Here is a 72089-nt window from a genome sequence, read left to right as displayed (position 1 = left end):
ATTCTGTCTGAGAAAGTAAGTACATTTTGGACTGGCTGACCCTTTTTGGAGGGTTAGAATACACACTCTCAAATTCAATAAACTTCAATAATTCAGGTGTCTATCATAGTATGCCAGTTTGGCAAAAATTATGCCTGGTCCATTATGCAAACAACATCAATTTTTTTGAAAGGTGAAATCCATTCATGATTAATACCCTAGAAAATGAACCATTGAAAAGCTGTCATGACAAAAAGCAGCCTTCCCTTTTTCTACCAGCTACTCTAGCAAGGGGTAAAGGCTATGTTTAATGATGTGGAAAGTAGTTCTTAGTATCTCAGCATCACTGCCTTGGCTGTCAAAATAACTGTTCATTTCTGTGGCTTGAAATGGACTCCACAGCTTTTCATGAAAAAGGCTTGAAAGCCAAGCATTGCTGCCTTGTGAGTTTATGGAATCCACATGGTAGCTTCAAAGATGAATTATATGAATTTGAACTTCATGAAACCCTAACTGAAATTAACATTATGACTCAGATAATTCCTGATGATGCTCTCCTATAGAAAACTGGATGCTGCACAGATTCTTGTATCTCAAAACCACTCAGGTACTTCCATTCTTTGAGCATTAATCTGCAGCAGAGCAGTTCTGCTTTAAGCACTGCTGTACTCTAGGACTGACAATTTGGATGTGATTACAATGCACAGATCTTTAATGCTATAATTGTCATATGGTACTTTGTGCTCCTGTAGCAGGGCTGCATGATACTGGCAGTGAATAGAGACAATAGATATCCCATGGAAACGGGGTAACACACCTATGTTATGCTGCTCCTACCAAATTCAGTGGCAGTGTTTTCAATTATATCACTGTGAGCAGTATTGTGCCTGTCTGTGTGGGAATAAAAATGAGAGGCAAAGAAGAAAAGTTCTGCATGAATCACAGACAAATTAGCTTCTCAGTATTTGATTTTAATAAAAGGTTGTTGGAAAAAGGGAAGAAAGGTAAGACTAGGAATGTAATTTAACTGTGGTTAAACTGTTCTTGTCAATATAATTTCATCACATGAACTTCCTTTTGTATTAAAACATTACAATTGTCCTGCCTGAGGTCTGCCTTCCTCTCCCTCTGGAGCATCTGGCTCATCAGCTTAGGGATGTGGCCTTTAGTGTCTGGCTTTGGGAAAAGCTACCTGATGCTTCTATGTTTGTTATTGCTGCCGTGTGAGTTGGAAAATGCCATTATCACTGCCTAGCATTCTCATTTCAGAGATCTGCCAGGTCAGCCTTGCCTCATTAAGATACATCCCTTTCTTCTCCACTCTCTTCAAACTTTCCTCAGATTTACAAATCCATATACTCCCTCACGCACACCATTTTTTTTTTTCATATTTTGGTTCCTATTCTTTTACTGCAGTGATCTGCTGTCTGCTTTTGGCATCTGCTTCCATCTGGGTGAAGTGTTTTTTTAATGAAGTACCTTTCAGGAGTACAGAAGAGCTTACGTGTAGGACAGGACCATTTGTAAACCTATAAGCTTCTTCATGGTAAGCTTCTCTATATATTATGTGTGAAATTCTTACCTCGTTTGCTAAATTACTGCAAAATGTAACTAAACAGTAGAAATCAAGTCAGTGTTAGCATTCAATCCGCACTCATGTTTTTGCATCTTTACTTTCAGAATTCCTTAATAGCAAAATATCATGAAGGGAGGTTCAAAAATCAGAGATGGCAGAAGCACATGGATATGGGAACTCATAACAGATGAGATTTTAAAGAAGAAAAAGATGAAATTCAAATGTGATTCTAATTCATCAAAATGGAAATTGCAACTCAAAAAGAATAGGCTAAAAGATCAGAAATTCATGGAATTTGCTTCCTTACCTTCCTAGCTGTTGAGGTGGAGCAGTTTAGAAATTTCTAGAACTTTTGGATATGGAGTATTATAAAAGTACAAAGCAAAAATTTAATGTAATTTAATTAACTTTGAAGTGTTGACAAGGTATTATAGGCTCAAGAACTTACTGAATATTAAATATGTGATAATATTTTTAAAAGACAATGTAATAGGTGTAATTGTTTTCTTTTATTTCATAATATATGCCTAAATTTTATTGTAAATTTTATATAATCTACTTAGCAATTCAAATAGTTGACTATCAAACTGAAAAAAAGGAAGAAAAAAGAAAGGGAGAAGTGAGAATCATTTATTTTATCTGAACTGTGTGAAACTTCCATTTTAAAATTTGAATTATAATAAAAATGTGACTTTAAATGTTTTGTACTTGTTAAAAAATACATAGTAAGGCAACTTCAGTTAACTCACTACATTTAACATCATTTATGCAATACTGTGTTATATTAAAACCAGTTATGGTTCTTTATGAAATTAAATTAAAAGAAACATTCATCAAAACCACAAAGGTGCATGTTCTTCAAGCCAAAGTCATGTACAGACAAAGGATTTTCCTGCATACTTGTTTGTAGAGGGTTTTTCCTTGTCTTAGGAGTGTCTATTTTATGAACTGCAATCAGTTACATAATTTAATTCCGGGATTAAATTATTTCTCATGGTTGTTTTCTGAATTCTCCGGGATATCCTTTTCTCTTGAAGACAAGTAGAAATGCCAACAAAGGCATATTTGCAGTTAGAAGTAGTTTGCAGGAGGGTGAATAGTAGTGAACAAAGAGCTTTGTAAGTCCTGTAGGTGATCCTGTAGGTGATGTTCTCTCCTGAGGGAGAGAACAATGCAAAATGAAACACAAGAAGGGCAGACAGCTGCTAATAGGGACAATGAATGAAAAATCCAGGAATGTGAGGGCTGCGACCTCAGACATGGGTGTCAGAGGAGCTGGTGAGTGATACTCAGCAAAACACATCTGAGAACACCCACTTGTCCTAGAAGGCATCCATGGAGCTGGGGACATGCTTGCTTGACAGGTACTGCTTGCAGGCATGACTAGCGAGCATGACTAGGTTTTTAGCAAACCCCCTTCCACATTGTGTTTCCTCCTCCAGATGTCAGGAATGGGCAGCATAGACAGATGCAGGATACAAGATGGATTGTGTTGGTTGGGCCTCCGACAGAGGAAGAAAGAGGTGAGAAGACCCGTGCAGCCAAAGTCTCAGCAAGAGGATCTGGAGTGATTGGAAGAGTGACAGTGACCTGAAGCACCTGGAGTACAAGTCTGTCATGGCCTACCTTTTGCCAGGAAGGCTGGTGAGTCCATGGAGAGGGAGATGAGCCTGTGCCCACCCACCTATGAAGGAAATTCCTGTATGTGCCACTCATGGCCTGAAGTGCAAGTAGAGGACAGCTGTGATGGGTTCATCACACATGGCCCACGACTCTCCTCTCCTCCTCAGATGACAAGATGTCCCATCTCTTGGTGACTGGCAGAATGTAAGGGTGAGAAAATGGAGGTACTGGAGGACAGACATGAACAAATGATTACGGAGCCCAGTTTTGGGGTGGTTGGGCTCTAAGAGAGACTGACAAATTGAGGGATATGCGGGACAGTGGACTGAGGAGAAGGTCTGGAGAACAGGGGCTGGATGGGCAGGGCACCCAGGACAGGAGGAAGCACAGGAGGCTCCTACAGCAGCAAACAAAGTGGGTGTGCTATTGTGGGCACCAGTGGGAGGGAGAGAAAGCAAATGCACTGTTTACCAAGATGAAAGTAATGATTTGGTCATTAGGAAGACAAGGCTGCCAAAGCTGCCAAAAAACATAGGATAGAGAGAAACAGAAACTCAGGACACTCCTAGTAGGGGTCTTTCAAGTTTCACAACTTTTATCCTGACCAAGGGTTGTGATTGAGCAGGACTTGGCTGGCTTTTGTTGTGAGGGAAAACCAAGTGAGCCCAGGGGTGCAACCTGAGATCGAAACAGTTAGATAAGCATTCTTCTCTTACACATAGGTTGCATTTGTTCCAATATTTTGCCTGAACATAAAACTCAACCAAAATTCTAATAAAGCAGAGTCCCAAAAACCTGCAAGGCTAATCCCAGGCTTTGACAATGTCCAGAGCAAATTGTCCCCAGACAATTCACAAGTTACCGCTCTGATTTACTGACAAGACATGTTCAGCAGGATCCCCTCTGTTCCAAAATGGAGCCCAAACAGTGCAAAGATTATTCTTCCATCCCCTTCAAGGATCAGAGAATTGGCTGATGGAAAAATCCCTTTGAAGCAGGAGTTGAATGCAGCTACACTGTGGACAGAGGAAGGGAAATTGTAAAGATACAGCATGTTCATTGTCCTGTGAAAGAAAATATAGGCCGCGTTCTGAAACACTGTGGTAAAGTCCAAGCATTCTCCATATTGGGGTTTCTAGTTTTCAGACTTACTCATGGTTCACTGATGTAGCACTGCCAGATAGGTGCTTCTAGAAAGAGGCTGATCTGCATCTATTCTCTCTCCCATGAATACATCTAGCAGCCATCACATGCTTCCTGCATTTTCTCCTATTTCTTTATTATACTGTGAACATAATACAGACCATCCTCGGTCACTGACAAGTGCTTTTCAGCCTTCAATTGACAAAACCTGACATTTATTTCCCATAAAAAACACTCTTGCATGATAACAAGTGGACTTGGAAACAGTGACATTTTGTTGTGATTACTGGTGGAACTGCAGTATTTTGGAAAGACAGACCCTGTAACATAATGTGCCTGGCACTTACTTATGCACTGAACTGGACCTTCCATGGGAATCAGTTTTAGGTGACATGTAAAACTGGATGGGATTTGGGTGCCTCATTTGCTTGGTGGGAGCTTTACGCTCTCCAAATGCTCAGGGAGCTTCTGGGTGCAAGGAGAGGTCCCCAGTGCCTTTAGGTAGGACACTGAGGACTGCTGTTTTCAATCTAGTATCTGAGATAGGATTGTAATTCTGGAGTTGATATCCAAGTTGTGATAAATTCTACCTTAGCTTTAGCCATCTAAAAGTTTAGTTTAGTCTAGTCTAATGTCACTTTTACTAGGCCCAATTCTTCATGCATGGCACACGCTGTGTAATGCAGTGTAACTGCTTGGCTACAGCTCTGCTACTTCTAGATCTAAATTATTCCATCTTTCTCTGGCTGTTATTTTTCTGTGGAGAGATCCTGCACAATCTGGAATAAAAATGCTCTGCAGAGAAGGATCAAGCTAACATCAAAACTGAAAACTCTCACATACAAACAAGATAGGAGTCTTGTAATGCTTTGTAAAGAATATATTGACAACCACTCTAAGGCCCCTGATTTTGTCTCTGCGATAGCTCAAGGAGTCTAGAAACCTCATTTCAGGCTCCACAAGATGAAAGAGGTTATATTTCTGTTCATCTGGTTTCATTTCATTGATTTACAGCATTATTTTTTAATCTCAAAGTTGATGTTCAAACAATTCCTCCTGCTCCCGTAATATCTGGAGTCTGAGAACAGCAATAATGAAAGTTTGCTAGGGTCTTAATAATCTAAATTGACCAAGGATGCTTCTTGATGAGACAGCTCTGCAACCCATTTTATCTTCAGTTTGCAGAAGCTTATTAAACTAACTTCAAGGCAGAGAAGACAGCTCCAAAATGCAAAGACAGACGTGATTGTTCCCAGAGGAGAAGAGAGAAAATTCACAATATTTTCAGCCAAAATTTGGTGATATTCAGAGTTAGGCTTTGATTCAGACCCACGTAGTTATTTCCAGAAAGTCTTTGCTGGAATACTGATGAAGGTATCCCTTTGTAAAGAGCAGAGTATTTTTCACTTAATTCCTTAGCAATTGATTAGCATTGTAGAAACTGTACACATAGTAACAATGGCTTCACAGAAGGGTAATTTCTTTTATTGTGTATTATTTTCTTGTATCAAATGTTCCAGTTATGTGGGCCACATCAGGCTAACAATACCTCCATTTTCTGAATTCAGTATTTTTTATTTACCATAATTGCCTTACAAGTAATTGATTTCTGTCAAGAACAGACGTCAGCTTTAGAAATTCTCCAGTTGTCATTGGTAGACATTTCCTCAAAGTAGTCATTAGCTTAGCAATAATGATGCTTAGCTCTTGGAAGAAAATGGAAATCTTTCTATGCATGTCAGTAAACTCATCAGATCCCTTTGTGAGTGATTAATAGTGTGGCTATTAAATCAACATTTTTGCATAATATTGAAGCTTCCACATGTCGACATAACAATTAACACCTCCTCCTAAAAATTACTTTTGAGGAAATTACCTCAGCACATTCAGTTGCAGAAAAAGGACAGAACATTTTGATGACTCCAGAGTGTTTCTGTTTGGTACACACGTGACACCACATGCAAAGACACAAGATGGATTCCTTTGCTTTCTCTCTGTTAGAGATCCCAGAGTCATTAAAATACTAACTAAAAAAATGCTAAAAATAACATGTTTATTCTGTACTCCTATGCACAGTACACAGTAAACTTAAATGCTGAGTAGGTGGGAAGGCAAGGTGTTATTTTGGATCCACCTCAGGCAGTCTTCCATGACTGACACAAAATCCTGTGATTAGTCTGAATAAGAAAATTCTCTAGCATTTTTGTCCTTATAAAACCAGTAACTGCAGATTTCTCCAGTGAGAAAACGCACTCTGAATTTGTGCATGTCTTGCTCGCTGAGTCTCTTTGCACACAATTCTTTAGCTGGCTCATTCAGGATCCTTTGAGCCTGAGCAAAGCTGCCCAAGGGAGGGTTGCAGAGGTGCAAAGTGAAACCTTGAGATAAATCCATCAAATCTAGGTTCATTTGTATACATCAAGGATGTATACAAAGAGAGAAACATGTTTGGGATAATACGTTGCTTCAGGTTCTGCCATTACTCCTTGCCTTTTCTTTATTATGATTGAGTGCTCCTCCAAAATGATTGGTTCAAACATTTTTCTCCCCCCAGATGTGCATAAGGCAGAATTAAGCTATGAGACCTGGTAATGGGGTAACTGAAGTTGGAGAGCTAGAAGCTCTTGTGAATGTAGTTCAAGTGCAAAAATCCTGCAGGACAAAACATCAGGTCAGAGTTTTCTACCATTTTGACTGGGTCTTAAGGACTTCAGTCTCCTCCTGATCATCCATCTAGCTCTTACACAAGAGACACTTGCCAGTATGAGCTTTATGGAGCACAAAAATCCTTGTATACAAAGACGTGATAAAGTGGATTTCAGAAACACAGAGGCAGTAAAACAGATATCTTCTCCTCTCTTTCTCTTCAGGAGTACTCCTAGGTATTTGCACAGCACCAACACAGAAGACAAGGCAAAATCTACAAGCAAAGACATGCTGTTTTCCAATTATTGAAAATATTCATGGCTTTTAATTTCATTTTTTTTAGTACCATTAAGAACATGACAGCCACATCCAGTCAGTCTCTTGATAATTATTCATATTTTTTGCTGTTCCAATTACATCAATTAAACCCATGACGTGACAAAGTCATATATTTGGAAGATCTTTCAAATTAAGTATTGTTATCAATGGGAGGTTGTTGATTATATTCCCACAGCTCAGCTAGGTCTAATTAGAGGGTTTCTCACTTATGAGTGTTCAGTAATATGTCATTTTGTGAACCTCTGCTATGTCTTGAACATTTCTTAACTTCCACTAGCTGAAGAGCTTCTGATTTTTCACTAATTATTTCTAAATTTCCATGAGATTGCAAATGACATTCAGTGGCAATTAGAAGAAGTTCATGGATCAAAAATTATGACAAATGTAGACAAATTAGGCATTGTGTAGAGTTTTAAAAATAAAACCATCCAATATTAGTCTAGTCAATATTGTTTATAGAAAAATTACTTTTGCATACTACAAAAATCCCAACTTACAATAAGAGATGTTTTCCCGGGAAAATGTGTTCTACATAAATAGACAAAATAATTGCATATAAAATACGCCTCCAAACAGCATTTTCAACATGTGACAATAATTCAAGAGCAAACAATTCTCACAGAAGTCTAACAGCAGTGGTTCATTGTAACCAGCAAGTCAATCACTCAATTAGCATCACTGATGCTGACAATCAGTCTTTTGTCTTTTTTGCATCTGGTGCTTTTAACAAGATTCATTTAATCAAGAAGTTTATCTAGATACTAATTTATTTATCCTCTTTCTTTATTTTGCAACTTGCATTCATGGTCAAAAGATCCTAATTCTTTCATTTTTATGAAACTCTAATTAAAGATTGCATGATTTAAATACATACATGGATATATTAAAAATATACATAAATAAAAATTACATGTTTCATTACACTTACTTTAAAGTAGGTGATACTAGAAGTATATCCCAGGATGTGATTTTTTAATTATTTTTGCCACAGATCTGAGTAAAATTCAATGCAGATTTACATGAAAAAAACAAGGTAGGTCTTGATTAAGTACCAGGTGCTGCTCTCCTTCATTATTCTGGAAAATGGCATGACTATGGGTGAAAAACTTAGGCTCATTATCAGTCCCAGTACTGTAAAATTTTTTTTTCATTTTAATCAATGGTAAAACAGAAGAACAATCCTTTAACATGAAGAGGTTTCTTCTCTTTTGCTTATAAATTATCTTTTCTCCCTGCTCCTTGAAAAATAATCATCACTTTGAAAATTAGTTGTCCATAGTAGAAAAATCAAAATATCTTTTGAATTTTTCTTGGTTGTATTTAATTATATTTAATTAACATGATTTTTAAATGCAGTATCAAAAACATTGAATAAAATATTTTGACTCTAATTTTTCCGTATGGATTAAGAGAACTCAAATTCTGATGTCGATTGCATTGTACCAAGCCAGTTCATAATCTGCAACACTTTTCCAAATAGCTAATTCTCACATCTGCTATTGTTCTAGAAGTGCTCCCTCAGTGCCACATGGCATCACCTCTTCAGTAAGTTTGTAAAAACATTTTCTGCACTTGGCCAAATTGCTTTCAGCAAATGTCCAATACTGGTTGTAACTTGGGCCTCTCAAAATGTAACTTTAGAGTTTATATTGATCTTCACACAAATAACTACCTTTCATGATCAAAAGTGTTGTAGTTTTCTTTGTAAGAAAGCAATTTATGCAATTCGAGGAGCTCAAGTAAAAATAAGCTTCTTTTAAAAGAAACATATTGTTTGTAGGTCACAAAAGAAATAGAAATTGAAAGCAAATCTTCTGTTTTTTTGTGAAATATCTTTGATTCCTCTTTTGCTAGCAACTGAAATTGTGGACTGAGATAGGAAATAAAAAAAGTGGGAAGAAATCTTTTTTGAATGTCTCCAAGTCCTGCTGTTTCTGTGGCAGAAAGAACTTTTCCCACACCCCATCCTTCTTCTGTTGTGTGATTCTAATGCATATTTGACAGGATAGGTGATATTTTTTTCAAGAGATAAGACTCATTTGCAAAAAATATTAGAATAGAAAACAAAGATGTCTGACAATAAGTCTTGTTACTTGATATTTTCCTGCCCTATCACCTAGTAGAATTCCCAGTAAGATGTTATGCCAGTTTCAGACAGTAGGGCTTGAATTATCATTGGAAGAGTTTAGGGCAGTCCTGTAGCTTGGGTCTGCTTTAGTAAAATACCTAAAATACTAAGATTAAAATACTAAATCTGCTTTAGTAAAATATCAGCAAGGAGGAAGTGCTGTTAGACAGTGCTCTTGGCTTGGTTTTGGTGTAGATGTGGTGACTTCTATTGTCCCAGGACAGCATCAAATGGAGCTGGCAGTGGCAGCATGCCCGTAGCCAGGCTACTGGGGAGGAAGTGAATTTAGCTGTCACATTGCAGTATCATCTGGCTGCATAGCAAACAATGGTCTCCAGACTACAGCAGCAGCATAACCATAACTTATGCACCTGGAGTTTTAAACTGATAGGCTCTGCCCAGCTCCTACTCAAGCTTCTGAATCCTACTCAGCATAAATGGACATTTCCTATCCTTCACCATCACTCAAACACAGCAAAGTGAATTTTAATTTTCACCTGAAGAGGTATACGGCTTTTAGAGGACAGAACAAAACCCATAAAGGGAAAAAACAAACAAAAAACAATAAACTCCCCCCCAAAACAAACCCCAAACTAAACAAAACAAAACAACAACAACAAAACCCACCAAAAACCCCACAACAAACAAACAGAAACAAAAAACAAAAAACCAACCAAACAAAAACAAACCAAAAAACCAAACCAACCCACTTTGGAAATGCTGTACTTGATTACATTCCCTGGCCATGAAGAAAGATAGATGGAAAATACGTTTCTTTCCCTTTGTCATGGTTTTAAACCAGTAACAAAAAATTACTTATTTCTCGCTGTGAGATATGGATTAAAATAAGAGCAAAACAGGCTTAAAACTTAAAAGGAAGAAAGACAGTTTATTAACAAACTACAAGAATAAGAATACCAGAATAAACTTTCAGAAAACCCTTTTACTTCCCACTACTTGACCATTTTTTTGTACACATAACAACATAGAGACAAAAAATTTTAGAATCTTGGTGGTCAAAAACAGTCCTAATTTCTAGAGTCTTGTCATGGGGTCATGTCCTGACCAATTATCAGAGACTTCTGTTTCTCTACAAAGACTGATGAAAAGACTGGGTTTTCTGAAAAAGGGTTTTCTGAAAGTTTATTCTGGTATTCTTATTCTTGTAGTTTGTTAATAAACTGTCTTTCTTCCTTTTAAGTTTTAAGCCTGTTTTGCTCTTATTTTAATCCATCTCTCACAGCAAGAAATAAGTAATTTTTTGTTACTGGTTTAAAACCACGACAAGTCTTTTCATCAGTCTTTGTAGAGAAACAGAAGTCTCTTTCTGCCAATCTATGGAGTTTTTAAGAGTTTACTCCTCCCATCCCACACTACTCCGAGGTGTGCATGGGTCAAATGAGTCCAGGGATGCCATTTTTAAGGATAAGTTATTCAAAGGTGGAAGTCTTCTTCATTTGTTTCTGTAAGCCTTCCTAGAAAACAGCCATCCCCTTGCCCCCTCAAGGCTTTAAAATCTTCACTTTACTCGTAATTTCCAGCAACTCACAGTATCACAACCACTCTCTCTTTTCTCTGAAGTCCGCACTTTGAATACTCTATTCCTCCCATACTCTAGTCATGAATTAAAGGAGTTTTTTAAACTACTAGTGTCCATCTCCATAGCTTTAACAGAAAGATATTTCAGCGGCAAACATCTTCTTTCTCTCTCTTTCTTATTTAAACTTAACTTTTTTCTTCACTGTTTTTGGTGGTTTTATGATGTCTTACATGTTGATTGTCTCTCTTTCTCTGTCTTTCTGGGAAAAAAGAGTAGTCTGTACGTTTATCCATGTAGTAAAAGAATTAAAAAGCTTTAGAAAGCCTTGTCGGCCTGGAGGGGGAGGAGGCCAAGACAGAGCCTTGCTACCTTGTCAGAAGCCTGAAACCAAAGAGAGCCAGACAGCTCTGAGTGTACTTCTTAAGGGGGTGTTTACAAGTTGAATTCACTTTTTAATGGTCAGATCTGCTGTCAATTCTTGGAAATGACTGATAATTGGTCAGGAGGAAAAACTCCCATCAGCCACCAACAGCTTCACTTCCCCTCTTTCTAATCTGTCTTAAAGGTGAAGCTACCCCATGACACCCTTTCAGTGCTCGGAGTCCCTATTGGGAGTTCTAACAACAGAAGTATTATTGTGGAATCAGCTCATATAACAACTGCTATTTTTAAGGGTCCAGACGATATAGCCTTGTCTCTTTTCTTAAAAAGATAAAAAAAGGGAAAATAATATTAGTTTTGTACTGACTAGCAGCTCTCAGCTCAAGGGTAACTTCTCCTTACTAGCTAATGTAACTTTTTCAAAAAATAGTGTAGCCATCTAATTTTTGGGTCTGTGAAATTTGCATTTGGTATTTCATGGCATTCTTTTCTCAGGCCTGTTTTTTATGGCAAAGAGGAAATACCTTATATATCTTGGATGACTATGGAAACGTGCTGTTTCTCAGTCATGTTTAGACTAGACACATATCCCACATTAAAAAATTAATTCTATCAACGGTGGCATAAACAAATGTGGGAAATGTATTCTGGGTGATATAAAGAGATATTCTTTTCAGGATTATTCCTGTAAGAAGCTAATATGTGTTACATGAGACAGAAGAGGGTGTATTAAATGACTCAGAGTTTGAATGTTTAAAAATAAAATTACCTGGGTATCCACAGGCTTCATGAATAAAGACAAATACCTTGTAAAGTAGCAAAATTTCAGAAGAGTGACTCCATTACTTTAAGTGCAATGAACTGACTTCACAATAAATAGTTTGTTAATTGTGACCTGACAAATGCACTTATAGAAGGTAGAGAAAGATTTAAATATGACCTAATAAAATAATGTCTATGCAACAGTATCTCATACTGTATGAAAGCAACAGCCCAACATTTACAATTTTTTAGGCAATGACAACTCATTAAGGTAAAAACTGGCATTATCTTCACTTGCTCCAACAATATTAAACAAGGAGGTTGCTTAATACTGAGACAAAGCAGCTAAAATAAATCACAGGAGATGAGCATATCTTTGTCTGGATAGGACTGGGATTTTGAATGAGCATATCCAGCATAGCTGATACATACCGTGGGAGTACAAGAATTAATAACCACAATTTTAGACAAAGAATCTTCCATTAGATCAATCCCTCTGTTATATAATGGCTCTTGATTGCTTTTTCAGTAGTTTATGTCATGATATACCAGAATAAATGCAGTCCAACCTGCATGCTGATTTAACTCACTGTAAGAACAAGCAGCAAGTTGCACCGGAGTGATGGAGGGTTTCCTCCTCCTCTGCTGCCACCAGGTCTACCATGGTGCCAGGAGTTTCCTACCAGATGGGAAATAACTAGGGATTTCACTGCTATTTTTCTCCTTTTTCCCTTCACTCAGTGAGTGTGGGTGGTGATTTGCACATAACCAAGCAGGTTAAAACGATATGGCTGCGTACTGCGCCTGTTTACTCGGCAGCCCCTCTTGTGGCCGTGCCACCTCTATGGCAACAAGAGAACCGTGTGTGTAGCTCCTGACTGCCAGCCCACACAACCAAAGCAAAGCTCCTTATGGGCTGTGTGAACATGCCATTCTGTAGGCTGAAGAGCTTCAGGAGCTGCTCTGCATATGATGAGATGCTTCTGCTGAAAGATAACTTGGTCTAATAGCTCCTGGACAGCTTGAAGCCTCCCAGTGTTACCCAAAGTCCTTTAGAAGTAAGTTCTCCATCCTGTTGATGTCAAGGGGGTATCACAAATGTTGGTGACATTTGTTTAACAGTTTGACAGGTCTGGGGATCTGACTGGAAGAAGTTTGGTAGTACATATAAGTTTTCTGGCTTCATTTCTCACATTTTACAAGACTGACATCCAAATATATTTTGTGTTGGCACAGCAATACATTACTTGAGAGCAAACCTGCTCCCACTGAGACCATTAAAAATTCTGAGTTGTGGGGAATAACTCAGGAATGACATTTACTCCTTCAATAGTATGCTAAAGAAATTGCAATATGAGGATGGAAAATAACTTTCAAAAAGTCAAATAAATGGCTATGGAATTGCTTAGGTGTTTTTAGCCAATGCTGCAGATTCTCCATCTAAGAAAAATACTGATCTTGCAGATAGTTTAAGGAAATAAGGCTTCAGTTTTAGTGGCATAATATTTCAGAATAATTTCTGTAAGGCTCCCTTCACAACTTATCTTTGTAAGAATTAATTTTGACATGAAAATAATATACAGAGAAGGTGTCTCTGATACATTCTGGGAGCCTGTTTATTTTACTCTGTCACTTGAAAATTGCTCATTAAGATCTGGTAGCATCACATATAGCAGAAATGCAAAAACACTTCAAATGGGTGTACTATGTGTTGGTGAAGGGTAAGAGGTAAAAATCAGATCTGGTGACAAATATGAGCCTACTCTCTTGTTTTGTGGTCTGGTTTCTTTTTATACCATTTGATCTGTGTCTGTTCTTCCAAATTATGTTATTCTAATTAAGCAGAACTGTTCTGTCAGAAAGCAGAGGGTTCTTAGCCTGTCTCACAATCCTCAGACCTAAAATAATTGAGGATAGCATGAGGAAAGCAGGAGGCTCTTCTAAAAATACCCTTATGAATGACTTTCCTTTAGTGAGATCTTTCAATAATTACTATATTACAGCACTAAGCATATGGAGATGTCTTAGTGAGAAATTTGCTCCTGTGAAGAAGACTTGAACAAATATATTCAGTTTCAGGTCTGGTTAGGTTGTAATGAATCATCTGACTGGAGAAAAGCTCCAGCCAGGGTGGGAAGTATGCAAAGATTACTTTTTTTTTCTTTTTTTTTTTTTTTTATTTTCCTTTTTTTTTTTCTTTTACACAATTGTTCTGAAGTGAGAGGAGTCACACATCACATGAAATCTCTAGACTACTCCCTGTTTCCTCTGAGGAAATTCAGTTTCCATATCTCTTCTGATCCCTGAACTTTGAACCACCCTGAGAAACAGGGCAGAGAAGGACATTCCTCATCTCTTTTGTTAACAGCATCTCATTTCAAACAGAGTAATTGAAGCTTCATTAAATGAAAGGAGAAAACAGTTAGACAAGTAGGATATTGACCTTGAAATGATGAGAAATTATTTTCTATCCTTACTTTCCAGGCCAGAGGAAAGATTTTAGCATCTTTTCTACACTCCATAGAAGATTGTGTGTTTGTCTTGGCATGCCTGTTGGAAAAGTGCTGTAAGCATCCAAGTCTGAATGAGGCTCATGGTGAGGAAACCAAACCTTCAAATGGAGGAGAAGGGGTGAGAATGGAAATGTCTTGGTCTTTTCTGTGGTTCTTGAAGATCCCTACCAACCCTTTGCAAGGCACTGGACAACAAACCCTGACTGGAAAAATACTGTAGTCTTTCTGAGGCTAGCAGAGAAACCCAGCAAAGTACTGTCTTCTTCTGGGTTGGTTCATGGCATCTTCATGTCGTTTAATTGAAACAGAATGTCTGTGTCTTTCCAGTACTATTTTCAGAAAGATAGACTAAAGACAAAACTTTCTGGTATACTGCTTGTTTTAAGGCTAGGCAGAGTTAGGGTTACTAGACCTGTGCCTTCTGTGTGTCACTTTTATGCCACACTCAGTTTCCAAAAGATTAAGGAGACTTCCAAGGAGGAGCAGAGCTATGTAAACACAACTTTGGCTTTTGCAGTGCTCCTAAGATACAGAAAGGAGCCAAACAAGTCCAGGGTGATAATGGATTGCTTGTAACAACTTAACACTTCTGCTTGTCAAGAGCACTCCAAGCTGAGCTCTCCCCTGAGCAGAGCTGCTGCTATGGACCATCTCCTGAATCCAGGAGCAGCTCTTCAGAAACATCCCAGCCAGCCCCAGCCCAGCTCAGCACAAACACATCCACATCCACACCCACATCTGAGTGGCACTGTGCAGATAGATTTCAGTCAGAAGACTGTGCCTGTGCCAGCTGGCTGCTCTTGCCAGTGGAAGAGGATGGTCTGGGATGCAGAGCTAGCACTACACATTTTTGGTGTTTGCCTGGTCTCTGCTAACACACGGTCTGCTGTCCTGCCCTTCAGCTTGGTGTGGGCAAGGACACCAAGAGGTGGTGCTGGGAGCTAACCCCACTTGAAGAGTCACAGTGATGGCTCTTAGTGTGGACACAAGCTCAACACAGTTTAGATTAAAAGCACATTATCCCATGATATATGCCAGCCCCAGCATTATGCTGCTGTGCATGGTGTGAACTAACAGAGGGGTTTAAAAGATAGGCCTCACACTAGTCCTGAGGGTTTTAAGATTGAATGCAGATATGCTTTAAACCTTTATACCTTATTTAATTTCTCATCCTATATTCTCATACAATAAACTCAATTATCTCAATGGTCTTTTTCAGCATAAATAATTCTGTGGTTCTATGCTCCCTGACAAATAAATCTATATGTTAAATATCAAAATGTTCTGGTGAAAATGGTGTTGTATGGAAACACTATAAAGTGCTGTGAAATTCACCAAACTTGCCAAGACAGTTTAAAAATCACCCATAAGCACTTTGGGGCAATGAAAACAAGAGATACTTAAGAGATCATTAACCTACCCTAATAAAAAGTAGTATCTGGAAGTTAAGCTGTATTCCAGCTACAGCTTAAGTACTGCTAGAACTTAGGAAGTCATTTCAGTAATGAACTGAAATTTAGAAACCACAACCAAAGAGCAGGCGTTTCTCCCTCTCCTGCCATCTTCAGATCACATCCAGATGCTGTCATCTGCTCTGTCTGAATGTAATTATTGGTCTTGATACAGAGACAAGAAAGATAAATCAAGTTTCCTGTAAATGGGATGTCTCATGGGGTGATAGGAAAAACAAGAGCAGTCCTGAGGCACACAGCTGCAGCTGCAGTGGCTGAGATTTACTGGAGTGAGGTGCAATTGTGGGAGGAAACTGTGAGAACCAGCTCCAGCCAGGTGTGATGATGGGCATGGTTATGTAATGGTGCACAACACAGAGATAGGCACTCAAGCCTACAGTCAGGCTTGCTGAGAGAAATTTGGCAGCTGCCTTTGACTCGCTGGGTCATAGTGCTGTACTTACACAGTTTCAGGATTCAAGGTAGCACTTTTGGAAAGTACTCATGTACCTGGTGACTGGCTTCTTGAAAAGGATCTTCAAATTCCCCTTATAGTGCAAAAAAAATAGATAAAACTAATCTTGACATTGTTTATCTCATGTAAATAGAGATTAGAAAACCAATTTATGTAGGAGTAAATGAAAGTCCTCTGCTTTTCATACTCAGTTGAAAACTACATTTCACCCACAATCCCATATGCATTTTTAGAGGTGTGACAAGCAATGGTGGGCAAGGGGAGGAAGAGGCTGGATTTTGCTACCACTACAGTTTAGAACCATTCTCCTCTCCTCACAGTGGGTTACAAACAATGGATGCACACAGAGCAGGCTTGCATTTTAACTAGGAGGGATGTATTCTTGCCTCAGTACATTTGTATGGGATTTTCTTTTTCAATGTGAACTGCAGTGTGTGCCTAAGAGATTAATCAAAAAGATGAAGTAATTTTAGTATCCATTCAGGAAATGCTACATTAATCACATATTTGTATTTATATTACAAAAAGAAATTGTCTGAGACCTGATTTCAGGCAGTCAGAATTTCATATATTTGTTGCCAGCAGTCTAATAAAAAGATCAAAATTGGTTCTTTTTCTTTTGCTGTTGTTCCACACTAGTTTATTTCCTCAAGGCAGTACCTGGTTCATATACTTAATACTTTGTATTTAAATCAATATTTTTTTCCACTTACATTTGAAATCAAATATTTGAAGACTTGACTTATTCTGGGCAAAATGACTGCCCAGAAAATGTCTCTATTAAAATATTAATGAAAATATAACATTTTCTTATAACCATGACTTTTGTCTGCACTTTTGATTCTAATTAAAAACAGTAAATCTGCCAGAAAAATTTTATTGTATAACTCCAGAATAGTCATAAAATGGGAACATTTCATACCTCAATATTGTTTTCCAGAAATTCAGCTTTAAAATAGAAAATAAAATAGTTTTAAAAGACATCCTCATAAAGAATTCATGTTAGTCCTGTTCTTAAGAGTTCATTAATAGTAATTTTGTATACTAAATCACCCATGGGTTTTATTTGAAACTTCTTCCATTAATTTTGTCTATCACAGAGTCCAATGAATTGAGACAGAGTGAAAAAAGCTCAATGTGTCCACAGTAGCCATACTCAGTGAGGTTTTAGATAGTATTTTCAACAAAACTTGAAGTAAACCATTCATTTTAAACAACTTCTCCTACGATGTTTGAGAGGAAAGGTGCTAGGAGGGATTAAACATCATACTTGCTTCTCCTGTTACCTTGGTTTATTGCTGCTATGTATTTATCAACTCTGACTCTGGAGAGTTTTTCAAAGCTGGAGGGGTAGATGTGGAGCAATACTTTCCAGAAACTTGACATAGAATCATAGAATCATGGAATCATTATGGCTGGAAAAAACTCCAAGATGATCAAGTCCAACCTGTGACAGAATACCACCATGTAAACTAAACCATAGCACTAAGTGCCACATCCTGTCCTGATTACCTCCGGGGTGGTCACTTCACCACTTCCGTGGGCAGCCTTTTCTAATGCTTAATCACCCTTTCAGTGAAAAAATTCCTCCTGATGAGTTCAAGTTATATCTTTTTTTTATCAAGTTATACCTACTTTTGAGGCACATCCACTTATTGAGGCCTTACAATTTAGACCACGCCTCCTGAGACTGGCTGCAAGGAATTTTGCATTCTCCACATAAAGAAGTCTGGCTTCAAGAGGAGAAATGGAAATTTAATCTTCCCTCCATTAATTTCTCCTGTTTCTTTTTGTTTTTAGTGCAGATCTCTTACTGTAGGTGAGTGTTGTTGCCTTGTAGTCTGATATAAAAGGTGACTGGCCTAATAGATTTTTGCTATGATTTTTGAATGAAAGAGACTGTGATTCTCTGCTGTTACTGTAAATCCAGGGAGGCCTAAGCACACTTATGGTAGTAGACATCTGCTCACTGTGCTATATTTGAGCTATATTGAGGCTCTCCCCCGCATTGAACATGGCTTTGATCTTGAGGTATTTTCTCTCTCCGATAATTTATGTCTATGCATGGATTCCTACTGTGCCTACAAACACATTGGACAACCCATACTCTTTGTCTCCAGAATGTTTCAGTTCTTCATCAACCCATTTCACTTTTTTTTTGGAGATAGATGGGGGAATCTACCCTGGGAATGAAGACTTTTTGGTACAATGCAAGTGGAGACCTCAGTGGTTTCCCTAAGAAAATTATTTAACAGGTCTTCCAGCAGAGGACCACCACACCTAGTAATCTGGGATTTGGCCATCCAGATTGGAGGTCTGCCTAGAACCTACTGCATGCTCCTTTCCCCCTGAGTCTGGGTTTTATTTCCACAGTAGAAAGGAGTGAGATGAGAGGGAAAGATTGTGATATACATCCAAGTCAAATGGCCAATATGCACACCAAGATTGACTGCTACAAGTACAACCAATATTAAGGCAAGGGAATGCTCTGCAGAAAACACCATGCTTTGTTTCCCTCAGTGTTGGCATGGTGTTGTTCTAATTAGGAACGGCGAAAAGAATGACATGGACTCTCAAGAGAGTCAGAACAGGAGAAATCCCCAGTTTATTGCTTCAGCCATGTTATATAGACTAGATCGTGGAAAGTACAGAAAAGAAACTCTTATTGGTTAGTAAAGTGCTACATTACCATCATTGGTCAGTGGGGTTCACCACCCCCTGACTTTCTCTTGCAAGGAAAACAAGACGACAGACAAACAGCACCTGGCAGTTGTTTTCTGTCTCTGAGGATTGTTTTGAAATCCTCCTATGAATTTCCCAGGCTAGCTTTCAGGCAGGTCTGAGAGGCCATGGGGCCTGCAGCTTGCTCCAAAGCTAGCATCCATAGGCATGGCACTTTACACAAGATATGTGGCCCTGGATACCTGCTGGATATTGCTCCTGTGGCAATCAATCCAGTATTTATGCCGTTATAAACTAGTCATGAAACTTGTTCCCAGAAGCTAAAGAGAGGTCAAATTTTTATGTTTGTATTCTATCATATTCTTCCACATTTTTTTTCAAAGCAGACAATTATCCAATGATCTAATCAAGTCATTCAAAGTTGATTTTTCAGAGGCATTTAGGACTCACTGCCTATGATATCCTAGGACACTGGCTGTGCTGTAAGGATGACAGATGTACTTGAACCAGGATATTTCCCTCCGATATTCATCCATCTGATCCTAGGGAGCGTGTAGAGGCACCAAGTTCTCTTTTGAGGTATGGTTAAACTAAAGGATTAAGCCCTGTTGGTAGGGAAGATGCACCCCAAACTGGAGTTTCAGCATCTGCTGAGGGTTATGCAGCTCTGTCCTCTCTGGGTATTGGTGGTCGGCATGTACCCACTGTGAGGAACATAAGCTGACTGAAAATTCATTAGTGAAATTGATGTGCTGAAGGCATTTTACCTCTTAGGGTGGAAGAGAAGATCTGCTATAGTAATTTGGGTCCCAAGTTCTCTTTGTGCTGTTGAACCTCCAAAAAGCCTCTCTTCCCATCATTATTTTATGTGAAGAAGCCAACAAGACTGCAGACTGTTTATATTTCTTCTAGTGCTGAGAATATATCATAACCTTCAAATCCCCAACATGCTGCTGGACTTGCTGAATGTAAATTGCAATCATTTCAATAATTAAACCACAGAATTATTAAACAACTTGAGAGACTCCAGCAGGAATATTGTAATTTTAATGCCTCAGGATAAAAAGCCCTCTTAAATAAGAATGTGAAATAGCAAGAGTTGTGCTCATGAATGCAAGTTGTACAAGTCAAGAGTATAGAACAGCTTGAAAAAGAAAAAGCCAGACTTTATTTTTACCTTAATTTGCATTCAAAGTCTTGGCTTTTGGGCACACTGTAATGTGCTCAGCCTGTTTTATTGGTTTTATTGCTGTTTCCATTATGCTGGTTTTTCTGATGGTGCTTTTTTCTTTTTGTTTTTTTCTTTTTTTTCAAGATTAGTTTTTATTTGAAATTTTTACTTATTCTATTTATTTTTTATATATTTCTTGAGGAAGACCAAGAAAGAAGTTGCAGGCTACAAATGTAATTATGAAGCTGGCAGTCGGGTTGTTCTGACTGGACATTCCTCTCTGCATGTTTATTTTCTACACCAGGTTTAATGTTGGCTTTCCAGCACAGCGTAGCAACCAAATAGAAAGTCACAATGGACTTGATGTGATCACACAAACTTAATCTCATCTTCCTCTTTTAATTTCCCTTTGGTGGAAGCTTTTCTATAAAGCTATTCATTGCTTTGCTTTTCTTCCATTAATGTTCACATATAAAAGAGCATTATGAGAAAAAAAATCAATGTTGCTCTAACCCTGTTTTTCTTTGTGTCATGAACAAGACTGTAGTGTGAAGTCCAAAGAAGCACCAAAGAATCACAAAATATTCATATTTGTCATGTTTTCACATGGTGTCTTTAACTGAGGAAAAGTGATGCTAAAGCCAGAAGGAAAATATGTGATTTGCATATGCTATTGGAAGCTCTCAGCTGGTGAGGGTAATGGGTGACAAAGCTCTATGCCTGAAAGCAGAGTTTTCATTCAGTGTTTCATAAACTTGCCTTTGCACAGGAAGAATTGCTATGATTTCAACAAGTAGTGGGGTGTAGAAAAGGTTGGACACTGGTCTGACAGCCAAAGAGAGGGTCCTGATCCTTTTTTGTCCCCCACCATCCTTCACCTTCCATTCTTGCGGCTGTATGGCACAAGACATGTTCTCCATACAGAAGAGCAAGCACAGCCTGAGAAATGCTGTTTATGGCTTTCTTCCAGGCTCTGTTCTGTGGACAATGTGCAAGAACTGTAGAAATTTAGGAAAGGTATTTTTTAGCCCCTTGCAGCTTCATTCTTGCAGCTTTCCATCAACCTTTGTCTATTTTACATAACATTCATTCTTATGGCATGTCTGGTCTAAATGAAGTGCATAATAGCTTAAGCCAGTTGAAGAAAACTCCTTCGTGCAATATAACTGCATTTGCTTCATCTGCCTTGAATGAAAAGCAGGAACTTCTGCAAATCAAACATCCATTGCTTTTGTCTCTGCTACACGACTCACAATAACAATTTCATTTGATATTATATTTAAAGATTTTAATTTCTCCAAATGGAGGCCCATTTCTACTCTTTCTTTCCCATTACTTTTATGTTAACACTGTAAAGAGTTCAACGTGGGATCTTTCATTGAAAATGCATAAAAAATAAGGAAATAGTGTGAATTAGATTATTTCTTCACAGTACGTTCTTTTGCCTATTTTGCTACAGAACATAAAAGCACTGAAGGGCTATTTTGTTTTTGTATCTGTCTGAAAAAGAAGGGATGGAGATACAGACACATCTCATTTTCTGTTATTGTAGAGGCAATAAATCAACCCATTTCTCCCATTTTGCCTTTTCCCAGAAAGAACTGATCCTTCCTCTCCATTTACAGTGCCTTTCCTGTGAAGCTGCATGAACCTCCCATGCACCCCCAATTACACTAGCTCCACATCCTCCTGCTGAGCTGGCTCTTCCCTGAAACATTTTCCTTTTACTCTGTCCTCAGATGGTTTTTTCCCTTAACTGTGGTGAATTTTCAGGGGAGTTTGGAGGGCCATGTCCCCAGAGTAGGCACAGCTTCAGGAGGTCCCCAGGAAGCCCCCCTGCTCCTGACACAGCCTCCCCAGTGTTTCTCCTAGCAAGGTACTCACCCGTGGTGCTGTGTCTGAGCACTGCTGCTCTGGCTGCTTTCAGGCTTGATTTTAATTGCTCCAGCAACTCTCCAAAGGGCGGCTCAATGGAGCTGCTCTCAGCCTGACTGACACGAGGAGATGTGCTGTGTTTGGCTCAGCTGGAAGTGGTTTTTTCCATGTCTTTTAAGGTACTTTGACAAAGCTCATGGCTTGTTCATTAGGGAAGCGTTATGGCTCATAGGCACAGTTAATTAGTACTTATGAATAAAAGAAAAGTAGGAAGGAAAATCAGAGCAGTAATAGCAACAACAAAAAATTAAAAAAAAAACCAAAACAATGAAGGTCTATTGGAGCAAGGCACTCAAAAATTAATTAGAAATATATTGATGTTTTAGATTTTACTTTGATCTTTCATTCCCAGTCTAACATAAAGAAAACGCACATTGGCACGTGGTCCAGCTGAACCAGCACACACACAAAAGTGTGTGCATGTCTGTCTGTCGGGTGACTCTCTGGTCCCAAACAGACAGGAAACAGAGGAGCACTTCAATAGGGAGAACAGGGTGACTGTGCACGGCTGTCACCCATGCTATCAAGAAACTTATAAAACCCAGCTGAGGAAGGACAACTAGTTTCATTTTACTTTGCTTCCTGTGGCTGCAACTCAGCTAGATGTTTTTGATAATACAACTGTATTATGAAAAGCTCAAAAGCATGAACTGCGCTGCAGAGAGTTTGCCCTCTTGGTGGTTAAATGCAGGCACCAAAAATCTTCCTGGAAAAAAGCTACAGTGTTTCAAACAAACCATCCATGTTTGGAAGACAAATACATTCTAAGCTGTGGCTGCTAGAAGGTAAGAAATTTGGTGAAGCATGTAATTAAAGATTATACCATCATATGAAAAATACACAAATGGATTGAATAAAGCTAAGTATCACTTTGGGCATTACTGGCAATATAAGCCTTTTGAGTGCTTGACTTTGCCATTCTATTTATATTACTTTAATAAGAAGCACTGTTTCCATGACTGTGTTCAAACAGGATAAGTAGGCTCAGTACAGCCAATGCATCCTATTTATCCATAAATCAACACACTATATTGAGAGAATGAATCAGTTATCAGAAGAAATCTGCATCAGCTAGTGTGGCATCTTGAGGATTCTGGGATAAATCAGGGCAGAAAGAACAAGAAGCTGTGGCAAACTGCTCTTTTTATCAGAGCATAAAGCTGTGGCCCTTCTCTGTCAGAGCAGAAAGCTGTGGCTCTCTACTGACTTGTTTATTGTCTTTAAATAGTGCCAGTGAGTCATTTCAGGGAAGAATATCTTCCCTTGAGCCAACAGTTGGCCACTCCTGTCTCTTTCTATCTGTTTATCCTGGCATTTACACCCTCCCTACATGCCTAACCCTCTTGTGCTGCTCTTTAATACCAGTAGCCATGTCCCAAGCTGTGTTACCCCTGGAAAACCAATTTCCACGTTTGTGCCTTAGCTGTCTGGTCTTAGTTTCCCCTGATACAGGATTTTAGGCAATTCTGTGAAGTTTCAAAATTTACTGTCACAGTATGTTTTACTGGTAGGCTGTTGAATAAGGAGGGAAATCAAGATTCTCATTTTTAGCATTAGATAGAAGAGGAAAAAGCAACCATGACCCTATATGACAAATCAGATGATCCAGGACTGGGTGATAAGAAACAAACACCAGGATGGGACTGAAATAATTGAAGAGCCAAAGGTTTTCTTTGCTGCCAGAAATAATTCAGTGAAGATAAAGGCCTTGTGCTCTCTTTCCCTCACAGCATTTCCTTTCTCCCAAGCTGGGTCAGATTCAGAGCTTGTCAAATAAATTAAACAAATCAAATCTAGTTTATAGCTTTCCCTTCACAAAATTCACTTCATAAATAGTCCACGGATTTTCTTGAATCATTATGTCAGCTGTATAGTTAGGAAGGGAAAAGTGTATTTAATCAAATACAATCTTCAATGAGTAGCCCTCTTAGCTGTAACATGAGCCCAAAACTTGCTCTAAGGTTTTTTCCTTTTAATTTTCTGTTTCCATCTGGCTCCTGCCAGAATCCTCCCCCACTGAGAAGTTCAGTGTACGTCCTCTGTCCTGAGTCTCTTGCAGACCCAGAGCTGCCTTCCCTATCAGAAGAAAACATTTTTACCTTCTCCTGCCAGTGAGAAGAATCTCATCTCTACTCTTGGGCAAGTCTCTTAATTTTCTCTGAAAGCCTCAGATATTCCACCTGAGCTGGTCAGAGCACGATGCTAATAACACCAGGGTCTTGGGCTCATATTGGCCACTTGCTTAGGAGCTGACTTAATGATCCTTCTGGGTCCCTTCCAACTCAGACTATTTTGTGATTCTATAAATTTCACAGGTGACAACCTGCTTCTAAAACAGCAGTGGTAGCACACAAGTACGGGAATGGTGACAAAATAATCCAAGTCTTGAACTTAGAGGACAACATATTTCCAGGTAGGAACATGAAGCTATGCCACAAAAGCAGGACAAATCTCAACATGAGGCAATTCCCTAAAATCATGGAAAATAATGATGGGTGGCTTGGTCTCATCACTCACTTCATTGCCCAGTTTCCCTTCTTTTCCCTAAGACTGATTAGTCCAAGTGTGCCTGTGGCCTGTAATAAGTCTGCAAAATTGGACGTAGCACTGCTCCCATAGGCTCCATAATGCAGCTGTTTTTTCCTGTGTTTTAGAGGCACATGGACATTTACTTGTCACATCTTTGACAATGTCCCAACAGAAGCTCATCAGTTTGGAAATATCTATCTTATTAAGTTTTGAAATTTGTGAGTGTGCATTATTTACTTGGGGGAATTTTGTACACAAGGATATTGAACACATTGAGGTGCCTGAAAATACTCTTTGGTCTATTATTTTGACACTATTCAAAACATCCTCCTTGCTCTGACAAACACATATTATATTCAGTCATGAACTGGCAATGACAGAGAGCACAGGCAGGCTGAAGGATGGCAAATTATCAGCACAGGGAATTAGCAGGGGAAAGTAATGAAGACTAGAACAAACTCTGTTTTATGCATTAGGCAGCTGGGAATGATAAACAAACTTCCTTTATCAACCTCTTTAAGTGTGAGATCTGAAGATGAAGAGCCATATATTGTAACCCCAGGTAGCTGAACAGGAACAAACAAGCTCTCTCATCAGCCTCTGAGCACAGCAGCTGATCCCTGTGATATTATGCATTGGCATTACTGCAAGCCTTATGAAAGGAGTTGAGACTGGAGCTCTGGCTGTGTGGTACCATGGCTTCCCATCTCTACCAGCACAAACCAGGTAGCAATAGTCAAAGCTTGGCTGTTTTATATGCAGCATGTGGGCATTCTTACTGAGCCAAATTTTTCTGTGCCTGAAGCAGCAGAGCTGTCCTGATAAAGTCCAGTAATGGGAGCACTGACTGCAGGAATCTGTCCTCAGCACAGTCAGCTTCACATAAACCCAGCATGTGACAGGCACAAGCACAAAAGGACAAAAATGTAATTCTGACAGGAAAGCTAGTGGAAGTTGCTAAAAAGGGGTTAGTGGAATTTCTGCTTCTGCTCATAGTTTCCACAAATCCTATGTTAAAAAACATTAATCAATTTTTAGATTTTACTGAAATAGAGAGAAATGTTGAGACTGAAATCCTGAAAGCTTGAAAAAATATGCTGATCTTGAGTCTTGTGAAAGGGAAATACACTTCTCCTTCAGCTGCCAGTCACTGAGCTCTTGGATTACATGGAGCAGTCTACATCTGCATCCCAGATGACGTGATGTCAGATGATGGACTTGCGTCCATGAGAGCTCAGAAATATCCATCATCTTGCCCCTCTCAGTTCAGGGGGTGTCCTGTATAATGTTTTTACCCATCTTTTGAAAACAACACACACACTTTCACTTAAATACAGCATTTAGTATGATATAATGCAGTAATAGCCTGGCTAATTTTCACAACCACCAGAATTCAATCACAAAAAGCAATGAAATCTGAACACTAAGGACAGAATTGGACTCCTCAAGGCTCATATGCTACACGGTGTTACACACAGGCTCCGGTGTACAGCAGTAGCTCATTCTTTGTTTTGAACATCTAAACTTCGGGCTATTTTAGAAAGAGTCAGCAGCTTTTTCACTTTCCAATGAAGGCTCTGGAGTACATTTTTCTCAGTCAGTAAGGTGTTAGTGATTCTTCCAAAAGTGATAGCAATTCATTATAAACCACTCTGTTTCAACACTGTAGATCACCCCCTGGTAGAAGGCCCCAGAAATGTGTCAGGGGGCACTTCAAGGGTCTTTGATGGCTTATAACACCTTATTAAGACATGACAGCTACCTCTCACATCACTGTAGTTGAGCCAGGTATGCCCCTTCAGAAGGGATGAATACCTTATTCAGGGGAATTCTACACCTGAGCCATTTGTGTAAAGGACATTGGCAAGATAAAAGCATTACCCCACTTTCACAGGATCTGTTTCTCATCAATCTTTTCCCTTAGCTGGCTCAAAATCCAGCTTGTTGCTAAACAGAAGTTGGTTTGTCCTGGTCATTCTCTGGTGATGATAGCACCCTCTCAGTCAGTTGTAGGTGTCAGAGGTTTCCTCACCACACACAAAATCCTCTCCTCCTCCTGTTTGGCTGGGGGATGCAAACCTGGCCTAAGCAAAGCACCCCTGCAACTGGCCAATTGTTTGAGCCATTAACCAGTAACATGTCAGTCCCTCAAAGGGGTTTTTGTGGATCTCCTCACTTAGACTGACCTGATGCTCAGCTCATGGTGGAAGACCTGGCTAAATAAGGGGCCACAAAACAAGACTTTTTTTTTTTTTTTTTGTGCAGAGCATCTATCTACCTTAACAGGCATCAGGACAAGCAAGACTTTTGTGTATCCAATTGTTGGTTAATGTAACACTATTCGTGCTTCATGGTACATTTCTTGCTTTAAAAACCAGGTAGATTCACTTGGGACAAGGAACCAAGTCTATCTGTTATGCTGTCATCTTAAACTTCATGAATGCAACAACTACCAGAAGGGAGACTGGAAGGTCTGAAATTTGAAGAAAACACTACTTTCTGCTATTAAGAAAGCAAAAGACTTGGAAGCATTCAACCACAACTGAACTCAGCAATCACTTGAATAGAAAGCTAAAGAAAAAAGAAAAAAGGAATTTTCTTGGGTTTTATGCTGTATCTGCTTCAGTTTATAAAGTCAGACTTTGGAGTGGAGTATTTTTACAAAATGGAGCCTGAAGAAGCAAGGTTATTAAAAGGAGCATTCAGAAACAAAGAGCTTTGAGGAGAAATATTTAAAAACTAGAAGGGGCCTCCAAATGACACTTTCAGAAGCTGAGATGCTTGCAACTAATGACAGGAGAGGGAAGGTAGTGAAGAATACAATGTTTTGAACAGAAAGGGAACACTGAAAATGACATTCATAGAGGGATTCAGCACATAGTGACAGATGTAACAAGAAAGATCTGATACAAATGGTTTATGTGAAATGGTACAAAGAAAAAAACGACAGATGCATAAAACCCATAAAACTTTACTATTTCAATCAGTTTGAACTGCATGCTCAAGAGCAGACACAACAGTGAAAAATACACCTCCATCTTTTATCCCAAAAGCTGTACCTTCCCTAAGTCTAACCAGCAAGGAAATAAAATCAGATCAATCACTAATGCAATTCCAGGTCATTTAGCAGACTTGCATGAAGACTAGATTCCAGCTTAGAATGTGTTCCTTAGAGGCCAGGCTAGTGTCCTGCTCTCTCAAGGATAATCACTAACAAAGGATTTTGCAGGGAAATAGTGTCCTCTTGAGTAACACACCTTAAGGAAGTTAAAAAAGCATCATGCAAAAATAGCAAAGACAGAATGCAATTCAAAACACTATTTGCTCTCTAAGATATGAGAAAGAGCATATTGACAGCTGCTCCGAAAAAAACGCTACAGGGTGAATCTTACCTGGGGAGAAGTAAGAGTCAATAAATGTGCAGCCCTATGCTATTATTAAGGTCTTTTTTGCTATTCCTAGAAAAGCACAAATTTACTGAAACCAAACTAAACCTAGTGGCAGAAGAGACAGGAACAGAGCCCTTGCCTCACAGTTGCCCCTGCAAGGGAGTGAAGGAGAGAAAAGAGGATATATATTTAATGCTCCACACTCTTGGATTCCAATACTGACAGTAGAGCAATCCCAAGCTGCTTAGACACCACAGCACCTAAACAAAATTTTAAAAGCTTCATTTCCTTCATCTTTTCTCTACCTCAACAGTGATGTTGTAACATTGCTCATTAAGGTTTCAATGGAGGAAAATAAAAGGGCTGAAAAGGGTACACCAGAGTTGGCAGTTACCAAATAATATTAAGATAACAAGCTCAAATTATGGCAATGGAAAGAAAGGACAGGAAGTGTGAAAAGGGACCAAGGTGAACAACAAAGGACTCTTCAATGATCTCAGAAGAGGAAAGCATGTAAGTAATGGAAATGAGGACAGACTGCTTAACAATTATTAAGTAGCAGTAACAAGAAAACACAGAACCATGAGAAGAAAACAAAAAAACCCACCCTGAACAAAGGAAATGTTAGTCATGCAAGATGGAAGGAAACAACTGACAGCTGATGACACTGCTAATGAACTGTTCAGTATGTTTCCATTTCAGTATTCTCTACTGATGGCACCCACAAGCAACTGTATTCACAACAATGACAAACAAAGCTCATTGCCTAGTAAAGGAGATGAATAAGCTAGAACCTAAGTTTCCTGAAACTGATATTCACAGGTTCTCTGGACCCCAAAGACTCATAGTCTAAATATCAAAAACTGGTATGTTAACCTTATACTAATATTAAAGTTATTAAAATTATATATAAATTTATAAAAATATTTTTAAAGTAGCTTCAAAATCAACAGTAGTTGTTGATGTGAGAATTGGCAAACTGAAATGTTTATTTTTAAGTAAAATTACAAAGAAGACAAGAAGCACAAGAACTCCTTGAGCAGTGTCACAACCATTAATTTTCAATCCTAAAAAATCTTTTGGCACAATTACTCAAACTATGTTATGCTTTCCACAATAACTAACACAAATATTGCCAAGTACAAATTATGGGGTTTTTTTGACAGTAATGTAACGAAAAAGGAGTAAACCAAGTGTCTTTGTCTTGATGTGTGACTGTCACTGGATATCCTTTTAAGCAAGATAAACACAACTCAAATTAAACAATTACTTTATGAATGCAGAGCTATCCAGAGTTGCTGGAAAGTAAAAAAAAAAAAAAATAAAGTCACTGTTTACTGTCAAAAGGCAAAGCTGTAGGCATGTTCTGCAGAAGTAAGTCCTAGGATAAGTTCCCTCAATATTCTAACTTGGCTTATGGAATCAATAGAGAGTATGGAATTTGACTGTCTCAGAGATCTACTGGAGGACAGTATTAAAATCTTAAAAAATTATCTTGATGAATTAAAAAGTTATCTAGAAAAACATAATTTAATACTGTTAAGTAAAAGAATCATTCAAAACTCAAGCCTGAATCCATCACTGCAGCAAACATGAACCCACATTTTTCATACCCTGAATGCTTTAACATAGCAAAAAAACCCATAAAAAGTATTTCATAATTTAACTGCTTCACACTGTTTATGTAACCTTTTTTTTTCCCAAAACAATAGAGTTGTAACCACTGTAGAGTGTGTTGGATTAAAAAAAAACAAAAAAAAAACAACAAAAAAACCCTCCATTTCTCTCCTCAAAAAGGATTCACATCTATGAATCTTCTCCATGTTTTATCAAACCCTACAATTCAGAAATTTCATAGTCTTTAACAATTTAAAAGGGAAAAACACTGCCATCTCCTGGAGCAGGTGGAGCTGGCAGTTCTCTGAATACCTGCACTCTGCTCTCCGTCTTGCACTGTTTTTTATACAGTGAAAAGTAACTTCAGTAACTTTAGATGTTGCATTTAAAAATAAAAGCAAAATTCTACAGTAGCATATCATCTTCAAGATTAATCTTGGTGGCCTAAGTTCAGTAGGAACATAAAGCCAGGTCTACTCATCCACCTCAAGAAGTTCTACATGCTTGAGAAACTTTATCAGCCCTCCTCAACAGGCACAAATCCTGAAAAGAAATCTCTGTAAAAGTTGCAGTTTTGACAAAACCCAACCATGACAGCTTATTTTCATTAAGAGCACAGCACAGTGGAGTTGTAGGTGACTCTTGGCCTACAGTCTCAAATATTTCTGCCATGATCTTGCTTTTACTTTTGAAGGTCCCTATTCCAATCACCTGCTTTCATACAACAACTTCCAAAAACAGCCTTTGAGAATGTACCAAATGGCTTATTAGTACAACCTAGTCAAGCAAACACCTCTGCTCCACACAGAACAACCTGTAACAGTCCACAGGAAGGTACACTGTATTACAAAATCTCTACCTATAAAATTAACAGGTAACTACTGCATGCCCCACCATTTATGAGTTATAGCAGTATCCCCAATACCTTATCTGAAACGCTTTACAGTAAGGGGAATAAATAGCCTGTTAGCAGTAACTTAGGGCACACCTAGAAGTAACAGTTCTTATTATAGGTAGCCTGCAAGCAGTGCTGTATAGGGGCTCTTCCATTCCCCATGCCATACCATAAAGGTCTGGTGCTAAGGTCCAGGGCTAATTGGAAGCTACCTTAGGGGTCCAGTGCTAATGGCATTCCTGTCAATTGCTACCAGGCCTGAGGATGCAGCTCAGCTAATTTTTTTTAACTGGATTACATCTGAACTAGGACATAACGTAGCTGCAAATGTTTTAAAATCAGTTTTCTAAGGGCTCAATCAGGATGAAAGCAAACCAGCAGGATATTAACATTTGCAGGATGGAAGAGCCAGCAGATAAGCCTACACCATCACTTGGATACTACAGTTAGAGTATACTTGACAAGTGCTGTTATTTCCACCTGGTCATGTGAGCAGTACAAGTAATTTATTATGCCTCATGCTCACTTTTATCTAAGAATTTCAGTTAATTTCATGCTTTTGCCTTCTTCTATTGTTGAGGTATTTTGCTTAGCCTCCTAAGTCATCTTAAGGGGTTTACCTAGTCAGGAACAACTGACCCACAAGGATTAAGTTTCACCAGATTGTTTTGAAAGTACTCTTGAAAGATGAGAGAAAGTGTTTTTCTTTAAACTTTTAGTTTAATTCTACAGTATTTGTCTTCCTTCTATTCTGCAATTACACTTGAGGTTCAAAGGAATAGCTTCAGAGGTTCTCAGCTACCAGTGCTAAAACTTCACTTTTAGATAAACTCAAGTAAAAATTCTGGAATTTTCTTGCCATCATACTTCTGGTTCACTTTGCACAGTAAAAGTTCTGATGTGATGGACCTTTACAGAAGAGTGATTTAGGCATCTTAATAAAAAGTAATCCTTAAAAATATAATATCTTCAATTCAACATTCAGTTTATTTTCTAAAATAAAAAACCCATGCATAATTCTAATATACAGTGTTTGATTCTTACCAAAGACATGTTTATAAATATTTTTTTCCTTTTAATAAAGATCTCTATCTACAGTCCAGATCCTGAATGCCAATCTGCCCAATTGCTTTTCAGGCAAACAGACTCAATTGAAGAAAATGTAGATCCATATTGTTTCAGGTACTGGAAGACAAGTGTACTGCAGAACCAAATAATGATCTCTCCAGGCACTTGCCATTTGGCTAGCCCAAGTTTAAGAGTTTCATTATTTACAAAAAGCAACAAAATTGCTGTCGTTATATCCTTCTTAGCTAATTTCCACATGAAAAAGGTGCAAATCCAAACATTTGTCAGTCATCCTGCTAAGAGAAAATGCTGTATTTCTTCTCCAATTCTTCAACAGAAGCATCTTTTAATCCCATGTGGTTTACATGATTGAATAATACCTGTGTAACTGAAAAAGAAAATCCCAACATGAACTGTTATTTTTGTGACTCACACTCAAGGTAAATTAATCCAACTCTTTCCTCTGTGAGAGTAAGGGGTGTATGGATTATACAGATGAAATATGAATACATTTTTAAACTACTGGGAGGATGAACAAAAGCAGCTAAGTAAAACTCTCACTTTGTTTCAATGCCCAGGAGCTGCCTAACAACACTTCCTTAAACAAGTGTATAATCTAGGCAACAGACAGATTTGTTTCTTTACTACCCTGACAGTATGCCACTACATGCAGAAGACAAATGTTAATGCCAATGGCAGATAAAGCTTACATAAGGTAAAGGTGTGAATGCCATTTGTAAGAGGCAGTGCACTTCAGTAAGTCAAGTTATTTTATTTTAAGGAGATTCATGTTTCAAAAAAAATTTTAAGTATAATGGCTATTAGTGAAACTCAGTGGTAGACAGTAAATTTAAATTTCCCTTGTCCCAGAGAAATGTTTGGCTTGTGTCTCACTATTACACTGTCTGCTGTGCTAAATAAAGAAAAAGTTTGAGACAAAACCCACTTTTATAAACCATGAATTCAAGCCAATGACAACACAAGTTGCAAACTGATGTGAGTGATGTCTCCGGAACGGGACAGACAACCAGGCTGAGTGCTTTAGAGATGTTTGCATTCTTTTGCCAACAGGTAAGTCAGGATTTGTCAAGAAATAGTTGTAAATTGGGGAAAGTGTATAATCTGGATACCTGGGAACTCAGATGTAGAATTTCATACAAATTCATCAATTTGTAATGCTATCAGCTACAAACTGACAAGCCGGCAAAGCTTATTAGAATAAAATGTAGTGGTATTACTGATAAAAGCAAGAGGATTTAGCTGTAGCTTTCTAGTCTAAACTAAATAAGGAGTCAAAGGATTAAGACAAATTACATGACATTCATATTAACTTCTAAAATAATTAAAATAATTAATAATAATAATAATAATAATAATAGTCACTGAAGTGATTATTACGTAGAATAAACAAGAATAGCGCTAAGTTTTACATATTTTTTTCCAGATTCTACAGTATCACAAAGTAAGTTTACAAAGACACTACAAAATTACTTACTTTTTTTTTCTGAAGCTGACATAAACATTACTGCCATATCAAATCTTTTTAATTCAGAGAGCCTCCGGAGGATTTCAAGGATGAGCGATGGCTCCTCTTTCCTGAAGATTATTACAAATATAAAAATAACCACTGTTGATTAAAAATATTCAGTAGCTGCAAGCAATATTGAAGAATTCAGGAACAAGAAATTAAAGGACCAAAAGAATTTCCTTCTCTTTCATATTCCCTGTCTTTGCCTTTCCTGTTCATCTGTCCATTCACAAAGCAGAAAGTCAATAGACAGAAACTTTTATGTAGGTATTATAGTTCTACTGAGTAAAAGCAAAGAAATACAAAAACCTAGATTCATGCAAACTGACTGCTTGTCATGCACAGAATACCTATTACATGACTTAATGCTTATACTTGGTCATAACATCACTATTTTTATATGTATCAGGTAGTGTAAAAGAAAGCAGCACCTGTGCCTTAGGAAACTCATTGAAAAGCTGAACCAATTACAGCTGCCTTTATTTTCACCCATACAGAAAATTCCTAGATTGTGTTCATTTTACATTTTTCTGGTCAACAGTAAACAAGTATTGCCTTTGTTACAAATACTAACAAATAGTAATTTTCTTTTGTAACTTCACATTTATTTTGGAGGAAGACAGGACTCTTTCCTTACAGAAAACAATTTCAGCTTTTTTCTGTTGCCTTTTTGTTGTATCACCAAATGCAGGACTGTATCTCTAAGACAGCATTTTTCACCCATGTGATGGATACTTTACTTTTTAAGGAAACCAAGGGAAAGGCAAACATTGATTGCCTTTCATAAACATGCTTGCTTATCTCCATAAAACAATGCTGAAAAACATCGAGTGTGTGCTTCTCAGACCGTGCAATTCAGAAAAGCAGTACACTGCCTCTGACAGACAAAATGAACTTTAGGACTCAAATGGTAGCATGCATAGAAATTTCAAAAATAACTTGTCAGGTCCTGTCTTATCAGAACTTCAGTCTCCAATACACATTTGCTACAGGCAACTGTAAAATGCTAGCAGAGAATTAAGTCTGAATGGATCACAATAAGCGTGGCATAAAACTGAAAGCCTCTGAATTTCTCAGCTTTAGAAAGTTAAAACAGAGGACAATGAGGAAGTCTATGTGCTCTCAGAACACACACACACAATAATATAAACAAAAGTTATTTCATACAGACTAATCTAAGTTTCTGGTGCTCTTTAGTAAAGCACAATTCAACAACACTCAGCACAAGTTTTTTTTCACATTTCTACCTGATGTGTCATCATCAGTTTCACTTCTTAAGAAGCAACTACTGAGTAATTCCAAAGATTTCATTATGCTCATGTAATGCTGCATGTAATTTTTACATTTTAAAATTTAATTAAAATTACGTTTTAGAAAATGTAATTTTGTAAGCCCAAGGATGGGACTAGAGAGAATATTAAAAACTCCCAAACACAAAACAACCTTCCCCTACCAAAAAAAACCCCAAAACTCTTTAGAAATAGCAATAAGCAATATAAAACTAAGGAGGAGTTAAACTTACTCAATGTAGAAGTCATGTAGAATTTTCAGGATCTGGTTAAATAAGTCTGGATCTAAGGATTTCTGAAACAGCTTCGCATAAAGCGAGGGCTCTATTTGCTATGGAAAAATTTAAAAAGTTAATTTTAGACAAAAAAAATACAACTGAGTCATGAGAATTACATGTGCATTTTTAGAAGGTCACGGACAATGCTGAAGTGCATGAAAGCCAAAAAACCAAATCACACAATCTGACATCAAGCAACAACTTTTGCTTGTTTGTTTTTTTTTTTTGTATTGGTAATTTCTAACGTCTCTTAAAAAATTCTAAGTGTTTTTTTTCCCAAATACATGTAAGCAAAAGTACACATTAAGTAGAGTGCTGTATTTCAAGCATTTGCTCAGTTTAAAAATGTTGCTATGTCTAATTATCCTAGAAGCACTCATTTGAAAAATGAGAATTTAATAGAGTTACTAATGCATTTAAGTCTTTAAGGAACAAGGGCCTATATTTAAAAAAAAATACAGAGTCTGTACTTAAAGCAAATAAAAAGCTGCAAAAGAAGAAAAACTCAAATGCACATAAGACTACCTATTGTTATGTGAAGACAATTAAGAAAAGGGACTATTGTACAAATGAGACACTCTAAACAAAGCTATCCCTTCTACCTAAGGGTACTGTTTCTTCAACTGATGTTGAAGAAGCTGTCCAGTGTTGATACTCTGTGTTTCATACCTTCATGTACAAGTACATGTTTTCAGGGCAGTCTTTCAGCTTCCTGAAGTCAGATTCTAGCTGGAAAGAATTTGCAGGAATGGGAGGAACTGGAGAAGCAGACATAAATGACCTTCTGACTTCTTTTTCTCTCTGTTTGCTTGCAGGAAAAGATGGATGCAGTGTTGATGAAATTCCTTTCACATTTACAGGCAGCCTGCAAAAGTATTTTGAAACACATCAAATCAACTTTTAAGGGAATTCTACAATGAGACCTAACTGGAGATCTTTCATTAAAAGCTAAAATAACTGAAAACTTTCTTAAAAAGAATGTGTTTTAGTTTAAGCAGATATTTCAAAATTCCTTCTAATTATACAAACTTTATATTCAATTCACTTTTTCTAAAAAAAACACATCTGCAAATACTTAAATTTACTCAGTCTCTCTCTACTTTGTTTCTGGAAATAACTGCATTTTATAGAAGGTTTCTCCCATATATACCTGTAAAAAAAAATAAATCACTTTTTCTGCAATTTCATAATGCAAAACAGTAACAATGTCAAACAGGTGAACTAGTTTCAACACTGCTAGATCTATTTTTTGTCCTATAATTTGTCATTTAAGTCCATTGATCTTTTAGAAATTAAGACATGGCTAAGAACACATTCTTTTCTTCAACACTTCACAGTAAATCCATCTAACAGCTAGAAAAGGTCAGGGTCGGTGCTTCTCACAGAAATTCTTTGGTAAGGATTCTTTATATGAACAGAATGAGGCAGTGTTGATGCAGTGGACGAGTTCTAAGACTGAACAAAGATAAAGTTCTGTATTTCAGCCTAGTTTCAGCAAGACAGACTTGAGTTTGCCTAACTAACACAGTGTGACTTAGAAACTGAGCACATCTGAAGCTACCACCTGCCTCAGCAGAGGAAAGGGTGGTGACACACATCTGCTCCTCTTCTCTCATACAACTGGTGTACAAAGAATATTGGAACCCTGTTCAAAATCTCTTCTGAAAAACTACAAATACTAATTGTAAAAACAGCTGGGGAAGATGGAGAGGTTCAAGCAAAGAAGAATACAGAGTACAGAATGCAGGAAAATATGAATTCCTTTGTATAAGACAGAGTTTTCCATGACACTAAATAGATCATATTTGTCTCAAACACTGAGTGGTCAAAGAGGCAGCTGTACAAGAACTGCAGTTTCTTTCAACATTTCATTTTTCATTCAGATTTCCAAAGTCTCTTCAATACCTCACCACATGTAGACATCTGGAAATGAAGATTACATTTCAACTACACTGACCTTTTTAAAAGAGGATCACAATTACAATACTTACTGTAATACTGATGTATCACTGATTTCTTCTATTTTCAAGTGCTTTGCTTTTGGAATATCAACTGTAGTCAACAGATCATCCTGATCTAGAGTTTCTGTTGCTTCAACACTCATTGAATTCCTCCAGTTATTGACTAAAGTAGTGCTGGGCAAGTCACCATCTGATGCATCATCATCAACTTCTTCAATATCTATTCTTCGCAATGGCTTCTAAACAGAGCACAGACCTCATGTCACATGGGGACTCAACAGACTCCCGACACAGCTGTAACTTAAAATAATCACATGATAACCAGTTACCTCTGCAGTGGTGCACAGAGAAGACACTGCATAAAGGTAAATGGCAAAACCAGGAAACCATAAAATTCTACATGAAGCCTGATATGATAATTTTATTGCTTTACCCTCATGAACCAGTATATCCTTACCCTAGAGGATCTCCATATAGAGTCTGGTTTTCCCAGTAATAATTTAAAACGTGTATTTTTTTCCCACTAAAGTTGAATAGGCAAGATCTATCATATAGTTTGTCCCATTATGTGGTCAAGCTTTGCAATTTAGGAAAACAGAAAAATATCCAACAACACAGGCCTTGACCCACAACTTAAAATTTTGATATAATGAATATCTAAACTCAACCCTGCTGATTGACCAAATTACATACATCCTAAGGTAATTAATTCCACCACATGCTAAAATGCTTCAGTTAATCTCTGCATGATCCTCATTATTTTTGACCATCACCTAGTGCCACCATCACAGGTCTTAGAAAAAAAGCTCTCATCACTTCTTACTTTAGAACTTCATTTCCTGAACATGAACAGAGTATGTATTGCTCTAGAAATACAAAGGCAAATGCACATGATTTAACATACTCAACAATTTAGACTTCTAGGAAATGGAAGTACTAAGAGCACAGATGTTTCATCTATACTTATTCTACCTTAACAGAATAACAAGAGGAAAACAACAAACCTAGCATCTTCACTTAATTTAGCAGCCAAAGTGAACACTTAATAAATATAACTGTCTATAGCATTTCAGGTACTTCACAATGAACTCATTTAGGTTTAAAGAAATAATGTTTCTAGTTGAAGAGAGGACATAAGACTTCCTCTTCCCAAAGGATCAAAATAATCACACATTTTCTACTAAAACTATCCATCTGAATTTTATTATTTATGAGGGTAAACATTTTCAAATAGCATGAGTGCATACATATAGAAAGGACGAGCACTTTTTGTATTTACACAACTGATTGCTGAATGTATGAAGATTAAACGTACTAAAAGAGGAAGCCTAATACATAAAGAAACCTGGTATTACATTTTTTCATCTGTAAGTCATTCATCTGACTGTAACCACTGATAATTCACAGTCCAAATACATTGCTTATTGAAAACTAATATCCAGCTGTTCTGCAGTTTACATGGATGAAAATGCATGCTCAAAGCTCTTTGGAAAGTAGCCCTACGTGACAGCAGCATACGACACAAGCAGGCAACTGCAGGTGTCTTATATCCACTATGGCTGCTGTAAAAACTGAAAACAGCAGTAGAAACAAAAGAAAGTCTACCCAGAGCTTCTCAATTGCATTTGCTACGTATTTACTCTCAACTGCAATGTTACCTATGGGCACAAGACAGGGTTTTGGGGCTGCCTGCCTATTCCACACTACAAATGTAGGCATACACCATGTTTGCTGAGGGTGGTACTACAGGCTGAGTGATTACACCACCACTGCTGTGAACTTCACCATTTCCATGTGTGTATATGTTCTTGAGAAATATCAAGAGTAAATTTATAGATTTTTGGCTTTCCACAGGCAAGGCTATCTATCAGGGGTTAGTCTACAACACAGAAAGTAGATTTGAATTCTAAGCTCTACTTTTCCCATCCTTATAGAAAGTAATTCACATAACAACTTACTGTTGACTTAATCTGTAATGGATTATCAATCACTTTCACTATATTTTTTATTTCCGCTTCTTTTATCAATACTGCAGGATATTCTTGGTGAGTCTGCTGCTCTTTCTCAGTTAATTCCTGAAAAAAAATGATCAAAAAGATCAGGTGTTTCATGAATAAACACATGGTATATTAAAAATAATGTAATAAAGAACAAAAACCTTCTAGTACTATAACCTCACAAAAAACTCCCAAACAAACAAAACTCCACTATACCCAAATAAGCATACATACATTCCTTATTTTCGTGAGTTCATTTATTGCTTGTTTATTTCCAGGTTCCAGCTTCAGAACAGCTTCAAAATCTGAGTGAAAAACAACACGTAAACTGTAAATATTTCAAGTTACAATGTACACATGGCAGATTTTTGAACGGCCTATCTTCCTTTCATATATCTAAAAATAATTAAAGGCAGGTAAGTGACAAAATGGGCAAGGTTGAAAGGGAGCACCAGTGGGTCATCTGGTCCAACAACCCTGCTCAAGCAGGGTCATCCTGGAGAGCAATGCACAGGATGGAATTCAGACAGCTCTTGAGTATCTCCAGTGAGAGAGACTCCACAACTTCTCTGGGCAATCTATTCCAGTGCTTGATCACTCGCACAGTAAAGTTCTTCCTCATGTTCAGGTGGAACTCCCTGTGCATCAGTTTCTGCCCATTGCCTCTTGTCCTATTGCTTGGAACCACCAAGCAGAGCCTGGCTCCATCCTCTTGACACCTTCCCTTCTGCTACTGATAAACATTGGTGTGGTCACCCCTCAGTCATCTCTTCTGGAGGCTGAACAGACACAGCTCCCTCAGCCTTTCCCCATAAGAGAGTTGCTCCATTCCCCTGATCATCTCTGTCACCCTCTGTGGGACCCACTCCAGGAGCTCCATGTCTCTCTTGCACTCAGGAGCCCAGAACTGGACACAGCACTGCAGATGTGCCTCCCCAGGGCTGAGTGGAGGGGCAGGATCACCTCCTGTGCCCTGCTGGCAATGCTCTTCCTAATGCAGCCCAGGATCCCACTGGCCTTCCTGACCACAAGGGCACTGCTGGCTCATGGACAGCTTGTTGTTAACTAGGTCCTTCTCCCAGCAGGTCAGCCGTGCACCTGTGCTAGTGCAGGGTTTACTCTTCCCCAGGTGCAAGACCCTGCATTTGCCTTTTGGATTTCTGAAGGTACCTCTCTGCTCATCTCCTTAATCTGTCAAGGTCCTTCTGGAAGGCTCACAGCCCTCTGGGGTACTGGCTGCTCCTCCAAGCTTTGTGTCATCACTTAACTTGCCGAGGATGCATCTTCCCCTTCATCAAGTCACTGATGAACCAGTCAAACCACTGTAGGCCACTACTGAACCTTAAGGGACACCACTAGTGACAGGCCTTATGCCAAGATGGAGACCTGTCACTGATTAAGTTCCTCTGGGATCTGTTCTTCAGCCAGTTCTCAATGTACCTCACTGTCCCCTTATAAGTCATCCTAATGCCTATACCATGACTTACTTTTTAAAGGAACTGTTTAAGCTATTTCATACTACTTATCATAAACAGCAACAGCTGTAATTCCACACAGAACTGTCTTCCCATTATGAGGGCACCAACACAAGAGTTTTTATACATGTTCAGTGAAATCCAAGAGTAGCCCTTAATCCTTAAGTATTGCACTGATAAACTCGGTAAGTCAGAGCAAAAAAAAAGATCAGCATGTCCTTATACTGATCTCTTACCTACCACATTTAGGCTAATTCAAAATCATACCTTGAATAGCTTCCTTTAGCTTTCCAAGAGCAACTCTGGCAGCTCCTCTTCTGGCAAAAGCTTTAGAGTAGGAAGCATCTAAGAGCAGAGCTTGTGTGCAGTCATCTTCTGCCTCTTTGTACCTCAGCAAAAGCAGAGTACAAAATTAATGATCAGTTTCAACAGGCAGTTTCAACTGAAAAGAAAGAGCTACCCAAACCAATTAAAATATAAAGGTAGATCTTCATTACTTACATACATAAACGTATCACTGAGCTAAGATGTGAATTAAAAAACTCCCATAAAATATGGTTTCTCAGCACCCTGAAATTTAGCTGTATCTTTTGGTATTTCATAACAAAGTGCTAACTTTTTAGCATTACAAAAATTCACATCCTCTGTAAAGAAAAAAAACCACTTAAAGCTTGTCAGCAGAGTCCACTTTAAAAATTCAACAACATTCTTAAAATCAAAGTTAGTACCTTGGCTTTGTACTTCTGAAAACCAGAAATACCATTACAAACAAAGAAAACATACCACAGAGGAGAAGCAAATATACATGAGAAATTTCCCTACATTTGGAATTCTGTGACTTGTCCTTAACTATTTCAGAATGAGAATTTGGAATATGCTTGCATTACTGTCATTTGCTTTATTTTAAGATTAAATTTCCTCATCCCATTTATACTGTTACATTAGATCATGGTTCCACATATGTGCTTATGAAAGTATTTTCATTCATGTTCAAACTATCATTAAATTTATGCAAATTTATTTTTATTTGCTATTCTCTTCAGTACTAGCAGTTTGTAAGAATACCAACTGGCTTTTGTTGCATTCTATGCTTGGTCTTCTTTCAAATGTAAAGACCCATGACACAAGACTTATCATAGGGAATTAATTTTCTTGCTTCGTCATTCAATTAAAGTATCGCTTCCTCCGAATCTCACAGAAGATTATTTGCATTTTGACGTCCTTTAAATTACAAGTGTTGTGTCAGAAACACTATCCATGCAACCCATCTTATCCTAATTTGAGATCAATCTACTGTCTCTACAGATACTCAGCCATGTCACATTAGAACAGATGACCAACATAACCTTCTGCTCTCTGCTTCTCATGCTACCAGCTTACAACTTTCAAATTATCACACCATCACAGAATCAAAAGAAGTTCACACCTAAACATTGGCCATATGGAACTTATCTAATTTGCCCTGAAAGCATGAATTTCCCTAAAGTTTCTGGGTTATCTGGATAACAGTTAATTAAAAATAAACAAGCAACACATACATGTCTCTATCAGTGAAGTTAAAAAAAACATTTGAAAAGGTAACAATTTCCAGAAAAAGCTTTTATTCATTCTCCTCAAAGTCAGAAATTATAATCCACTTATTTCACAGTGCAACATTTAGAAGCTGACTGGGTTTCATTAGTCAAAGACAAAGCTTTGGGCAATTCCTTTTAGAGAGGTGAGTATCTGAATTTTGCACACATGAAAGAACAAAAATTCAACTTCAGAAACCATTATTTCATACTGGTATTGTTTTATTCTCTCAGAACTCCCTTCCTACAAATTGCATTTCGAGATCACACATACAGTTTTGTTCCCTCACCTTTACTGCTTTTAATGTGATTTATTCTACACTGAATTTTAACAGCAATGAGGAGTGACAATAACTCAAGTGAAAATCTGCTGGATCATTATTCCTCCTGATTTGCAACAAACAAACAAACAAACAACACAGCATGTGCAATTCCACTTACTTCTCAATCTTTAGGTAGGCCATGGCTCTGTTAGCTGGCAGTAGTGCATTGGTGCCATCTGCTGCAATACCACGGGTGTAACATTCTATTGCAGCCTCATACTTTCCTTCTTTGAAATAACCGTTACCCTGGAATATTTAGGTCAGGGAAAAAAAAAAACAGCATTAAGAAAATCTAGTGCAGTGAACTTTTTCTTACCCTTTTTTGCAGAAAGGGTCACAATATTGTGAAGATGAATTGCAAAGAACACACACTTCAGAGCAGACAGCTACAGGATTATTTCTTCCTATCTAAGTTTGGAGGCAGAACACAAAAAGTATCTTAATGCTTTGTAATACTTCAAGGAAAAAAAACCCCTTTGCTACATGCATAGTTCAAATGCAGACTTTTAAGTCTATAACTTGTTATTTTTTATGCTTGTTATATTTTTATTTGATGTGCAGGATAACCTACCCTGTACCTCATGAACTTAAACACAAGCTAAACGTTTACAATTCCCATTTCAAGATGATTTTTTGCACTTCTTGCACAAATTCATCTTTATCCTGCTCCATAAAACTTATCCTCAAATATTACTTGGGTCCAAATGATGTTGTTGTTTTCTAATTAATGCTCCATACAAGAAAACTACATTACTCTTTTGTTTGTTTCTGGGTGGACTAAAATTAGCTTTTGCTTCTCAGTACTAATTCAAAGCTGCACTGCTACTACTCTACTGACTGACAAAAAACCAGAACAGCCACAGTTCAGACTTGACAAGGATCCATGTCATCAGGAACAAGTCTGCAGTCAGTCAGCTCTGCTGCCAATGAAGTACTGCATTAGACTGAAATATCTCTTCTGAAACTTATTCAAACTCTTGTTCCTTAATGCATACTTTCATTCTTATTTGACTAATTACTTCTTACAATCAGTATCACAAACCTGAATAATGATAATAAGTCAGAAGTTACATAGTTAGGTAAATGAACAGAAAAACTTTAGTTTAGTTGGTAATGTTCTTAATTTCTTGAAAAAGTGGTGAGAAGGAGAAATCAATAAGCCAACCATGAGTCAAGACTATGTATCCAGAAATACATTTTCATTGTCATTGTTGCCTGCACCCCCGAAGTCCTTTTTATAACTACTGCTCATCATGCAATCAGAGGTTTGAAAACAAGAAATAGCCTACAACTCCCCTTGGACAAGAAAGCATCAAAATGTTTGTAATAATGGAGAAATAGGATCTTTGTAAAGTGCATTTTAAGTTCTATTTGTCTTACCACATATTTGAAATTTTGCACATATAATTTGGGCTGTAAAAGTTATGTTTTATAATTACTCCTCCAGACAAATCCAAACGGAACTCACTGTCCCACTCACCTTTCTAGAGGGCAAAATAGGAAACATTTAAGGACATTCCATGTATGAAATTCAAGGCAGTATCAGGTTTAATTTATATATTTGCATAACCACCAGCACAACACAGCCCTTTTATTTGCTAGGTTTCTCCTGTTGCACCAGAACCTGTGACCTACCAGATCTTTTTCTGCAATTGCCTTTTGCTTCAGCTGCTGGTTTTCAATGCGCTGCTTCTCTTCATCCGTTAATCCTGTTCTGACTGCATCTTCAAACTTTTTCGGTTCTGAATTTTCTTTTGATGACAGAGCCTGTAAAAACATTACTTTTTTCCCTTCAGTAAGTATTTCCCCACTTTTCATCTTCAGAACATAAATTACAATAATTTCCAAACTTTTAAGATAAGAAAATCTGCCAAGCTTTTTAACAGAAATACCTGTGTGGTAAATTAAATGCAAATTGAAGAGACAATTTAAAAACAATTTGAAATAGTTTCTTGAAAATACATTTCTATGAGAGATTACAAGTCACAAAAATGCTTGGTAAATAGAAAGTATGTAACTTCTGAAACACAGTGTGAAATGACTCATGGAACCTTTGTATACAGTCTAATTCACCTATCATCTATTTCTTCATTACTGGAGACTTTGCATCTTCATTCTGAAAATAATTTTGTCAAGCACTGTCAAAAATAGAGTTGAAGAGGTGTAAGTAAATTCATACAGAAATGACAAGTGAGCTTATATGTACAAAGGTCATCACAATTAACATTCTCCTCCCTGTCACAGAAGGGATGAACTTGCACTGGAGTATTTTGTTCTGTTCTTAGAATAATTTTCTGGTTTGGGTGACCACAGCAATCATTGGGGCTACAAACAGGCTAGCAATGCAGTTTTGTGGCCAAGAGAACACACAGGTTCTCTCATGTGCTGTGCTTCCTTATACCAAAATACTAAGCGTGATTGAAAAAAGCATTAACAAAGGAAGTAGAAAATGGGGGAAAATTAAAAAATAAACCAACTAACCAGCAAAACCCAATCAACCAACCAACAAAGAATCCAAAAAAGGCCAGATGCTGCACACATGCAGTCTTAGTCTGCGATCCACCATTACATTGATATTTGCATATGTGTGAGTTTCTCCAAAAGAAACTCCATTAAAGATTTGGACCTCAGTGAACTTCAGATGCTAGAAAAAGCATGTGAGAATTTGCTGAATCAGTTCTTGTTATAAAAACTGACACATTGTAAATTGAACACGGTGTATTAATTTATGTTAGGGCCTATTAATATTATTACCTGATCAATTTTCTTCAGTTCATTTTTTGCTTCCAAGTTGTTTGCATCCAACTCCAAAACTTTTTCATAATCTATCAGAAGACCAGAAAAAATGTTTCAGGTAAGAAGCACAGACCAGTAAGCAGAGCATTCTTTTGAGATACATTTTTTTTGCAGTTACCCAAGAAGCCTGAGATATTTCAAGGAATGCATCATTTTAAAACAGTTAAAACTGAATTATTCCAGAACTACTAACATCTACTGCTATCGTTTGGACTTGCTACTTGAATTTTACCTTTTATACCAGAAGAATATGCAACATGGTATTTTATTTCTTTGTTTATAAGAAATGAAAAACTCTACATTAAAGAAGCAGATCACACAAGTTTGTATATATTTTAAGAAAAGAATTAAAAAAAGACCCACCTTCTTTGGCACCTTGAAGATTTTTCAAAGCAAAGCGAGCAGCCCCTCTTCTCACATAAGCCTTTACGTAATTTTTATCTAAAGCAAGTGCTAAATTGCAGTCAGATTCTGCAACAGAAAACCTATCGAAAAAACAAATTAGTAGCTTGGACACATCTAGGTAACAAGCCCCAACACTTCAGTAGTTTATCCTACTCTGAGCCTCTCCAGGGTCTTGATAACAAGGATATCTTACTTACTTCAGAAGGGGCACAAACCAAGTAGCTACATGTTTATTGATTCCAAATCCATTAAAACAACAGAGGCAAACATCAGTCAAGAATCTCTACTGCCAAAGCAAGAATAACCAACTCCCCTGTATCCGTTCTTCACCCAATAATCAAGGCCCTAGAAATAGAGATCACTGAATCTGAAAGGCAATTTCACTTTCTCTCTTTTCTTCAAGTTTTACACTGTAACACAAGAGATGGTGAACTGCTAGTGTGCAAACCAAGGAAAAATTGATGAGGAAGACTACCAGATTGCTTCTCCTGGCAATTCCTGTTTTACTTTGAAACTGGAAGGCAGGTTACAACAGCCTTACACAGAGTGCATCACAGCATTTGATGTATAAAATCAAGAATTAAAACTAGACCAAAAATCTGAAGGTAGCATTACAAGTACGAAAATATTACAGATTTAACAATACAAGTCTTACTTTTTCATTCTATAAAAAGCTGATGCTCTGTTTGTGGGCAATACTGGATTGTATGGATCAGAATGCATCCCTCTAGTATAGCATTTTATAGCTTCATCAAAGTTTCCTTGTTTAAAGTAGTTATTACCCTGTGAATAGAAAAAAGCATTTTCAGCAAGTTACTGTACATTGGCAGACACGTTGCTAATTAAAAACCCTAAAAAATCAAAGTATTTTAGAAATGTTTAAATATTTTTCTTCAACGCTTCTCACGAAGTACTGCTTTACCATGAAATATGCTTTCTAACTAATATATCCTAAGTCCACCATATTGAATAATTTTCATTATATATTCTATAACATCGGTCCATAAAATAATTTTCAGTATCTCCAGGTCATTTCCAGAAACCTGTAATAAGCACATACAGAGATACTCAAATTACTGAATGGGGTTAAGTTTTTAGTTACTAGATTTACCATCTTTGCTTTCCAAGCCAACATTCCCATTTCTGTCTCCTCTGGGACACAACTTTTATCTCTTTTACCCTCAATGACCTCACTGAAGCCAGGATAATAATGGCTAAAGACACATCAACTTCTCAGTGTAGACTGCAGATTACACGTCTAGGAATTCCCACAGTAGCAGGAATACAACAAAAATATCACCCATGCAGACAATTTAAAACAAACAACCCCACAAAAACTCAAACCAAAGCTAAAACTACTGAAGTCAATATTGATTGCTTACAAAGAAGTTTATCAAAAACACAGAAGCTGCTACACAACCTAGTCTCTTTCTCATGGCAATGAAGCCTGAGATAAACCTCTTTCTATATCCTAGCTTATTAGGTAAAACTGAACCGGTATGAACTTGCCATTATTGAAGTAAAGAAGTTCACCCATTGTTCCCAGATGTACTGGCATCACAAAGGAGTATTTTTAAACTATTGCAGATTTAGTTTGGGGCATTCAGATGTTGCGTTCAGGTAAAAACCAGTTTACTCTCTATAGCAACGCTATACAGCCATTCAGCTTCTCAAAAACATCATCAATACATTTGTCATCACAAGTATGTATTAATTAGAATCTGCCAGGCTTGCTGCCACTGACAATGAGAAGGAATAGAACTGCAGTGAGAATTTTCTGTTTTGGAAAAATGGGCAGGGAAAAAAACAGAAGGACTTCCAAACAGGCAATTCTTTTACCGGATGTATAGCCTCAGTGGATGATCTTTTAAAAGAAAATTGCAAATACTCCTATACCGAAATTGCTACTTTAAAATAAACATCTATAATTCTATAACCTTTTCCTTCTCTGCAAGAGCCTTTTCAGCATCTACACGAATTCCATCTTCTTCAGAGTCTGATTCTGGAGATACAGAATCATGAGTACTATCTTCTTTATCAAGTTCTTCAAGTATTTTATCCTGGAATCAGAAAAAAAACAAAACAAACCATTGTCTTCATTATAATTTAACAGTGCAAAACAATACAAGCAAGATTTTAGGAGAATTATTAATGTGTCCTCCACTACTGACAGCTGTGCTTAGTCCTATATTCTACTATAATTATGACCTTTAAATAGGCCTATTGTTAAAACAGGCATTTTTCCCCTTAAATTCAATCTGCTGGATAAAAGCACTCAATAGGAAACTAAGTATTTATCAATATTCCATATATTAAACATGTAACATTTTTGGGAAAAATCTACCCTGTACAGTATGAAGCACAGTAAGATACTGACAAGTGGACTGAATTCTCAGCACTAACAATATCTTATTTAACACAGAATCAACTGCAGACAAGACTCGGACAACAAAACAAATCTTAAGACTCACCACATCAAGTTTTCCCCATGCTTCATAGTCGTATGACTTGATCTTGTTTTTCTTGTTTTCCTCACAGGTTATCTTTGAACAGACTTTATTTTTGCTTTTCTTCTTTTTCTTAAAAGCCTTGTTTCGAATTGGTGGCAAATTCTAAATTGAATTAAGTAACTTATTATAAAACAGATGTGTGAAAATCACTTGCACTGAAGAATCTACAGTACCTATATCTAGACAGCGTATCCATCTATCAGCAAGCTGTTCTCATGAACTCTACAAAACCACTAACAACAACAAGCATAAATCTTTCAACACATAATAGCAAATACTACATGTCTGATATGAAACTGAGTTTTAGAAGAAAAATCTCTTCAGAGTAGCACTGAGGAATAACTTCAGTATACTAAATGTCAGTCATAAATTAGCAATATTGATGCTGCGAACAGAAATAGTCTCACAGATCTACTCAGAACCGATAAAAAATTTACTGGCCTCATCACCTTCAGAGGCTACTGCCCCACAACTTTGTTGGTGGTCCAGCTTACAGAAAAATCTCTGATTAACTTCAGATGAAGAATATGTCATGGGTTAGTTCATACCTTCTATTCAGATGTTTTAAGTCAATAAATGTAATTTTGCTAAAGCAAAACATAATTATTATAAACATTATCACAGTATGAATAGCTGAGTTGACACTGGTCTTGTGTTTTGTACCTCTTCTGGGACCCCACTCTGTTTCCTGAGTTCAGAATCCACTTCTTTAATATCTTTTTCCCAGCTCTCCAATTCTCTCATGAAATCCTGCAGCTCTTCAGCATTTTGCTTCACTTGCAGCTGCAGTTCTATCGCTTTACTTGGTGTGCTCATCGTGATCTGCCAAAATTCAAGAAAAAAAGAAGTTGAAGGAAACTAGCTACTTCATAAATAAAAAGTCTGACTTGCATGCCAGTCAGACTTCCTAATAGCATTGCAGAAATACTAAACACTAAGAGACTAAGAAGAAACACAGTTTAAATGTCTTTGAAAAAAAGAAGTGAAGCCATGTAACTCCGATAAAACAAAGTAAATAAAATAAAAAACAGCAATTCATGTTTTCCTAACTAAATGGAAGGTAAAGCACCCAACAAGAAAATGGTAATCCTGAAAGTGCAAGCAAGTCCCTAAAACACTGTTTAATAATTATCAACACTTGACTGTCTTCATAAATTTTGTTGTCTCAATTTTATTGTCTTAAGTGAAAGAAGTTTTATAATCATAAAAAATAACAAGTCAATTAAAAAGTAACTTTAAAAAATCTTGGTTACAATTCAGAAAAAAACACGCCACGTTCGTCGAGTTCATAGCACAAAAATCTGAACGCGTGAAGCAAACATGTTTTGAAAACAATCATGATTAAGTAACTTGTGATAAGCTAAATACAAACTTAGACAAAGAGAGTTATGAATGGTTGCTAACTCTAACCTCTTGAGGACAAGCTTCAGGATGTTACAAGCCTCATGGAAGTATTAAATAAGCTATTTGTAGTGATACTACACAAAGCTTTTCAGGAAGAAAAAAGTTTAGGCTATTTAACATGCTTTATTTAAAATTATTTTTCACATCTGTGCAATAACTTAGTAGCAGAATAATATAAAAATTTATGAGCCAAACAAATATAATGATTTCTGTGGTACAATGTTCCATCCCTAATTACAGACAAAGGTCTCAAAGAGATGGAAAAACACTGCATGATTACTGCTGAACTAATGCTACCCAAGCAGAAATGGTTTTACATGCTGAGGAGTAAGCAGCTGAGTAGATGCAGCAGTTGTGTTTATCCCTAGTTCATACACAGCTGGTGACATGGTTATCCTGAGCAACATATTAGTTCTAGTTGAAATGAACCTTTCATTGAAGCCAAAAATATGTAAGTTTCATCACATTTTCAGTTAAGGAGCTTACTATGCTTTTTTCCACCTTCAACTGTTGTCCAACGCCGAGCTACCACTGTAATATTCAGTCTGCTAATTTCGTGCAACTTGTGCATGAACACATCAAAAATTCCATACAGCCTAGCATTTCTAGGTAGCTAGAACAAGATACTTAAAATATAAAAATATTAAAAAATAGCTTGTAATCTGCTGAACTTTTCTTTTTCCTATCTCTGACTAAAACAGCATTCTCACGCATGCAAAAATCCAGCACGAAATCTGGCTGTTTGTTCTCTGCCACTCTGAAGCATCCTGCTCGAGTCCATAAAGTCAAACTACTCCGTTATCCACTAGCCGCACACAACTTAGCAACGACCTTAATCCACGCACTGACAGCAGTCTCTGCAGCACAGTTCTTACACCCTTCAGGGCACTTTTACTCGAATCTCAATGCTGTGTCCTTCCAACACCCGAGGGCTGCTGGTTCCAGCGATTCCCTTGGAGTGGCCGCACCACGCCGGCGGCGCGGCCGGCAGCACAGGCCCGCCCTGGAGCGGCTCCCGAGGCCGCGCCGCAGGAGGCCCCGAGGCAGAGCAGCCCCTCTGAGCCTCAACACCCGCCTCTGCACCGCCCGCAAGTCGCAAGCGAGGCCTTCACTCCATCAGGGTGTGCCCACCTCGCCTCGCCTGGCCACCCCGCGCAGCCAAGCCGCCCATGGACCACAGGGCTGGTCACTGGCCGCCGCGCCGCGCCGCGCCGCGCCCCGTCCCGTCCCGTCCCGTCCCGTCCCGTCCCAGCCTCACCTGAGCCGCGCCGCGGCTCCGCCCGCGCCGCCGCCGCTGCCAGCCCGTTCCCAGCGTGCAGCGCGGCCCAGGCAGCAGCAGCTCACGGCGCCTGCGCACGGCCGCCCTCCCTCCCACGTGCCGGGAGCGGAGCCGGCGATTGGCGCGGCCGCGGCGCCGGCAGGCACGGCACGGCACGGCCCGGCTCGGCACGGCCGGACATGGGGCACGGGGAGGCTGATTCGCCGCCGGCCGCGGAGAAGAAAGGGGCGGCGGAGGAGGAGGAGGATGATTTCGGCTACAGACTTTTCCCAGACCGGAATAAGAAGCCACAGAGTTTCCTGTTCCGCAGCCTCTTCACCTTCCACAACAAGTGCCAGCTGATGCTGAGGCTGACCCTGGAAACGAGTAAGCGCTCCCCCGGCCCCCGCGGCGCAGCGGAGGTGCCGAGGCGGAGCCCGGGCCGCCCGCAGCGGTGACCTTGTGCCGCGGGTCCCGGGGAGGGCCCTGCCCTCCTGCCGCAGCACCCCCGCGCTGCCGCTTTAGCAAAGCGCTGATTTTGGTTAAGACAGAATACGATTTCGAAAGTGATTGAGGGGTTTTTTTCCTTCTTTTAATAAGGTTCTCTTCTTCTTTTCCCTGAAAAGTTACGATGATTTGTCAGTTTTTGTGCATTCGCTTCCTTTTCACTGTTTGATGTAGATTGTGAGTGTTAACAGCAAATGATGGTCACTATAGGCCACTCTGATTATGTTTATTAGTAACAAAATAATGTCAGGATTGACTTGATTTCTGAATAGCTTCTACTCTGTATCCTGGGTTACATCAAAAGGACCATGGGCAGCAGGTCAGGGGAGGTCATTCTTCCCTCTATTCTGCTCTCCTGGAACCCCTCCTGTAGTGCTGCATCCACCTGCAGTGCCCCCAAGAGAAGAAGAACATGGAACTGTCGGAGTGAGTCCTGAGCAGGGCCACCAAGTTGGTAAAGAACACCTCCCCTACAAAGAGAGGCTGAGAAAGTTGGGGCTGTTCAGCTTGGAGAAGAGAAGGCTGCATGGAAACCTCAGAGCAACCTTTCAGTGTCTGAAGGGGCCCACATGGAAGCCAGACAGAGACTGCTCATCATGAATTGCAGTGATAGCACGAGGAGTAATGGGTTCAAACTGCAACAGGGCAAAATTAGGCTAAATATACAGAAGAAATTTTTTGTGAGGGTGATGAGACACTGGGACAGTTGCCCAGAAAAGCTGTGGTTGCACCATCTCTGGGAGTTTTCCAAGGCCCAGTTAGATGGGGCTCTGAGGAACCTGGTCGAGTGACACGTGTCATTGCCCAAGACAGGGCGATTGAGACTAGGTTATCTCTAAGGTCCCTTCCAATTCAAACTGTTCTATGATTCTATATCACATAACGTGATCTGTAACAGATGTCAGTTGCATTGCAATAGGATTAAATTCTGCAATGTATGAATTAGGGTGTATAGAACTTTTCTTGTTTGTTTTTTTTTCCTTGACTGTCTTTATATTTTTTTATAGATGATTTTCAAAACTTTTGTCTAGAGAAACTGATTGCAGGAATTTTTTCTAGATCCATATGCTCGACTTCTCCTTGAGGCTCTGAAGCAATCTGGTTGGTATGTAGATTTATTTGTCTTGTTCTGTGTAGTGACGTCACTGTGATAAGTAGTGACTGAAGTTTTTCAAATTCTTTTCTGTAACTTTGTTTGGGCCTTTCAGCACTGTCTTCAACGACCGACACTTTTCTTGTGAAAACTGTGATGGCTGTGTTAGTGGAGGTTTTGATGCTGCCACATCACAGGTAGGTGCTAGACACAGTCCCCTTTCAAAGGACTGCAATTTCTTTAGTGTTTTATTGCTAGGATTAAATCTGCCAATACTGATACCTAAGTTATTCATGAAAAGAGATAAATGAAAGATGTTCCGTGATGTTGTAACTAGTACCCTTCAGGATGATAATGCTGTTAATATTGTAAAACAGCAATCCAAACACCCCAAATCCTGTCAGTGGTGTATGCTGTGTCTCTGAGAAGTAAGGGAGGAAACTTAGTGAGAACCTATCTCTCTTCTTCTGCAGATTGTTCTGTGTCAGAACAACATTCGCCAACAATCCCATATGAACCGGGTGGTCACACATGAATTGATTCATGCATTTGATCACTGTCGTGCACATGTTGACTGGTTCAAAAATGTCAAACACTTGGCATGTTCAGAGGTAAGTTAAAATGCTTCTAATGTTGTCATTTTGTTAATTATTGCTGGTTATTAGGGTTGCTTTGTGTTATATGGTCTGTTACACATAATTCATTTGTTTTAATCCTGTTAGTACATTTTGTCCTTTCTGTCAGGTCAGCCTAAAGAGGTTTGTTCGTAAAACAAATACTTAGTTTTCACAATTATTAGTAACTTAATGTCATACTAAGTAGAATGTGATCATTGTGAACGTAAGTGGTAATTGATAAATAAGAGAGTAGTTAGAAGTGAAAACACATTCACACATTAATCAAATGCTTATAGAATTCTTTTTATCCCATGCAAGTCTTGGTATGTTTGGTAGTTATCACAATAACCTTGTTTTTATTTAATTTTTTTTTTAATTAATAAATAACTTGTCTTTTCCTGTAATGTTCATTTTTTGAGTAATTGTGGTATTTATTGCTGCTGGTACACTGTAGTTATGAATCCATCTCCATTCAATGGGGTTCTGAGCAACCTGGTCTAGTAGGTGTCCCTGCCCATGGCAGGGAGATGAGAGCTAGAATGATCTTTAAGGTCCTTTAGAACGCAAACCGTTCTATGATTCTGTGGTCTCAGAGGACATTTGAGAATTAAAGGCCTTAATACTTGGTGCTTTAATTTAGGATGAAATTAAATGGAGTACATCCTCCTATGTGTGTGACACAGGTGATGTATCTGTAAAGTCTACATGTTTTTATTTGATTTCTGATGTAATCCTTACCATTTGGTCACAGAAAAACTTATCCCAGGCTAAGCTTCACTCCCTCATTTCTGATTCTTCTATCTCCTTCCCTGCCATGTTGCACAGTGACCTAGGGGATGTGAGCTGTGGTCAGTTCATAATGCTTTGTCTTTGCTGCTCCTTCATCCTTGCACTCTTTCCCTGGTCTTGGGAGGTCCTTCCCACAGGATAGTCATTTGTGAGCTACTTCAACATGAATCTTTCCCTTGAGCTGCTATTCTTCAAGACGTGCTCCAACTTGAGTTCTTTCCACAGCATACAATGTTTCAGGAACGGAGTACTCCAGCATTGGTCCCCCAAGGCCCATATTTCCTGGCAGAAAATCTACTCCTGCATGGGCTCTCTATGGGCTTTTTTCAGGGCATGCTTGTCTCTTATGTCATGATGTCTTCCTTGGGCTGCAGTGTGGATATGTGCTCTACTGTGTTACTTCACAGATTGCAGGGAGACAACCTCTGTCTCCATGGTCTTCTCCACAGGTAGCCAGGGAATCTCCTTTGATGCCTGCAGCACCTCCTCACTGTCCTTCCTCACTGTTTTGGTGTTTGTGGGGCTGTTTCCCTCACATTTTCATCACTCATGTGTCTCACAGCTGCCCTGTAGTTTTTTTTTTTTATCCTTTCTTACACGTGTCATCACAGAGATACAACCAGCACCAATCAAACCAGCACCACTAATGGTGGGTCCCTTTTAAAACCAGTTAAAACAGTCTCTGACACAGGGACAGCCACTTCTCCAGTCTCATGGAAGCCACCCTGGCAGGCCCCTCACTGCCAACATTTTGCCATGTAAAGTCAATATAATAATTCTGAATTATTAACTGTCATCTACTTTATTTTATTATCCAAGCATTTACACAGTGCAGAATAAAGCATGTAAACCTCAAACATAAGTTTTATATAAATCAAGATTGTGCATGTTCTTGCTCTTTTCAGGATTGTCCTTTCATTTTGGGTATTTTGATTACTTAATTATATGGTATCTACATTTTTTGTTAGCAGCTTTTTAATTCTTACTTTTCATTTTTTCCATGCATTTATTTCTACTCTGGTACTTAATTATAGGAAATCAAGATTTATTTACATTTTCTAACATACTGTATCGGGTATAGAATATTTAGGAGACAAAAGAAATTCTAGTGTACAGGACAAGACAGTTAAGCTAAAGCATACATTTAAATGTAGCTTTTTGCAAAACAGATGGGTTACTGCTCTTCTGGGTATTGCAGCTGTAGTCTTTGAAAGGTACCTGCCTTTCTTCCTGATTCTTGTAACAGATTCTGATATAGACTGGGGAGAATATTGCTTTTCACATTCTTTTAGCAGTTCGTATATATAAATACACTCACACATATAAGCTCTACTGCTCATTTATTTAAACTTTAGGGATATGTGAGATGTAGTTCCTGGAGAAACTTGAAGGAGTTGGAAGGACTACTTGCTGTAGTTCACCGAGGCTGAGATGGATGTAAAGGATATGGTATTAGCAGGTACTTAAGAAGTTAAAGTGGCCTCAGGAATATCCTCTACCAGCAGTCACCAGAAATATACTGAAGAAAAGCATTTGTTACAACTTTTTTGACTTCGTATTTTCATGTGTTTCTCTGATCTTGTGACTTTTTTATTTTTCTCAATAGATTCGAGCTGCTAATCTCAGTGGAGACTGTACACTGATGAATGAAATAGCCAGGTTTAAGTTTGGATTGAAAGGACACCATCAGGTAAAGGCTGTGGATGTTAAAATATAATAATTTGTTATGAGTCATCTCTACCTACTTGGTCTCAGCCTTCTGCACTTTCATAGCTGAAAACTTTAAAAAAAGAAATAGATGCCATGGGCTTGGTGTTTCCTCTTAACTAACCCTTGATCATTGATTTCCTGTTGACTAACCCTTAATGATAGATGTTAAGTTTTTTTTTTCCCACCTTGTTATTTTTATTGAAATCCCTGAATATTTAGTCGTGTTTTAAGGCATTACCACTGACAATGGATGGCTAATCAAACAAGCAGGGCTTGCAGGAAACGTAGTGGAGATACCTTATCCACTATAAGCGGGTGACACTCAGAAAAAGTCTTTGAAAACTTAAGGAAGCAAAATGAGAAGATTTCTAAGTAACCATGTGTGTTAAATCTCATAGGAATTAATTTTTGTAAATAGTATGAAGTCTACAGATTGAGACCCAAGTAGTTGCTTGGGTTAGACTGGCAGTTAGCTTGTAGATGATGTTTACATATTTTTTTGTCTTTTGGTAAACAAACTGTAAGAAAAGGTTACCATAAAGAGAGGTGTCAAAATGAAGGCCGGTAGAGAAGTCATCCCTTTTTTTTTACAGCATTTCAGTTTGTAAAGAACCTAACTGGTATTTGTGTCTTTCTTTCTGATTTTTTTTTTTTTTTTTTTTTTTTTTTGCGTCCAGGTCAAGTTTTACAAATTTACAAACAAAAGTTTTACAAATACTTCATACCTACAACAAATGCCAAATTGTATTTTAATTCCTGCTCTAAGAAATGTCTTTTAATTATTTCATGGTTTATGTATACATGGAAAACTAAAGCACGTAGTTCACACAGGATGGAACTAAAATGTACTTTAATGCTTGTTACAGGCACTGTTTGACTCTTTCATACAAAATTATTGCCTATACAATAGGAGTTAATATTTGGAAAATCTGGAAAAAAACTTTGCTAATAATGACATTTTTCTTTATTTTTTTTTTTTTTCACTTTAGACTTGTGTGCGAGACAGAGCAATCCGTTCCATTCTGGCTGTTAGAAAAGTTAGTAAAGAAACAGCAGAAAAAGCTGTGGATGAAGTTTTTGATGCCTGCTTCAATGATCTGGAACCTTTTGGAAGAATCCCACACAGCAAAGCAGATGCAAAACGTGCTTACAGAGACTTTCAGAACAGAGATCGCTATACTGCTAATTTGTAAGGTGGGGAGGGAAAGCCACATGAGAAATTACATTAATACCTGGTTGTTCAGTGACACCTGGAGTTACAGTCTATGCCCACAGTGCTGATGGAAAGGGCAAAGCTATCAAACTTATTGATTAATTTTTTATTTTTCATGAGCCAACTTCCATGGAAGTAAATGGAGTAAATGAACAAGACTAAAAACTGTTTCCTAACCTGTTGTTCCAGAAAGATAATTTACTATGTCAAATGACTTGTCAAATACAATTCAATGTGCTTTTAATTTTTTCACTCTGACTGACTCGGACTTGGTTTCTGAAAATTTTGTTGTTACTGAATAAATCTTTTCATAAAATCTTTACATTTCCTCTATCCTCGATACACAGTCATGAACTTGGTAATCTTCATCACTCTATTTTAAAAGATGAGTGCCTGAACTACGGCTCTATGCACTGGATTTAATAACTATGGATAAACCCAAAATTTAATTAAATTTAATTATTTTCTTTTGATCACCTCCTGAAATTCTTGGGTCATCTAACATTTCCAGTGGTAGGAAGGCTTTTGTGACTTGAGTCCTTTATGCTTTGAATTGCTGCTCATGTCCTGATTGTCTCTGGCAGTGGAGGACTGGTTATGATGATCAGTGTTGCCTTCTCCTGTTCTGTGTCCCAATATGATTTGTGACAACAGGACAGTCAATGTATGAAGCTTTTTCAGGCAATGGATAGCTGAGATTTGGCTGTGGTGGGGCAGCAGACTCTGAGACTGGAGCTGGAGTGGGGCACTGAACTGCTCAGGTAGGGGAAATGTCAGCACATGCACCAGTTTCAAGTGCCTGTCATGCTACAGCTGAAAGGGGGAGGCACTCCCAAGTATCTCCAGAATTTGGCAGCCTTTGGCAGGGCCTTTGTTTGACTGCAGACTTGGGCTCCCACCATTCACCTATTTATTTCATGTGCCTACAACGTTTTGGATCTGACCATCATGCTGTAATTTCCTCCTGGGAGGTATTCAGTCATGTGATTAGTCTCCATACCAGTGGTCCTGCTTCTAAGGTGTCACTTCTAAGGTGTCACTGGGGAACAAGGTGCCTGAAGATGACAACAGTGTTGCCTTTTCCTGATCAGCAGCAAACGCTATGAGAAGATTCAAACGTAACACAATCCTCACAAAGGACAAACCAGAGCACACACAAAGTTCCTGAGAGCTCATCAAGCCTGAATTGCCTGAGTTTGTATTGGAGTGTCTCTGGGTTGTATTTATTTCCTGGTGTAGCATAATTCATACCTACAGGAACCATTACTTCTAGGGGGCTAAGCATTAATGTGGATCCCTCATAAAGTCAATTGTACTGGAGGAAGTAAGGTCTTGAGTATGATTTTTCAAATCTGTGCTTTCAGTAGTTTTACAAAATTGCGAATGGAGATTTCATAATCTTATTTTCCCAGCGTAATTAATCAGTGACTGACATAATCTCGTGGCTGAATATCTGAAGACAAAAAAATGGGTACAATAACCCAGATACCTGTGGAGAAAATTACACATTGACTTGTAGGCTTCCCATATTCCACTGTATAGACCTGCAGTTTCCAAAACCCCTTTGCCTCAGAGATGCCTTGAAATCAGCATAACAGCATGTGTTAATATTCCCTTAACCTTTACTGCTCTTCAAGTCACCATTTTAGTCAGTATGATGTATGATGCTGGGTTTTTTATACTTCTGACATACATTCTGGTAGATAATCCCTTCATTATACCTAATTAACCAAAGTCCTGCTTTAATGAATGTGTGTGTGTTTGCATTTATATTGCATTTTGGCCAATACCTAGTTTGAATATATCCATTTGTCTTCTATCTGGGATAAGCTTTATCAAGTCTACTTAGAAATGAAAAATACAGCAATAAAAACTAGAAAATGCAAGCATACAAGCTGCTTCTTTTTTTACTTTAACATTTTTGATAGGTGAACATGATGAAAATCTTGGAAAGAAAGTGTTCCAGAGAAATCTGCAAGAAATATTGCTAATAAAGAGGACATTGAGCTATATAAAGACATAATTATTAACATATATATGTATATCATTATGAAACATTTGGAGACATTATTTGCCACTGTAATCACAAAATATTTGATTTGTAATTCTTAGAGAAGTAAGGAGGGGACTCAGCAGAACTGGTGTTTTGGACTTTGAGAGGGCAGACTTTGTCTTGTTTAGGAGCTTGGTTGACAGGGTACCTTGGGAGGCAGTCCTGAAGGGCGATGGAGTCCAGGAAGGCTGGACATTGTTAAGGAAGGAAATTGTCAAGGGGCTGGAGCAGCCAGCTTGACTGCACAGAGAGCTTTGGCTGGAACTCAGGGGGAAAAAGGAGAGTTGGAAGAAGGGCCAGGCAGCTCAGGAGGAGTACAAGGATGTCATGAGGCTTTGTGTGAGAAAATTAGGACCAAAGCCCAAGTAGAACTTAATCTGGCTACTGTGTAAAAGGCAATAAAGGTGTTTCAGTAAATACCTTTGTGACAAAAAGAGGGCTGAGACGACTCTGGATCCTTTTTTGGATGGGAGGGGAAGCACAGTAAGAATAATGAAAAGGCTGAGGTACTCAATGGCTTTTTTGCCTCAATCTTTATTAGTAAGACCAAGTTCTCTGAGAACCCAGCCCGCTGAGCTGGGAGACAGGGTCAGGGAGCAGAATGAAGCCCTTGTAATCCAAGGGGAAATGGTCAGTGACCTGCTACACCACTTAGACACAGACAAGACTTTGGGGCTGTATGGGATCCAAGCATGGATACTGAGGGAGCAGGCAGAAGTGCTCACTGAACTATGTTCCATCATTTATTAGCAATCATGGTCTAATGGGAAGGACACAGCTCAGTGGTCAGTTGGAGGTTAGAAAATGTGATGCCCAGTTACAAGCAGGGTCAAAAGGATTCAGGGAACTAGAGGTCTGTCAGCCTGGCCTTTGGGGTGGGGAATGTCATTTTGATATGCATATGTCATTTTGATGGCATTGCATATGCCATCATATGCACATGCAGGACAACCAAGGAATCAGGCCCAGCCAGCATGGTTTATGAAAGGCAGGTGACCAATCTGATCTTCTGTGACAAAGTCACCTAGTGGATGTAGTCTACATGGACTGGCAAAACCTTTTACACTTTCTCTTACAACATTCTCCTGGAGAAGCTTGCTGCTCTTGGCTTGGATACGGGCACTGTTCCATGGGTTAAAAACTGGTGGGGTGGCTGGACCCAGAGAGTGGTTGTGAAAGGTGCTGCATCCAGCTGGCTTTGGGTCATTCATGACATTCACCAAGGCTCAGTATTGGGGCCAGTCCTGTGTAATATCTTTATTGATGATCTGGATGAGGGAATCAAGTGCACCCTCATCAAGTTTGCAGGTGACACCAAGCTGGGTGGGAGTGTAGATCTGCTGGAGGGTAGGAAGCAGAGTATTCTGGTAAGGCTGGATTGATGGGTCAAGGTCAATGGTATGAGGTTCACTAGGGCAAGGAAGAGCCACGTCCTGCTTGTGGGTCACAACAGCCCTGTGCAGCACTACAGGCAGTGGGGAGAGTGTCTGGAAAGGTGCACCTGGGCTGTTAGCTGACAGTTGTCTGAACATGAGGCAGTGTGTGCCCAGGTGGCCAAGGCCAGTGGCACCTGGCCTGTATCAGAAACAGTGAGGCCAGCAGGACCAGGGCAGTGATCATCCCCCTGTACTCAGCACTGGTGAGTCCACACCTTGAATCCTGTGGTCAGTTTTGAGCCCAGTGGAGCATGTTTAGGAAAGGGAAATAGGAAGCACCTAGAGCACAGGTCATATAAAAAAGCAATTGAAAAAATTGGAGTTCTTTACCTTGAAGAAAAGGCGTCCTGGGGGAGACTTTATCTCTCCCTACAACTGCCTGAAAGCAGGTTGTAGCCAAGTGGGGCTTGGTCTCTTTTCCCAAATAACAAGTGACAGGACAAGAGAAAACAACCTCAAGTTGTGCCAGGAGAGGTTTAGATTGGGTATTAGGAGATACTACTTCATGGAAAGGGCTGTCAAGCATTGGACCAGGCTGCCCAGAGCAATGGCTGAGTCACGATCCCTGAAAGTATTTATAAGATACATAGGTGTAGTTTTAGTTAGGTTAACAGCTGGACTCAATGATCTTTCCAACCTAAATGATTCTTTGATTCCATGTAATAATGTCTATGAAATAAAATTGCATATCCAGAAAAAGTCAGTTTAAGCAACAGATACTTTTCATTTATAACAAGTCAAATTATAATGGCTGAATATATGCACAGCAAGTCACCAGAAAGCAATCAGGACAATCTGACAGGCTTCTTCTCATTCCCTGAGAAAAGGAGGGACAATAATTACATGGAACTTTGCACACACTGTTTATCAATTCAAGCAATCATTTCATTGCTTCAGGTGCAATTTTAATCTGCATCCTTTTTTCTCATCAAGACAGAGAATAGAAAAACCAAGTCAAAACTCCATGCAAATATGAAAAATTTGTGAATCAATTAAGCAGCAGAGGGAGCTGAAGGACTGTGGAACAGCATGCTGCTGTAGAAAATCAGCTGCAGACTACACAGCTGTTCTTCAGTGAGCAGTTCACTCAGTTTAAATTTCTATTTAATCAAACTTGCATAATTTTAATATTAAAAGAGGTTGAAATTTAAACCATATTTCAATCACTTTTTTTTTTCTGTTTCTGAAGAATATTTGCTTCCTTTAGAAGACCACTTCAAAACATGTATGGAAATACTTTTGCCATCTGTGCTGTTTTAGAGTGTGATTGTGTTCACAGGGACATTTTAATAAATGCTGGGATGCATGTGGCAGACCAAAACATGAAGTTGTAATGACCCATCATTGGTAATCACAACCATGCAAACTACATTAGCCTAATTCCTTATTCCTCATGCCTAAATTTTCACAAGATCATAACTTTTTTTCTCTTAAATCTTAAAGATTTTCAAGTTTTGACCAAAAGAAAAGAGCATTATTGTCCAAATAGTAAAGATACATAATTTTACATAGAAGAGTAATTTAACAAAGAGCCTTCAGGTATTTTATTCCAGCTAGAGAGGAAGTTCTGGCTTTGACATACCCTATTGAATAGCTCCTTGGCAGAATTCTTTTAAAGTCTGTAGCCCCTAGCTCTCAGTTGCACGAATGTATGTCAGTTACCACAGGAGCCTTCATATATTGATTGTAGTTTTTTAAAATGGTTTTAGAGACTGTAGCAATATAAGTGAAAACAACAAAAATAATCAGTAAACAGAAAAATCCAACTCTGAAATATGGATAATTTCAGAAATTTCCAGGGCATGGTCAGGGAGTCCTATCTCTTGCTAGATTTAAGAATTCAGCACCAAGAGGTTATTATCCACTGGATATCCACCCAAATTACCTAACAAGCATTTGTCCTTTAGCCTGCCTGTATGCCTGATTAAAACGAAAACTAGAAAAGAAAGAGTTACTCGATAATTTGGGGTTTTTTTCTTGGTTTTTTGTTTGTTTGTTTTTTTGGTTGGTTGGTTTGTATGGGGGCTTGGAGGGTTTTTTGTTTTCTTTTTGTTTTCTTGGGTTTTTTTTTTTTGAGGGTTTTTTGCTGTTGTTGTAGCTCTTTAATGGGTCATGAGAAAATAATTCATAGCTTAGGAGGGAATTAAATCATTACTCTCACTTTTCTTGAGAAAAAGATGAAAGTAGGAGAAAAAAGATGAAAGTAGGAGAAAGAAGATGAAAATAGGAGAAAGAAGATGAAAGTAGGGAAAACGAGAAGAAGGGCTCACACAAAGCACACTGTGATGCTGAGTAAGGAACCAGTATATGACAAGAGATCTTGCTCAGACCCCTGTTCTGAGCAAAAAGTTCTAAGTGCTTGCTGGCTTTACACCCATGTTCTCCACTCACAGACATGTGAGTGGAGGAAAAGCCTGGGGAAAAGGCTGTAAACAGGACAAGCTGTGTAACAGCTGGGCAGCACGATGGCTGCAGGAACAACAGGAAGCCTCTGGTATCCAGGCACTTTTGGTGGTCCTCTCACTCCTTCCAAGTGCAAAATGGAGGCCTTAGAGACACCGGTCCCACCCCCAGAGTGTTTCACTGTTGAATGATTTTCCTTTGTCTCCATTTTTTGTCCTGCTGTCTTCTTCTCATTTGAGGGAATTACTTCTCCGTGAATACGTTACCCCTGTTCCTCTTTTCTACTCAAATTCTTCCTATGCATGTGTATAATCAGTGTTTTAAGATTGCTTAAAGAAATAACAGCAAAGGCATCAGTAAGAACAGGTTTAATATAAAAATGACAGCACAACAAAGTTTGTTGGCAAGGTTTACTCTACTACTTACTAGATGTTTAAGGCACACCAAGGAAAAAGAACAAAAAAAAATCCACAGTCAATCAATTCAAACCCTAAGGGCGCAATAGCACTTAGCAGCATTTAAATTTGATAGTACTTAAACTTAACAACATTTAACTTAATTTACATCATAACTTAAACAATTTGGCAAATAATTCATATAGGATTTACTATATCACAACAGTAATTTACTTTCAGGCCTAACTTACAAATCCAAAGTACTTAAGAATCAAGGAGAGAAGCATTTCTCCCACATTTGATATGCATGCTTGAATGCACATATACATAAAGAGTCTGTACAAAGTACCTATGAAAAATTACCCTCAAAGGTAGTGGAACATTCACTTCAGATGCCTTTTCATCTTGTCAATGTGTGAAGAGTTGAGCCTTGGTGAGTGGGGTTGTCATTCATCTATTGTCATCATTGATCTATTGTCATTCAGCAATCCATCAGTACAGCAAACCTGAGAGTTGGCTGGCTCTGCGAGGTGCTCTGCTCAGAGAGAGGTTGCTGCTCACAGCCTGCCGTGGTCCAGGACAGCTCAAAGGCTCTCATTTTAGACCACTGTCTTTTAGGCCACAAGACAGCCGGCTTTAGTCATAGCAATGTCTCATCTTGGCCACACTTCAGGTCATAAACTTCCTTTGAAAGTATGAGAACAAAAATATCATTCCACTTGAGTTCTATTCAGGCAAAAAAAAGTTTCCAAAGTTGTTCAAAGGGGAGGAGTTAGGCAGTACAAGTTCCTGGGAGCAGATGGTGTTTCTGATAAACTCAACAGTTGCTCAGTCTAGGTGCTGTTGCTCAGGGCTGAGGCTTGACAAGCCTATCTCAGAACATATTGAGGCCTCAGGATGGGGGGGATGCACCACCACAGTTTGCATGTGCAAGTAAATGATGACCTTTCTTCTTTTCATTAATAGCTACATCCTTCTTCTCTCACTGGGCATCTCCAACACACACAAGGGACAGGATAAATCAAATTTTATCTGGAGCATGAATCTGCTAAATGTGTGAGAACAAGGAGTATTTCTTCCAAGCATCCTCTTTTAATTTCTACTTCCTAATGCCACAGCACTGGATTTTACTCTGATAGCTTCAATCTGGTCTGGTGGGAACCAGCTGGGAGTTCCCAGGATCAGGCTGTGAGTGATCCCCTTCCCCAGGTCCTATTTTACAGAGCTTCCTTCTCACCTCTGGTCATATGCCCATGAATAAACCTAGATACCTGTAGGCGTCTTGACTGTGTCTCCCCCACTTCTCCTGTGCCCCAGCTCCTGCTACTGTCCTCCTCTGCTCTCAGGTGCCCTCACACTCTCTGCATCCATGCCAAACTGTTGGTGCCAGCTGGTGTCTCACCACGTTTTAGTCTCTTGATTTGACACTTTACTGGAATGCACCTGGGAAAACAATTGGGGAATGTGTTTCTTTGCCATAGGAACCATGGCAGGGGGAGGGGATTACCTGTCAGACCTCATGCTGATACTGAATTGAATTTCTGTCAGGGCTGAATATTCATTCATGGGAACTGGAGCATTCCTTGGTATCACAGAATATATATTACCCTCAGGTTTCACGCCTTCTGCCTTAGACCTTCTGGTACGAGGAGTAGGAGACTAATTACCTGTAGGACTGGGAATACAAGAAAAGAAGGTCACAGGTACATATTTCCATCTTGATGCATTTTTCTGACTGCTGAATAAAAGCAGACTTAAAAGGACAGCTTTAATATAACAGTCCTTTCCTGCTCTTTGGATGCCTCCAATAGAGTGAATTTTTCTGCCAGACACTAACTGAAGTGGACTGGATATTATGTCAACTCTTTCTCGTTCCTGTAACACTTCTACTTCATGCAAAGAAGAGATACCAAGGGTGTCCCCTTCCTTTCCTTTACGATACCCAATACCCATACTATGACATAATATTCCCCAAAAGGTGAGAAATCTAGGTTCAAACCTTTAAGACCTTTGCTCAGAAAGAAAGAGATGCTCTGTGCTTCAGACACATGGGCTCAGGAAGCCTTCCTGGGTTCAGTCAATGAACCTTGGATAGCTGAGTCTTTGGTGCAGTTAGGTTTTTAGAAATAATACTGTTCACAGGCCTTTTAAAATGCCCATCTCACATAGAAAATGCACTTTTATGAGGACATTTTCTAGAAAACTGCTAACCCCATTCAGTGAGGCTGAGCATGTAACTTCTACATTGCATATATCGCCATGAAGTAAGGCATCTTTTGTATGTGCAGTGCAACAGCCAACATGCGGGGAAAATAGGTAAATTTTAACACTTTCTTTATCATTTCTTTTAGATTTCACTTCAGGATGTATTATGTTTAGGAAGTGTTAGTATTAGTTTAGGTTGTTTTTGTTTTGGCACATTGGCCTTTGTTGATGTTTTTTGAGACATGTAACTGTCACCATTCATGACATGCTTAATGTAAGCAATATAACTCCAATCCAAATGCTGACATAAAAGGCAACAGATCTGGTCCCAGAGGCTGGGTGTCTTGAGAATTGATGGTCCTATGTTTTACAAGGGTGGCTGAAGCACCTATGGAGGAACTTTAGGAAAACACTTGGGTAAGAGATTTTCCTATTCAAAATCACCATTCCCTGTGGTGACCCTCTTTCTTCAATAGTCTTGGACATGCTCCTTATCTTGATGAGAGTCTCATCAAACTGCTGTCCACTCTCTCCACCCCCTTCAGCAGCAGTGGCTGTGGCAGCTATCCATCTTCAGGAACATTTTCTTTCACCTGAGAAATTCTTAAAGTAGTGCTTAGCATAAACCTCTCTCTTGTACAATCTTCATTGCAGCACTGGAGATGTCTGTGGAAACCAGCATCTCTATAGTTATGTTAACAGCTGTGTAGAAGTCTTTTAGAGATCTAGGTTTTGTCTAAATATCTTCTAGTATGTTTTAAGTGGGGTTTTTTGTTGCTATTTTTCTTTGTTCTGTTTTGGCTTGCGTTTTTTTAACAGAACCTGTGTCCTCTTCAGCTGTAGCCTCAAAAACGAAACTCTAAAGGAATGGGTGAGAGAAGGGATTTGGGGAGAAATTACTTATTTCTGGCCTTGTGAACTGTGTCAGTGAAAAAACCCAAACATTTTCACTGCCTCTATTTCTCTATTTCAAGAATCCTGCTTTCAAGATGTGACTGTCAGACTTTCAGGAACACAGACTGTTTTATACAGCTCTGGAAGTTCTGATCAGTAAAGCACTTAAGAACCTACATTTAATCATGCCATTTTTACAGACTCACCATTTGTTGCCTTGTGAACCACAATACTCAGCACCTTGGAGAACGGTGCTCTAAGCGTATCAAGGGCACTCTAACTTGCTCAGTGAGCTATTGCATGTATGGTCCTCTCAAAACACAAAAGGAAGGTCATTAAATCGATGTGACACACTTCCTAAGCAGTATGTTAACTTCAGGGGTCTCTTTGCATTTCCATTTAAAGTGTTATTGTCTGCCTGCCGAGATTTTTTCTGCTTTATAGCAGTCATATCTTGTACTAAAGCAAACTTTACGGTGTATTGTTAAAAACCTTTCACAACAGAGGCTGCTGGTATTCAGTGGTGAATGGTAAGATTCATGTGTGTAATTAGTCAAGTTTTGATGCATTTGTGTATTCTTTGGCATAAAAACCACTCTACAAAGGTAAGATCATTATGACTGTGACTTGTCTCCTTGGAGAGAGAAAAATGTGACTAGTCTGAAAAATGCTATCAACATCCTGTTAAGGCCTTAGGTTTTGCTCATTCAAGTCACAGATTTCTCAACAGAAGTGGAAATAACAGCATTCTGATAGCAAATTGCTTTTTTCCACATCATGACTATAAATAAGTTACCTAAGCCAACTTTTCTAATCCAGTTTCTGTATGAAAGCGTACAGCTAAGTTCAATGGAAGAATGATGCAGAGTAAGAGTGACTATTGTTCCTTATTGTTCTTTGATTAAAATACTTAGATCCCATAACTTAAAATAACAATCATTTCACACGGAGACAAAGTTACAAAGAAGGTGAAATTTTTTTTTTACAACTTTCAATTGTAAAACCTACAAGTGCAGAAGGGAGATCACTAGTAGGGCAAGAGCTGTGCATATAGTAAGGCAATGTATTTGCAGAAATGCTTTTGTCTTCTAATGAAGGTTTTGCTTCTGATATATTCATACTCCTCCTTGTATCTTCCTTTCCTGTTTTCTTTTTCCCCATAAATTTAATATTTACGATGCTGTATTTTTATGGAGCAAGTGAGATTTTAGATGAGGCAGTTGTGTAAAATTAGGTGAGCTACTCAGAGGACTGAAGTAATAAAAGGTGTTTTCGATGACTAGACACATTGCACCACAGAAGCCAAACTTCATTTGCACAAAGAATTTATTGAGGAATTTTAAACAGAAAACTATTTTCTGTTTACCAAAGTACATATTTTATCTGAGTGTAGAACACTTACATGCAAGTATTGGTGGGGTGCTGTGTTCTCTGCTCTTGCAATGAAATACCCAGATTGAGACCCTGCTTATTGCCATAGACCAAGGTGGAATTTCAGCAGGTAACCCACCACAGTGTTGTCAGCGTTGTCCTCTCTCTGTTATTTCACATTCCTTCTGTAAAGGGAAGAATGGGTCACAGAGGTTTGATTCTTCACCTGAATATCTTCCTATTTTTAACTGTTTTGTGAGATTGAGGTAAATAGCTTAGCTGGGGATTTGGCCTACGATATAATAAAGCACGTGTAGCTACTGTCAGAATTCCCTCTGAAAAGCATATTACAGATTTATTGTTATGTAGTAGAGTTTATAACACAGATAAACATTTCCTAGAAATCTATTTTACTTCTCTTTAAGACAATGACATGTTTGTAAGGTGTAACTTTTTTCCTTTTTCTTTACTAATCCTGCATCTGAATGGTTAAAAACTCACAGCTTTTAAATTTCTCCCAACTCCCACACATAAGTAAGATCAAAGCAATAGCATGATGAAACACAAATTAAGAACCAAAATAACTTCACGTACTAATGAAAAAATATACCTTATGTTTGTGTGTTTTCTAAAATCAAAATTATACATCAGAGATGTGTCTAATTGAATGTCACAATACCAGTAATTGTGCTGTCTATGAAAGGAATTTGTTCCAAAGTCAAAGTGTCACCTTGCTGTCAAATAATCCCATAGATTACCATAAACAGAGCTAGAGAAATTGTACTGTGACTGAAAAGATATGTGATGTGAATCCCAGTCATTACCAAAGACATGACTTCCATTGTAATTATCTGCCTACCACAATAGCTTCTCCCTACCAGCTCTTGCTTACCTGCTGCCACACAAACTCATTAACATTTCCGTTGATTCAATGCCATTTGTACAGTTAACCTTTGTGCAAAGTGGGGGCATTTCTTCATTATGATGGATTCTGTAATATCACAACAACTTGCATTGAGGATTATGTTTTTCTTTTCTTCATTTATGGTTAAATTAGAAATTAGTCTAACACCTGGGTTCCATTACACTGAGCTGCCTTGTCATCTGTGGAAAATGCAATTTGGTTTACAGGTAGCTTCAGTGTTCTCCATCTAAGAAGGGATTACTGCTGTTGCTCAAAGTGACTTTTAAAGGCAGATAAATTCTTGCAAATTTCAACTGGTTTTTGATGGAAGAAGTATTTTTTAAAGTAAATTGAATAATTGTAATTTCATTTTTAGATATCAGACTTCGGAAACTACAAGCCCTTTCCTATATCTAGACTTTTAACAAAAATTTTACAATCACTTATCTAGATGATTTTAGGTTAAAGATTGATTTTATTTCAATATTTTAAATTCATAGTAACAAGTTTTTGGCTTCTTTTGCATGGTCTGAAAGCATAGACTATTTTTGCATTTGTTGGACCACTGTAAACCATAAATGTGTTTTGCAACACCTATCAAACACTTTCCATAAGTAGTTGCTTTATCTGTGTAAATTTAGATTGGAATTTTAATTGCCTGACTGTTTTAAGATTGAAAGTAAATACATTTTTAAAATTAATCAGTGTTGAGAAATACAAATAGTGGTTTAATGCTAGACCAAAGAAATGCATCACATTTCAGGTCTTGTGTGGATCTGTAGAGCTTTTTGCATTTAGTTTACATTTCATCTAGGAATTTCATGAAGAGTATTACTCATCTGGTATTTGAATTAGCTCTATACTTCTCACAGTGATGCGGTTTCTGAAGCTGAAGGTGAACATGCTGCTAATTTTACATTTGTGAGTTCTCTGCCTCACATGTAATAGACACTGAGCTTTCTTGCTGATCATGTCTCTTTCTCTCCCAAGAGCTCAGACTCTTTGACACCTCCTTTTCTTCCCATTCGTAAAACCTGCTTAATCCCATTTTCTGTCCTATTTCTGTCTCACATCAGCTCCTTTTTAATTCTTTCCCAAGGTTGTCTGGATTATCTGTCTTCCCTTTACTGTGCAAATTTCTAGTCCCAGTTGATGCAGCAGCAGGGAGGCAGGTCTCTCACAGACTGCATATTGGAGACAGAAGAGGACTCCAGGCAGCAACTGGGTGTGTTAGGTCAGGATGTGTTCTGCAGGCTGATCAGAAGAGCTCTGTAAAAATCCAGACTGAAAGTTTGCCAATAATTTGCCAACAAAAATTCAGTAGGGGAATTTGATACAATACAGAGTGATCTGAAGCAACCTTCATCTCACAGAATGAAAATAAGTTCTAGGGACTTCTCATGAGATATGGTGTAGTTACAAAACATACACTTTCTGACTTTGTACACCTGCAATACAGTATTGGTATTGCTTGTACCTAGCTACAGACTTTGAAATGAGTTTTCAAGGCCCAGAACTGAAGTGCATCAGGCTTGCCCTCTCTGAACTGTTGTTGTTTTACTTAACACTTTTTTTCTCTCGACTAGATGGTTGTCACTAATTAATTCTACTTTACTTTAACCTTTTAAAGTATTAAGTCATAGTTTTATTGAGATAGCAATAATAAGCGGTTGTTCTGTGTAGAATGATACATTTAGGGCAACCATAAATATGCAGTGTACAGAAATACCAGCCTGCTAAGATAGCAAAGGCATTAAGAGATGGAAATATAGAATGCAGAACAGAGAAGGGCAGATGTGATGATAAATGGGCACAGGCTGACACTGGGACTGTTTATGACACAGGCTTGTAAACAACTCACCAGTGGTCAGGTAAAGGAAGCAACATCTGGAACTGCTTTTAGGGGTATCCCCATTTTTTAGAGACAACAAAGAAACAGATAATACATTATACAGGTAGATATATATATACACTGATATAGTTAATTTGGTGGTAACGTGGAGGTTCAGATCACTGGAGAAAAAAGAAAGGGTAAAAGCATGTTAGCAAACACATAAAAATGTTCTCAGGTATATCACTTATTGAGGAAGAAGACACCACCAATATGAAGATCATATTCCTACAGGGGAAATACTCCAGATACTGACACTAATCATGTTACCCATCACTGCTGCCAGGCTGAAACCACCGACTGCAGGATCTGCACGAGTGAGGAATGTGTAACACTAGGAAAAGGGGTAGTAGAAACCAAGTGTATGACAGGATTATTTTTATTTATTAATCTTGTAACTATTATTACAACTGAGACTTTTCCCCATAAAGAAAGTAATAATTATATCTAAACTGAAAAAAAAAATTATTGGATTACACTGTTGTAATTTTGAACAAATTCCTGACTTTCATACAAAAAATCCTGTATTTTCCCTTTGCTTGTTGACAAAATCTGGAACGTAGCAACAGTAATTGCTGGAAATGGAAAAAGACCACAGGCAGAATCCAAGGAAGTAAAGAGGTTCTGTCCCCTTGTTTCTGTAGCTTGCTAACTGTCAGAAGCCACTCCACAGAGCAGCTTCAAGTGGAGGAACAGGGCTTTTTTCCATGGGCTGGTCATTGGATTGCCTGAAGATGTTATGGCCCATCCCTGGAAGTGCTGAATGACAGGTTGGATGGGACTTTGAGCAACCTGGTCTAATGCAAGGTGTCCCTGCTTATGCCAGAGGGCTGGAACTAGGTGATCTCTAAGGTCTCTTCCAACCCAAACCTTTCCATGATTCTATGATTTGCTGTGGAACACCACATTATCATTAAACTATGTTCTATCAATCAACCATAACTTCACAGGGGCCATGTATCTTTCTTCAAAACCATGCTCATGTGAACATCTGAAATCAAAGGAAATTGCCTCACTTCAGGTTTCTTAAAATCAGGCCTATTATATTGTCTCAGGTTATTCATACTCCTAGGAAAGGAGCATTTTGTCTTTTGTATAACAGGGTGAATGTCTCAAGTGTGTGGTTGCTCTCTGCTAGAAAATTACTACAGACTAACACAACTGCAGGTAATTCTTCAATATGGGCCTTAGGATATCTTTGAAACACTGTGAAAGGGATACATTCACTTTATCATTTTCAAATAAATGAGAGAGAAACCGAAGAAGGAATATTTTGTGTGCTATATTTATATGAAAACAAGAGATGTATCTTATTTCTTGTGTAATAAGATTCCTAAAGTGGAAGGCTTTCAAGATCTTCCCGAGTATTTGCAACTAGAGAGGGAATTACATATTCAGTGCCTGAAAAATTCACCTTTAGGAGTACAGCAGTATCATTTCCCGGTGAAAAGGGGAAATATTTTCACATAGGTGAAAAGGATTCTTAATTGATTCTGATTATGCAAAAAAAGTAAAGTAAATTCAAGAGAAAGACATAGAAACATTTTATTGCACAGAGAGTTTGAAACACTTTATGGTTATGGGTGCAAGGGTTAAATCAGATGGCATACATTTTAAATAGGCACTACAGCAACATGTCAAATATGTCCATATTTGCATATACTTTATGTTAAAAACATGCCAGCACTGTCTTCTATATTCAGAGCCTAGCAAGTGGAAGTCAAAGAGGTCACCTGTGCAGCTGGTGCAGGTAATGGAATTCCCATCAGGCAGATTTAGAAACTCTACAGAAATGTGCTAAACACAATGCTCCATCTGTTTCTTAACTATTGTGACAAGCATACAATTAGCATGCTTTAAAAAATAGATATTATAATTTTAGTATGTTATTTTGTGTGTGCTCTAATACATTTCAATATGTGTCACTTGTTTGGAGAACATACTAACAGGCACATAAGCACCTCAGCCATG

At 38.4% G+C, this 72089-nt stretch overlaps 2 protein-coding genes across 4 annotated transcripts; one reads left to right on the top strand and one right to left on the bottom strand.

The window, feature by feature from the left end:
* Nucleotides 1-31739: 31739 nt before the first annotated feature.
* LOC131573264 (RNA polymerase II-associated protein 3-like) lies at nt 31740-50698 on the bottom strand. Of its 3 annotated transcripts, none has more exons than XM_058827050.1 (17): nt 50638-50698; nt 48639-48797; nt 47937-48077; nt 47403-47525; nt 46121-46248; nt 45424-45545; nt 45019-45089; nt 43900-44031; nt 42383-42510; nt 40638-40759; nt 39130-39200; nt 38857-38973; nt 36929-37137; nt 35607-35802; nt 34893-34990; nt 33338-33438; nt 31740-32230 (listed from the first exon to the last, which is right to left on the bottom strand). In XM_058827050.1, the coding sequence occupies exons 2-17, from the start codon at nt 48789-48791 to the stop codon at nt 32139-32141; spliced, it is 2004 nt and encodes a 667-aa protein (XP_058683033.1). In that variant the 5' UTR covers nt 48792-48797; nt 50638-50698; the 3' UTR covers nt 31740-32138. The 3 variants fall into 3 exon arrangements, with proteins under 3 accessions (XP_058683033.1, XP_058683034.1, XP_058683032.1); XM_058827051.1 differs by lacking the exon at nt 50638-50698 and adding an exon at nt 50511-50563; XM_058827049.1 differs by lacking the exon at nt 50638-50698 and adding an exon at nt 50211-50467.
* A 101-nt stretch (nt 50699-50799) lies between these two features.
* On the top strand, nt 50800-56888 carry LOC131572878 (mitochondrial inner membrane protease ATP23 homolog). Its single transcript, XM_058826299.1, has 6 exons — nt 50800-51024; nt 52204-52249; nt 52353-52434; nt 52711-52848; nt 55250-55333; nt 56343-56888. The coding sequence occupies exons 1-6, from the start codon at nt 50838-50840 to the stop codon at nt 56544-56546; spliced, it is 741 nt and encodes a 246-aa protein (XP_058682282.1). The 5' UTR covers nt 50800-50837; the 3' UTR covers nt 56547-56888.
* The last annotated feature ends 15201 nt before the right edge of the window (nt 56889-72089 follow it).

The sequence above is a fragment of the Poecile atricapillus genome, chromosome Z (genome assembly GCF_030490865.1).
Source record: "Poecile atricapillus isolate bPoeAtr1 chromosome Z, bPoeAtr1.hap1, whole genome shotgun sequence".
Taxonomy (NCBI): domain Eukaryota; kingdom Metazoa; phylum Chordata; class Aves; order Passeriformes; family Paridae; genus Poecile; species Poecile atricapillus.
The sequence above is the reverse complement of the archived record's forward strand: the minus strand, read 5'-3'. Positions and strand labels throughout refer to the sequence as shown.

Coding starts and splice junctions, on each gene's coding strand:
- LOC131573264 (XM_058827050.1), bottom strand. CDS start 48,791: ATGAGCACACCAAGTAAAGCGATAGAACTGCAGCTGCAAGTGAAGCAA. Junction 48,078..48,638: donor AGAGTGGGGTCCCAGAAGAG/GTACAAAACACA, acceptor AATTCAATTTAG/AATTTGCCACCAATTCGAAA. Junction 38,974..39,129: donor AACTCACGAAAATAAGGAAT/GTATGTATGCTT, acceptor ATTTTTTTTCAG/GAATTAACTGAGAAAGAGCA.
- LOC131572878 (XM_058826299.1), top strand. CDS start 50,838: ATGGGGCACGGGGAGGCTGATTCGCCGCCGGCCGCGGAGAAGAAAGGG. Junction 52,435..52,710: donor TTGATGCTGCCACATCACAG/GTAGGTGCTAGA, acceptor CTTCTTCTGCAG/ATTGTTCTGTGTCAGAACAA. Junction 55,334..56,342: donor GATTGAAAGGACACCATCAG/GTAAAGGCTGTG, acceptor TTTTCACTTTAG/ACTTGTGTGCGAGACAGAGC.